At 36.7% G+C, this 71,623-nt stretch overlaps 5 protein-coding genes and 5 non-coding genes across 10 annotated transcripts; 5 read left to right on the top strand and 5 right to left on the bottom strand.

The window, feature by feature from the left end:
* Positions 1-19,950: 19,950 nt before the first annotated feature.
* Positions 19,951-22,141, top strand: LOC111884383 (uncharacterized). The gene is made up of 3 exons (XM_023880698.3): positions 19,951-20,612; positions 20,980-21,110; positions 21,212-22,141. The coding sequence occupies exons 1-3, from the start codon at positions 20,478-20,480 to the stop codon at positions 21,900-21,902; spliced, it is 957 nt and encodes a 318-aa protein (XP_023736466.1). The 5' UTR covers positions 19,951-20,477; the 3' UTR covers positions 21,903-22,141.
* A 415-nt stretch (positions 22,142-22,556) lies between these two features.
* Positions 22,557-22,629, bottom strand: TRNAA-AGC (transfer RNA alanine (anticodon AGC)). Its single transcript has one exon. It is a non-coding gene; the product is annotated as a tRNA-Ala (tRNA).
* A 77-nt stretch (positions 22,630-22,706) lies between these two features.
* On the bottom strand, positions 22,707-22,779 carry TRNAA-AGC (transfer RNA alanine (anticodon AGC)). The gene has a single exon. It is a non-coding gene; the product is annotated as a tRNA-Ala (tRNA).
* Positions 22,780-22,869: 90 nt separating this feature from the next.
* On the bottom strand, positions 22,870-22,942 carry TRNAA-AGC (transfer RNA alanine (anticodon AGC)). The gene has a single exon. It is a non-coding gene; the product is annotated as a tRNA-Ala (tRNA).
* Positions 22,943-23,017: 75 nt separating this feature from the next.
* TRNAA-AGC (transfer RNA alanine (anticodon AGC)) lies at positions 23,018-23,090 on the bottom strand. The gene has a single exon. It is a non-coding gene; the product is annotated as a tRNA-Ala (tRNA).
* A 90-nt stretch (positions 23,091-23,180) lies between these two features.
* On the bottom strand, positions 23,181-23,253 carry TRNAA-AGC (transfer RNA alanine (anticodon AGC)). Its single transcript has one exon. It is a non-coding gene; the product is annotated as a tRNA-Ala (tRNA).
* Positions 23,254-23,340: 87 nt separating this feature from the next.
* Positions 23,341-26,728, top strand: LOC111884369 (photosystem II stability/assembly factor HCF136, chloroplastic). The gene is made up of 9 exons (XM_023880677.3): positions 23,341-23,783; positions 24,347-24,582; positions 24,686-24,816; positions 24,925-25,057; positions 25,142-25,264; positions 25,443-25,517; positions 25,621-25,736; positions 25,847-25,920; positions 26,538-26,728. Exons 1-8 carry the CDS (start codon positions 23,417-23,419, stop codon positions 25,911-25,913), a joined length of 1,248 nt encoding a protein of 415 aa, XP_023736445.1. The 5' UTR covers positions 23,341-23,416; the 3' UTR covers positions 25,914-25,920; positions 26,538-26,728.
* Positions 26,729-46,281: 19,553 nt separating this feature from the next.
* Positions 46,282-48,972, top strand: LOC111884389 (3-oxoacyl-[acyl-carrier-protein] reductase 4). Its single transcript, XM_023880706.3, has 11 exons — positions 46,282-46,660; positions 47,124-47,266; positions 47,346-47,399; positions 47,526-47,606; positions 47,685-47,730; positions 47,809-47,903; positions 47,991-48,023; positions 48,150-48,284; positions 48,374-48,467; positions 48,555-48,637; positions 48,756-48,972. Exons 1-11 carry the CDS (start codon positions 46,483-46,485, stop codon positions 48,786-48,788), a joined length of 975 nt encoding a protein of 324 aa, XP_023736474.1. The 5' UTR covers positions 46,282-46,482; the 3' UTR covers positions 48,789-48,972.
* A 1,513-nt stretch (positions 48,973-50,485) lies between these two features.
* LOC111884467 (3-oxoacyl-[acyl-carrier-protein] reductase 4) lies at positions 50,486-52,879 on the top strand. The gene is made up of 10 exons (XM_023880792.3): positions 50,486-50,722; positions 51,205-51,419; positions 51,511-51,591; positions 51,679-51,724; positions 51,806-51,900; positions 51,986-52,018; positions 52,111-52,245; positions 52,318-52,411; positions 52,485-52,567; positions 52,665-52,879. Exons 1-10 carry the CDS (start codon positions 50,557-50,559, stop codon positions 52,695-52,697), a joined length of 981 nt encoding a protein of 326 aa, XP_023736560.1. The 5' UTR covers positions 50,486-50,556; the 3' UTR covers positions 52,698-52,879.
* A 2,401-nt stretch (positions 52,880-55,280) lies between these two features.
* On the top strand, positions 55,281-58,195 carry LOC111884413 (alpha-galactosidase 1). Its single transcript, XM_023880739.2, has 15 exons — positions 55,281-55,615; positions 55,716-55,774; positions 55,870-55,926; positions 56,051-56,085; positions 56,166-56,269; positions 56,355-56,430; positions 56,529-56,587; positions 56,685-56,750; positions 56,863-56,946; positions 57,039-57,103; positions 57,181-57,263; positions 57,367-57,457; positions 57,584-57,633; positions 57,748-57,888; positions 58,012-58,195. The coding sequence occupies exons 1-15, from the start codon at positions 55,422-55,424 to the stop codon at positions 58,102-58,104; spliced, it is 1,257 nt and encodes a 418-aa protein (XP_023736507.1). The 5' UTR covers positions 55,281-55,421; the 3' UTR covers positions 58,105-58,195.
* Positions 58,196-71,623: the final 13,428 nt, after the last annotated feature.

Raw genomic sequence — 71,623 nt, 5'->3', positions numbered from 1 at the left:
ACTAAAAGGTGTGCAAAAAGGTGCACAAATAGCACCTAACATGGGTCCACAGCTTTGCAGACTGGATCACACTTGGGCCCACAGTGTGAGTCTGGATTGCCTTGCGGGCCCATAAATCAAATCTGGATTGCCATCAAGCCCACAATACGAGTCTCCCTTAGCCCGTATCTAAAATGCTCCTGGGTTTGTTGGTTACCGCACGGAGCAGTATCAGCTCAACCTATCCCGCATAGCACATCAACAAATAACATAACCACTAAGCATGTAGATAATCACATAACAACACAGGTAGCCATACAGATCTACCTAACTGGCATAACCACTAACATGCAACACTACTCATACTCAACATTCTAACACTACTAGGATAACATATTCAGTGGGCCGGCCTTGGTGCCTTAGACCCCTTAGTATAGTGAGGATAACTCACCTCACAATTGTCGTCTGAAACTAGAAAGCTCAACTCTCGGATCACCACCACAAACTCTACCACCTATGTCTAACACATCACAAAGTTCATAAATTCCCAAGATACTCCCAGAAGTCCAATAGTCATCCCTCGGCCAAAGTCCAGGTCAACCTTCAAGGTCAACAGTCCATGTTGACCTCAACTCATCGAGTACCCTTAGCTACTCGTCGAGTTCCTAGAATGACTCGCCAACTCATCGATTCACTTGGGTAACTCGTCAAGTTCCAAGTGTCAACGGTCGTAACTCCTTGGCTAACTCGTCGAATTTTCCCTTTACAACTCATCGAGCTCAAACATGTCCGAATGTTGGGAAAACCCTAACCAACTCACCGAGTCATTCTACTTACTTGTCGTTTCTATGGCAATCTCCAAAGAACTCACCGAGTTGTTCATCCAACTCGTCGAGTACAGGACCATCTTCATGTGGCTCGCCGAGTTGACTATGCAACTCGCCGAGCCCCCTCTAGACCTTCAACCATTCATGTACTTTTTAAGCAATGCAACGACTCCATATTGCAGATCTAAGCTCCTAGGGCATGCTTATCACTTAAAGTTGCAAACTTTACGTGCATGCAAGGCCCTAGGGACTCTAAATGACCAATCCAAGCTTTCAATGGAGATCTACACCTTAGGAGAGTCTCATTCTTGCAAAAACTGGAAACTTTAAGGACTTAGAGAACCAAGAGAGTTCAGATCTGAAGTTACAACCTCAGATCTTAGCTCAAACACAATAAAGGCTTCCTATTAAGATAGGAAAGCCCTAAAATCCGCCCAACATAGATCTAGAAAGAAGAGGGGTTAGGATAACGGCTTAATACCTTCTAGGAAGGATGCCAATCGAAGTATATTTCTGGTTCCACACGTTCCTTGCCTTTAGCCACTTGATTTCCAAGCTTCTTCCCACCAAAAATCCTCTTCCCAAGCTTAAAAACACAAATGGGGGTATGCTCACACGAATTAGGGTTTGAGGGTGTCAAGTAACTGTAAGGGGAGGCTGAGGAAGGCCAATGATCCTTTAAATAGGTTGCAATACCCCGGGATTTAGGGTTTCATTTTCCAGCTCCTACTCATCGAGTCCCTTCTTGGACTCGACGAGTAGGCCACTAAAATATGTGGACCAACCCGCTGCTACTCAACGAGTACGGAAACCAACTCGTCGAGTAGGCCTTGAATCAAAGAAATTCTTTTACAAAACCGATACATGAGAATCGGGGCATTACAACAGAGATATGTAGTTCATAGTTTAAAGATCAATTATGCATTGGTTGACTCAAACACATATCTTAACTGGATGCTATAAAGGGTTATTCCATGTGTGATTTGATATGTGAATCTTATTACTATGTAGTTAAAGTAATTCGTTCCTTTTGCCCTAATTGGAAAAGCGATATCATTGGACCCCTCGATAATTTGATGTTGACTATATATAATGATGGGTCTAACCAGGACTAATTGACGTGTTCAATTTGAAGTCTAGTAAAGTTTTTACAAATTGGGAAATAGAGAAACATAATCTTGGACAATGAGATTGATTTTGATCCATGTATCGTGTCCATATGATATCTTGTAAAACGAAGGAGTAGTTGATCATTTATCTTAGGGCCAATAACTGATTTGAATGAAGGTTTGGCAGTGGATTTGGAAAGCACTCTTTACAGACTTATCCAAGTGGGATACTATTAGATTAAGGTGTCTAAGCCAATAACTAAATTGATATATTCTTGAATTAAGAGTAAAGTCCTTTTTGGGTTGCCCTAATAACTGGTAATTGAATAAAATGGCTTTTGGAGAGAGAAGCTGATTTATTCATTTATTATATGATTAATGAATTAATTATAAATCAAAATAAATGATTTATTAATATATATTATATGATTAATATATTAGTTAGAAATTATATTTATTAATTTAGAATTAATCGAAAATTAATTAGAATTAGTTTTGTGATTAATTAGATTAATTGAAAATACAGGGACTAAGGGTGACAATGTTCAAAAGTTGAGCATTGAAGAATTACAGAACCTTCCTATAGGGAGGATAGTTTTGGAGGATGCTTCTTAGAGTTTGTAGGAGCCTTAGGGAGCAAGACAAGGGATAAGGGTTATCCAAGGAAACCTGCCTTATCCAAGACTTCTTACTACCCTATATAAACCCCTTAAGGGTTAAGCATTTTTGTACACTCCAAATCCCTCACACGATCCGAATTTTTGAGCTCCCCTCGCCTCTCCTAAAAGGTCTTCTAGTTACTAGGTTTTGGGTACAAGCCATTAGAGGCATCCAAGCTTTTGGTGGTCGCTTTCCAAGGAAGAAAAAAGAGGTTTTACTTGATTAATTGCTACATTAACCAAAAGGTATGTAACATTAAACACTTTTGTGATTTTCGAAAATTACTAGGGGTTCCTATGGTTTCTTGATATTCATAGTTAGTTTCTATCAATAAAGAAAACATAGATCCTTTCTAGGTTGCATGTGCACTTAAGGGTTTAAGAGTTTTTCCTCCACATGAATTTTTGTTTATAACCTATAAAACCCATCACAAAACACTCATCTTCTTTATATTGAAAGTCGTTGTGTAGCACCTGGTTCTAGGTACGTAAAATCTATCTAAGTATTTTTCATTCTTAGCCTTGGACTCGACGAGTTGTAGGCCCGACTCACCGAGTAGAGACGAGTTTGGGGGCACGTTTAAGTTGGCGACTCGGCGAGTCCACATTCTGGACTCGGTGAGTCCCCGCTGTCTGATGAAACCCTAAATTTCAAGGGTTTGCACCCTATTTAAACCAACCTTATGCGCCCCAACCTCGCTGTAACGTCCGAAATTTCGAAACAATTAAAACTTTTCAAAAACCACTCATTTTAATAACGTTGTTACAAAAAGGTTTTCAATACATTATTTAACAAAGTATTTTCCCAGGTTCATATCATAAAACACCAACGCGAGGAATGGTACGATCACGCCTTTGCCTTGCCACAGACTCTTGAGAACCTGAAACATAAAACCACAACTGTAAGCCCGAAAGCTTAGTGAGATACCCCCAGAATACCAACCACATATACGCCTTTCCAGGCCCTGACCTTCCGGTCCATGTGTCTCAGGGGACTTCCGTCCCTGCTGGGTAAACCTTCCGGTCCTACCCACGCCAACCTTCCGGTCCATCACACAACATAATCGCCTTCCGGCCCATAACATATTGCCTTCCGGCCCATAACATATCGCCTTCCGGCCCATAAGCATAAAATGCATATATAAAATAACAAACAATCATATAGCAGTTCATAGACAACAATCGATCAACAGATCACATATCATAGCATTACTCTAACAAGATACCGGCCTAGCCGGTCACTATCATAACATTACTCTATGAATCAGTCAACATACTAAATGCATACATACGCCTTTCCAGGCCATGACCTTCCGGTCCACATAGTAAAGCCTTCCGGCCTGTAACATATAATGACAACTACCCGGATTTCCATCCGGTAAAAAGGGTCGGCCTTGGTGCCATAAACCCTAGCGATATAGTGAGGATAACTCACCTCAAAACTGCCGACTGAACAGATAGCTCAAGCTGCTCCGATCACTGATACGATCTCCTCTCTGGACAGTCACCAATGCACTGAACTCAAACAATAAACAACAATTACCAAAATACCCCTGGAACCACTGGTCAATCCTTGGTCAAAGACAAGGTCAAAGTCAACCCTGACTGACCCTACTCGCCGAGTCAACCCTATGACTCGCCGAGTCCCCATACTCAGAACTTCACTTAACCCGCGACCTAACTCGCCGAGTCACCCCAAGACTCGCCGAGTTCAACGACTCTAAGTCCACTCGCCCTTGACTCACCGATTCCTTAAGATTCCCATTCTACACGTCGAGTATCCCCTTTTTACTCGACGAGTTCCTCCTGGAAGAATCGCGGGGCCACCCCGACTCAACTCGCCGAGTCTGAAGAACAACTCGACGAGTCCCAGTAAATCTTTAAGCTACTCGCCGAGTCTGTTCATCGACTCGGCGAGTCCATGCCATGCAACCGCTCAACTGCATCCTGGGATAGTTATGGTTCCAAAATACACAAGCATGGGACCTTCTGGACTTCTAAACATCTTATTACTGGGGTATAAACGTCTGGGTAATAACATAATAACCCATCTAATCACTAAGTGGGTTTCATAAACCCTAGATTCGTATACACATCAAAATAACAGAAATGGTCCGAGTATTACCTGGAAACGCACTCTCTGTGTCCCCCAAACCTCAGGACTCGATCCTCTTTGATATTCCTTTGGCCAAATTCTTCTTCTTCTTGCCTAACAAGTTCCTCCAAGTTCCAATAGCTTTCTCTCCAGCTCTAGACGTCCACAACAATTAGGGTTCTTCTCAATCGACCAAAAGACGGACAATGACGGCCTAAGAGGCGTTATATACAATCCAAAACCGAACGGTTAGGGTTTCTGCTGAACAGCGTCGACTCGCCGAGTCCATATCTGGACTCGTCGAGTCCAGTCGCGAACCCGCGACCAAGTCTGCGATCCTACTCGGCGAGTCTAGGCTCCAACTCGCCGAGTCCCCTCTTAAAACACCTCAATATTTGGAATTCCGGGCTGTTACACTCACCCCCTTCACCCTCAGAGCTCCCAACATCGTTCAAACCCTTATTCCTTGTGAGATTGAAGTGCTTTGGTGAGTTTCTTGAAGATTTTGAGAAGAAGGAAGAGTAGATCAAGAAGAGAAGAAGGAGGCCATGCATCCTTGTGTTACCTCAATGATTTCCTTGAGGTATAACTCAGTTTCCCTATGTTTTCATGCTTATAGTCCCTTATAGCTCCATAAAAGTCCTTCTTGATCCTTTCCCCAAGCTCGATTGTGTATTAGGGTTTGTAATAAGTAGTTTAGCCTCTAGATCTAGGCATGATTGAGTTCCAGGAGCTTGGATCTATTGCCTTTATGGAGCCATATTGCATGAAAGCCCTATATCTACTCTTTTAGTGCATTTTGAGCCCTAAAACCTTCATTGGTGTTTATTTACACGTAAAGTTGGAAACTTTACGTGTTAATCAAGCCCTAGAAACCCAGATCTATGTATGGCATGAGCTGGATTCAAGCAAAATCGGGTTTATAATATTTGCATGTGGCAGACTCGGCGACTCGAGTCGCGAGTCCCCGAGTTTTCCCCCTTTTCGTGTTGCGGGTTGGAGTAGTGAGTCGTGGGGTGTGACTCAGTGGGTCGGAAGCCAGACTCACTCATGAAGTAACTCGGCGAGTCAATGCCATGACTCGGCGAGTTCAAGGCAATCTTCTTGCCTCAAGAACAGACTCGGCGAGTTGTTCATACAGCTCGGCGAGTCTCAGCATAGAGTGTTCTTCGGATGAAGATGAACTCGACGAGTTGTTCATACAACTCGACGAGTAAGATGAAGGACTATTGGCCTTTGGTTTACAAGGAAAACTCGTCGAGTCAATGCTTAACTCGACGAGTAGACACGGGTTTATGGTCAGAAAAAGGGATAGGGACTCAGCGAGTCGGGTCAACTGATAGTTGACTTTGACTTTGACTCTTGGTTTGGTTAGGGGTAAATGGTCATTTTACCCTGAGGTCGGTTAGCAGTATTTGACTAAGGGTTTTGTAGGAATTATAGTCGGAGGATTTCCGGAGCAGCAGCAGCAGAAGACATTCAGATCCCACACCGATCAGCAGCTACTTTGAGGTGAGTTACCTTCCAATAGCGGTGGGTCTACGGCCACAATGTCGGCCCACCAGTAGGATTGTATGATAGATGTTTTTCTCTGTGATATTTATCTAGGGTTGCTACTACCTGTGATATGTTGTTATGCTAGTATGATATTATGCTATGTGCTAGTGACAGTAGGGGGTGATAGTCCCCCAGAATACCGATCGATAGGGCCGAAGGGGCGGTCATGCCCAGTCATGCTAGATAGATTATGAGATATATGTGCTATGTGGTAGTAGTAGGGGGTGAAATGGTCCCCAGTGTCCGGTTGAGAGGATCGAAGGGGAGACCAACACCCAGATATGTTAGTCAGTATCCGGTCGAGAGGACCGAAGGGGAGGCAAGCTCCCAAATATACTGGTCAGTATCCGGTCGAGAGGACCAAAGGGGAGGCCAGCTCCCAGATATACTAGACAGTATCCGGTCGAGAGGACCGAAGGGGTAGGTCGGGCGCCCAAATATGCCTGACAATAATTATATGTTATGTGATTGTATGGTATGTGGTATGTTGGGGGAACTCACTAAGCTTCGTGCTTATAGTTTTCAGTTTTGGTTTCGGGTACCTCTTCTTCGAAGGGGAAAAAGCTGGAGCGGTAGCGGCCCATCACACACAGGCCTCGTATTCCGCACTATGAGATCTTCCTGGGGATTTGTACTCTGACATTATTATGTTTTATGAAAATGTTTTCCAGACATGCAATATCTTTATGAAATGTTATGATCAGTGAACGTTTTATTTCGAATGTTTTGCTAAATACATGTTTTAAAAATGAAATTTTTGGCTCGTATTTTGGGATGTTACAAGTTGGTATCAGAGCCCTGGTTTGAGGGATTCAGACACACCTTCGGGGGTGTTTGAACTCAAATCGAGGGATTAACAGATTTTGAAAAAGAAAATGTTTTCTAAAAGGCTAAGTAAAGGGTTTTAAGAAAGAACAAAGTGTTTGATGTGTGCGACCGGCCAAGCTCAAGTAAGTATTCCCCAAAGTACCCATACAAGCTTATGTTATGTTTATCAGTTTCAGTACAACAGCATGCTAGAATAAGACTAAGGATCTAGGAGTGATGCCTTATGTGCTTGCTTTATGTGCTTCAGTGTATGAAAAGCTGCATGCTAGAATTGAGTAGACAGCAGTAGGATAGCCTGTTTAGGTTATGCCTGATAGTACGAGTTTGGCATTGTATGCTAGTTCAGTTTCTCTCTACGAGGATAGAGTTGCTTGAGATTGTTTCCTTTTGTCCAAATGTTGTTTGCTATGTGCTATGTGGGCTTTGAGTGATGGGAGTTAGCTGTTAGGTGAATACGTTAAAGTCACATGTGATCAGGGTTGAATAATCTCATAGTGTTGGATTTGACCCTATTGCGTAGCTCTTTTTTGAGTCCTAACCGTTGTAGGGATGAATCCCTTACTCGAAGGATTATCCGAGCCTCGTCGCATGTGATTGTATTCAGGTAATAGCTAATTGGCATCACAAAGAGACCTTCAGCAGCTGAGGACTGGGTTGGGTGGAGTCAGAGGTTTCCTAGGGTCACCCTAGGATAAGAGTAGCAGAGATCAGCGGTAGAGAAAGGGATCTGGTGGAGTCAAGGCAGTCCTTGGAGAAGGTACGGATAGATGTGGAAGGTAGTATGGGGCCGTACTACTGAACGCAGAGGATCCGTACTCGAACCGAGGAAGGCCAAGATAAGACTAGGGAACTTGTAGTAGGTGTGATCCCTCCAAAGGTATCAGTATCACTAACGGTTATTATTTATGTATTTCAGAATGGTGGTACTACGCTCGAGGCCAGTAGTTGGCAGTACAAGAGAGGGATCGGGTTCGGGATTAGTTTTCGAGCCAGTATATGAGGGGCTGCGCGAGTTCATCGCGTCAGAGATCACCAGAGGCATCCTTGAGTTGACCCCCATTATCTTCGGGTCGATCAAGGAAGGGATATTGGAGATGATGGAGGATCGCCTCAGAGCATTCAGGAGCGACATGGCATCTGGCCAGTCGGGATCTCGCACACTGTACTTCAAGGACTTCCGGGGCAGTGGTGCGCCGGATTTTCATGGGGCGAAGGACCCCATAGCTACCAGACGATGGATTGCAGACATTGAGTCTGCACAGTTGACTAGCTTCTGCCCTGAGGGGTCGAAGGTGAGATATGCAGCAAGATGTTTGAGATATCGAGCTAGGGATTGGTGGGAGTCCGTTGGTGACTCGTTGGGAGCCTCGGCTGTCGAGGCTATGACCTGGTCGGACTTCATGACTAGGTTCAGGGCAGAGTTTGCACCGGCGGTCGAGCTTCAGCAGCTGGCCAGGGAGTTCCTAGATATGAGACAGAAGACGGAGACTGTGGCAGAGATCACCGCCAAGTTCCGGGAGAGGGCGTTGTTGGTGCCCCAATACGCGGGTGACGAGGATATGAGGAGGACCCGCTATCATGACATGCTACGAGCTGATATTTGGGAGCATGTCAACTTTTCAGCTTGCCCTACCCTGGACTCTATGATTGCCAGGGCAAGGGAGAGGGAGATAGACCTGGAGCATATCCAGAAGAGGAAGGCGGAGGAGGGGCATGTTATGGGGGCTTCGGGGAAGAAGCCCAAGGGACCAGATGCTGGGCCAAAAGGCCAACAGGGGCGGGGTCGCTGCAGGAAATGCGGCAAGACGCACGAGGGAGCGTGCAAGTTGGGATCGTTAGACTGCTACAAGTGCGACAAGTTAGGGCACTTTAGTAGGGATTGTACCACCCCTGCACCTGTGATTCAGACATCGAAGTTGCTGTGTTTCCACTGCAACCAGAGGGGCCACAAAGAAGGCCAATTGCCCCCAGTTGACAGCATCAGCGCCGGTTAAGGTGCCAGCTCTAGCTACCCTGCGGATTACAGATGGCCGGCAGGGCAAGGCAGAGGCTCCAGTGGTGAGGAGCCGGGCGTTTCAGCTGACTACAGAGGAGGATCGCGCCGCACCCGATGTGGTGACGGGTATGATTCTTTCCCTCTACTTTATTTTTATGATGTTATGATACTGATATGTGCTCTGTGTATATGCATTAGGATCGTTCCATGTGAACGGTAGTCCTATCCAGGTGTTGTTTGACTTGGGTGCCACCCGATAATTTGTTTCCCTTGCGCTTAGCAAGAGGTTTACTGAGTCTTCGGGCATGTTGGATTTCCCTTTAGAGGTAGAGATTGCCGATGATCCATCGGTGCGAGCGTCAACAGTATTCAGGGATTGTGTCCTAAGGTTATTTGAGGAGCGCTATTTGGTGGATTTGGTTCCCATCCCTTTGCAGGGGAACATGGTGATTATAGGCATGGATTGGTTGAGCCCTAATAGGGCGGTGATAGATTGCACACAATAGTTAGTGCGGATCAGGACCCCAAGCGGGGGAGAGTTGGTGATCCACGGCGAGAGGCCACAGCGTGGACCTGCAGTATGTTCAGCAGCGAGAGCTAGGCGCTACCTTCAGCAGGGTTGCGCGGGATATGTCGCGTATGTTATGGATACCTGGGAGACGGGTAAGGCGACGGTGAGCGAGGTTCCAGTGGTGCGAGACTACACAAATGTGTTTCCGGAGGAGCTTTCTGGAATACCTCCGGAGCGTCAGGTAGAGTTCAGGATCGACTTAGTTCCTGGTGCGGCTCTGATAGCCAAGGCACCGTATCGGTTGGCTCCTCCCGAGATGCAGGAGTTGTCTACGCAGCTGCAGGATCTTCTAGATAAGGGATTTATTCGACCGAGAAGTTCACCCTGGGGAGCCCCTATCCTGTTTATGAAGAAGAAGGACGAGTCGCATCGGATGTGTATAGATTACCAGGAGCTGAATAAGGTGACGGTGAAGAACCGTTACCCACTCCCGAGGATTGATGACCTCTTTGATCAGTTGCAGGGAGCATCTTGGTTCTCCAAGATCGATTTGCATTCAATTTATCATCAGATGAGGGTTAGAGAGGAGGATGTACAAAAGACCGTGTTTTGGATGTGTTATGGCCATTATGAGTTCGTGGTGATGCCGTTTGGGCTCACCAGTTCTCCTACTGCGTTCATGGACCTCATGAACTGCGTGTGTAGACCGATGTTGGATCGGTCTGTGATAGTTTTCATTGATGACATATTGGTTTATTCCAAGACGCAGGAGGAGCATGAGGAGCATATGAGAGAGGTTTTTGAGAACTTGAGGAGGGAGAGCTTGTACGCCAAGTTCTCCAAATGTGAGTTTTAGTTGCGCGAGGTGCAGTTTCTTAGGCACCTCGTCAACCAGAACGGGATTTCAGTAGACCCGGCTAAGGTGGAGGCCGTGATGAGGTGGGAGGTTCCGAAGTCTCCATCCGAGATTCGGAGTTTCCTAGGATTAGCAGGCTACTATCAGAGATTCATTCAGGATTTCTCCAAGATAGTCGTACCCCTGACATGGTTGACTAGGAAAGCCGTGGTCTTTTGATGGGGGCCTGAGTAGCAGGCAGCGTTTGAGATTCTGAGGCAGAGATTGTGCGAGGCACCAATCTTAGCCCTGTCGGAGAGTGTAGAGGATTTCGTGGTATACTGTGACGCGTCTATCTCGGGCTTAGGCGCAGTATTGATGCATATGGGACATGTCATTGCTTATGCCTCGAGGCAGCTGAAGCCTCACGAGGCGAACTACCCGACGCATGATTTAGAGTTGGGGGTGGTGGTTTTCGTCCTCAAGATTTGGCGGCATTACCTCTACGGGGTTCAATGTACCATTTACACGGACCACAAGAGTTTGAGGTACCTCATGGATCAGCCGAATCTGGACATGAGGCAGCGTCGGTGGTTGGAAATGGTGAAGGATTATGATTGCGAGATCGTTTACCACCCGGGGAAGGCCAATGTAGTGGCCGATGCGCTTAGCCGTAAGGCGACACCAATCAGGGATGTGTGTATGAGGATGACGGTGGTGACTCCACTGTTAGAGCAGATTCGGGAAGCTCAGCAGGAGGCTATGAAGGAGGAACATCGGAAGAGCGAGCGAATAGTGGGTCAAGTCACCTCCTTTGATTATGATAACTGATGATTATTGACACTACACCGTAGGGTGTGGGTGCCGTATCACGGAGGTGTGCGCCAGATCTTGATGGAGGAGGCGCACAATTCTCGATTCTCTATTCATCCAGGGGCGACGAAGATGTATAGGGATCTTCATCTAGACTATTGGTGGCCCTGCATGAAGCGGGATGTGGCGTGGTACGTCGAGCGGTGCTTGACCTGCAGGAAGGTCAAGGCCGAGCATCAGAGACCGCACGGCAAGATGTAGTCGTTGGACATCCTGTTGTGGAAATGGGAAGATATTACGATGGATTTTATCACGAAGCTTCCCAGGACTGCACGAGGGGTAGATTCGATTTGGGTCATCGTGGATCGATTGACCAAGAGCGCCCATTTTATTCCGATCCAGGAGAATATCTCGGCCGAAAAGTTGGCCGATATCTATATCAGGGAGATAGTGGCGCGACACGGGGTGCCAGTGTCAGTGATATCAGACCGAGATGTGCGGTTCACTTCCAGGTTTTGGAAGAAGTTTCATGATGAGTTGGGCACTCGTCTGCATTTTAGCACTGCCTTTCACCCGCAGATGGATGGTCAGAGCGAGCGGACCATCCAGACCTTGGAGGATATGTTGCGGGCATGCGTGCTAGATTTTGGTGGTAGTTGGGATACCTATCTTCCCTTGGCTGAGTTCTCGTACAACAATAGCTACCACGCGAGTATTGACCGTCCCTCATTCGAGATGTTGTACGGACGGAGGTGCAGGACCCCGACATGTTGGGGCGAAGTTGGCCAGAGGGTCACGGGGAGCACCGAGGTGGTGCTCAAGACGACCGAGAGGATCCAACAGGTTCGAAGCAGGCTTCAGACTGCGCAGAGTCGGCAGAAAAGTTACGCCGACAAGCGTCGTTCAGACCTGGAGTTCCAGGTCGGGGATATGGTTCTCCTGAAAGTGTCGCCTTGGAAAAGCGTCATTCGATTTAGGAAGCGGGGCAAGCTGGGCCCGTGATACATTGGTCCATTCAGGGTTGTAGCCCAGGTAGGCAAGGTGGCATATAGGCTAGATCTGCCAGCCGAGCTTAGTCAGATCCACAACACTTTCCATGTCTCCCAGCTACGGAAGTGCCTAATGGATGATTCAGCGGTGGTGCCGCTAAAGGATATACAGGTTGATGATAGCTTGAATTACATTGAGCGCCCATTTGCAATCCTTGACCGGAAGTCGAAGGATCTGAGGAACAAGAGGGTGGAATTAGTAAAGGTGCAATGGCAGCACCAAAAGGGTTCGGAATGGACTTGGGAGCCGGTGGAAGAAATGATGGAGCATTACCCCGAGCTGTTTCAGGATCGAGCAGCAGACTTTGAGGACGAAGTCTAAAATAAGTGGGGGAGATTTGTAGCACCTGGTTCCTGGTACGTAAAATCTATCTAAGTATTTTTCATTCTTAGCCTTGGACTCGCCGAGTTGTAGGCCCGAATCGCCGAGTAGAGACGGGTTTGGGGGCACGTTTAAGTTGGCGACTCGGCGAGTCCACATTCTGGACTCGACGAGTCCCCGCTGTCTGATGAAACCCTAAATTTCAAGGGTTTGCACCCTATTTAAACCAACCTTATGCGCCCCGACCTCGCCCCCTTCACCCTCAGAGCTCCCAACATCGTTCAAACCCTTATTCCTTGTGAGATTGAAGTGCTTTGCTGTGTTTCTTGAAGATTTTGAGAAGAAGGAAGAGTAGATCAAGAAGAGAAGAAGGAGGCCAGGCATCCTTGTGTTACCTCAATGATTTCCTTGAGGTATAACTCAGTTTCCCTTTGTTTTCATGCTTATAGTCCCTTATAGCTCCATGAAAGTCCTTCTTGAGCCTTTCCCCGAGCTTGATTGTGTATTAGGGTTTGTAATAAGTTGTTTAGCCTCTAGATCTAGGCATGATTGAGCTCCAGGAGCTTGGATCTACTGCCTTTATGGAGCCATATTGCATGACAGCCCTAGATCTACTCTTTTAGTGCATTTTGAGCCCTAAAACCCTCATTGGTGTTTATTTACACATAAAGTTGTGTAACATCCGGAATTTCAGGTATTATATTTATTCGTTGAATTTCAACTTTTAGAGACGCGAATCATTATCCGGGTGGATGGCTGGACTCGGCGAGTCGCCCCAAGGACTCGGCGAGTCCACGCTATTTAATGAAACCCTAATTCCTCGGGTTTGGGGCCTATTTAAGGGGCCTTATGGTCGTCATTTGCGGCTACCAGACCCCAGAGAGAAACCCTAAGTGAGCTAGAGCGTTTGTGAGAGGAAAGGAGTCATTTCTTGATCATTGTTAGTGGTTTTGCAAATAGAAGAGGACCAACACAAGAGGAGGCTGAAGAGGGTGCTAATCCAGTGATTCCAGGGATCAAAGACTTCATTTTGAGGTATTCATTCGACCCTTCTTCAGTTTATGGTGTAATTCTTATAGTTAGGGCTTTTTAGCCCCTTTAGAGGATGGTTATATCGAGTAATTGGTCCCCTCTCGTGTTGGTGATGTAGATCTGGACCCAAAGAGGTCCAGAGACCCTTTTCCCTTGAGCTTTATGAGTGTTAATGGGGGTTATGAGCTTTGGATGTCATTTTAGAGGTCATATCTTCAAATAAGGCCTTTGAGCCTTTGCATGAGCACCAAGATGTTAGCTTTACGTGATTATAATGCTTTGGGAAGCTGGATCTACGGTTTAGAGGAACAAATCTGACCTCAGGAGGTCAGTTCAACTTGAGCATGGCATGAACTCGCCGAGTCCAATAGCCGACTCGGCGAGTAGGACGAGGGTTTTCCCGATAATCACACAGTTGGTGACTCACTGAGTTGGGGAAGTGACTCGGTGAGTCAGAGGGAATCTAGAGGACATAGTGCACGATGGTACTCGCCGAGTCAGGAGCCGGACTCGGCGAGTTGGGTCGGGACATTTCACAGATTGTGATCTGTGATGATTTGCAGAGTTGAGGATTGACTCAGTAAGTCAAAGGAGGACTAAGAGAGTGAAGAAAACGTGTGGACTCGCGAGTCACAGTTGTGCACTCGGCGAGTTTGGTCAAGGTTGACCGTTGACTTCTTTGACTTTTAGGGTTAGTCAATGTTTGGACCTTAGAGTCATCGGAACGGTAGGATAGTCTTTTACCCTTCCTAGAGGATGTATATATAGAGAGAGAAAGATTAGCCTAGCCCTGATGGTTGTATTAATTAGAGTATTTATTTCATGTGATTAGGCAGGGGCTAGACTAGAGTTTACCGAGTCAGAGATTTACTGAGATATCCGAGGTGAGTCTTCTCACTATACTTTACCTTGAGCAGGTAATCAGAGTTATGTGATAAATTGTTTGTATGCTATATATGTGTTATGTGTTGCACTGCATTATTCTATGTGATTTATGCTGTGCATGTTTACAGAGTTAGAACCTGAAGGTTCACAGAGATAGAACCTGAGGGTTCACAAAGTTGGGGTGCATGGACCCATAGAGTTATAGCCTCGAGTGGATAATATGTGTTATATATGGTATTTTGGGGAACTCACTAAGCTTGTGCTTATAGTGTTTCGTGTTATGTGTTTCAGGTACTAGTGAGGATCGCGGAAAGGCGCCGACTTGATCAGTACACACACGGGATTTTTATGTTATGAGATCTTGGGATTGATATATGTTATGAATTGAGTTTTAAACAATGATGTTTTTATAAATAATGAATGAATTATTGTAACACCGTAAATTTTCAAAATAATTTTTCGTTTCAAAATCACATAATGTATCACATCACAATTTCAAATCCATAATCAATATTGTTTTCAAAACAAATCCCAAGATCTCTACACAAAATAAATTCCATCGGTGAGGGTGTACGTGTCAAGCCGTCGCCTTCCCACGGTCCTCGCTGGTACCTGAGACATCAAACACAACAACTGTAAGCATAATTGCTTAGTGAGTTCCCAAAATACCACATACCACAAATACGCCACTCAAGGCTAAAACCGACCCTCTGGTCTAGATGTCTCGGCGGGACCCTCCAATCCCGCAGCTCGTCGGACCCTCCGGTCCAGTCACAGCTCATTGGGCCTTCTGGCCCAGTCAGAATCGTTGGGCCCTCCGGCCCGGTCTATTTAACCATACAACATACAAATAACACATAGCACGAAATCTCTAAGACAACACATAATCTCATACATAACACATAAGACCCTCTGGTCAACTCGAAATACCACTCAAGGTAATGTATAGTGAGAAGACTCACCTCGCGTGTCTCGGTAACTCATAAATCTCGTAATCACTAGTGCTCGATCTCCCGAGCTATCGTCCTCCTACAACACAAGCGTATTTCTACTTAATACTACTCGACTCTGGCTGACTAATACCACGAAGTCAAACCAGTCAACGGTCAACGGTCAACCCGACTCGCCGAGTCTGGCGTGGACTCGCCGAGTTCCTACGGGAACCCGATCCCTCTGAATCTCTTCCGACTCACCGAGTCACTCACCCGAATCGGTTACTCAACCCCTGGTTCATAATCGTTGAACAACCCGCACCAACTCGCCGAGTCTGGGGAATGGACTCGGCGAGTGCATTCCATGCACAACCCCAAACGACCTTCTGAGGTCAGATCCGCTTCACTAACTCATAGATCCATACTCCTTAAGCTTATTGACCACGTAAAGTCCAAGTCTTGATGCTCATCAAGCATTGAATAGCTCATGAATGGTGTTTTAGCCTCAAATACATTGATCCCAAGCCAAAAACTCCATGGATGCATATAAAGCTTTGGTAAAGAGGTGCTCTGGACCTGTATGGGTCCAGATCCAGGACCTTAACTCGCTAAGGGACCATGAGGACACTAGATCTAGACACAAATGGGTTCAAAAGCCCTAAATCTACATGAACATCACAATAACAGAGAATGATTCGAGATTGTACTTCAGTTGTGATGTTCTGGACCTCAAATCTTCAAGAATCCACCCCTCTCTTGCTTCCTCTTGGCTAGATCTCCTCTTTCCTTGCTAGACAACAACTCCAAGATCAATAATGGCTCCTTCCCTCACTTGAATCACTCAATCGCTCTAGGGTTTCACTCTGGGGACTGATGAGTGCGAATGACGGCCATAAGGCCCTTTAAATATGCCTCAAACCCAAGACATTAGGGTTTCATTAAATAGCATGGACTCGCCGAGTTTGGACGCGAACCCGCCTCTAAATCCGTGATCATACTTGGCGAGTCTAGGCTCCAACTCGCCGAGTCTCCTCACAAACCACCAAAATAAATAAATGAATAATACTTGGGAATCCGGACTGTTACAATTCTCCCCCACTAGAACTAGACTTCGCCCTCGAAGTCTCGCTCTGCAAATAACTCCGGATGCTGCTCACGCATCTCACGCTCCGGCTCCCAAGTCATCTCGGACCCCGAGTTTTCCCCCTTTTCGTGTTGCGGGTTGGAGTAGTGAGTCATGGGGTGTGACTCAGTGGGTCGGAAGCCAGACTCACTCATGAAGTAACTCGGCGAGTCAATGCCATGACTCGGCGAGTTCAAGGCAATCTTCTTGCCTCAAGAACAGACTCGGCGAGTTGTTCATACAGCTCGGCGAGTCTCAGCATAGAGTGTTCTTCGGATGAAGATGAACTCGACGAGTTGTTCATACAACTCGGCGAGTAGGATGAAGGACTATTGGCCTTTGGTTTAGAAGGAAAACTCGTCGAGTCAATGCTTAACTCGACGAGTAGAGACGAGTTTATGGTCAGACAAAGGGATAGGGACTCGGCGAGTTGGCAAGCCAACTCGGCGAGTCGGGTCAACTGGCAGTTGACTTTGACTTTGACTCTTGGTTTCGTTAGGGGTAAATGGTCATTTTACCCTGAGGTCGGTTAACAGTATTTGACTAAGGGTTTTGTAGGAATTATAGCCGGAGGATTTCCGGAGCAGCAGCAGCAGAAGACAGTCAGTTCCCACACCGATCAACAACTACTTTGAGGTGAGTTACCTTCCAGTAGCGGTGGGTCTACGGCCACAATGCCGACCCACCAGTAGGATTATATGATAGATGTTTGTCTCTATGATATTCATCTAGGGTTGCTACTACCTGTGATATGTTATTGTGCTAGTATGATATTATGCTATGTGCTAGTGACAGTAGGGGGAGATAGTCCCCCAGAATACCGGTCAATAGGGCCGAAGGGGCGGTCATGCCCAACCATGCTAGATAGATTATGAGATATATGTGTTATGTGGTAGTAGTAGGGGGTGAAATAGTCCCCAATGTCCGGTCGAGAGGACCGAAGGGGAGACCAGCACCCAGATATGCTAGTCAGTATCCGGTCGAGAGGACCGAAGGGGAGGCAAGCTCCCAGATATACTGGTCAGTATCCGGTCGAGAGGACCAAAGGGGAGGCCAGCTCCCAGATATACTAGACCGTATCTGGTCGAGAGGACCGAAGGGGTAGGTCGGGCACCCAGATATGCCTGACAATAATTGTATGTTATGTGATTGTATGGTATGTGGTATGTTGGGGGAACTCACTAAGCTTCGTGCTTACAATTTTCAGTTTTGGTTTCAGGTACCTCTTCTTCGAAGGGGAAAGAGCTGGCGCGGTAGCGGCCCATCACACACATGCCTCATATTCCGTACTATGAGATCTTCCTGGGGATTTGTACTCTGACATTATTATGTTTTATGAAAATGTTTTTCCAGACATGTGATATCTTTATGAAATGTTATGATCGGTGAACGTTTTATTTCGAATTTTTGCTAAATATATGTTTTAAAAATGAAATTTTTGGCTCGTATTTTGGGATGTTACACGTTGATCACAATATGAAATGTCATGTATGCCTTTTTAACCAAAAAGGTTTTTGGTTTTTAAACATTTGTATATAACATGTATAAAAAATGGAGGAATGCAAAACACTCTTTTTCTTTATATTGAAAGGCATTGATCACAAAAGGGGCAATAAAATGTCTTTCTTGCTTATTTTATTAAGAAGTCCATGTTTTAGAAGCATGTCATCTTGTAATCATTAAGCATGAGTCTTAAAATTTTAAGACACAAAGGTTAATAACTAGTTATAAAGATACTTAAAGGCTTTAATGCATAACTCTTGTAACTTGTTGGTAGATACCTATAGAAGAACTCTTGTTTGTGTCTTGCCATCTCCATGAACTTCCAACCTCCCAAGAAGAATCAAAGTCTACAAATGTTGTTATTTCTTTAACTTCATATGGTTGTGATTTAATCTTTCATGTTCATGCAAAATGATCCTTGATAGGTATAAAATAGTTTTACGTTAATCAAGTTTAAAATGCTTCCGTTGTTATATTTATTGTTTTTTAAACTGAAATTTGAATATATTCTAATATATCTAACATTAGTGCGACACGGTCCCTAATGTCTTTATATATGTTGGATTCTCTCATCTCTCCATAATGACTCTTTTGAAAAGTTAATATGAGGTTCCAATATGTCTCACACATGGATTGAAGGTTTTCATCATTAAACAACAAACTAGATGTAAGTGATGAATGCTGGTTAGATGATTGACGAAAGTCGACACTCGATACCATAACAGGGCGACACTAACATGATGACAATGGGCGTACGATGGATGTCGATAACTCATTGATGAGTGAGGCCTCATGCTCTTTTTTTTTCTTTCGTTTTTAGTTTTGATTGTTTCCTTTACATGGTTGAGAGCATTTACTTTTGTTTAATAAGATACTACTATGTGCCCATATCTATGCACTCCCCTGAAATACACGTCTCTAATGACAAAATACATGCCTATGTTATACATGCAAGTTCATGTAAAAGGCCCTTATTATGAAATACACAAAATATTTCTCACTTGAAGATGAAAGGAATGACAAACACCATATTTCCATTTTATGTTTAAACTTTACAAAGTCCACTTTCGTTGTACTTATATATGAGTTACTTGTAAAACAAGGAATGAGCTATAAGAAGAGATGGTTTGAATGATTTTTGTATTAAACAAGAGAAATCATATATCATTTTATTTTTTCATATTATTTTCCTACACACTTAAAATTATGATACTTGTCATATTTAAAATTAATAAATTTTTATTATATTTTGTCATTATCTAAAAATGATAGGACGATGACAAAAAAAAAAGGATATTTAATATCTCATTAAACAAATGTACATGAACCCTATTTAATACTTATATTATAATTGGTACTATAATCAAGATTAGGATCAAAGTAATTGATACACAACACACCTAATCAAAGAGATAAATTCTTAATATAGACTAATGTTAATGGACTTTGTGAGATGGAATAGATTTATTCTTTAACATTAACAACCATTGCAATGAATATAACAATCAAAGTCAACGTGTGTTTTCTTATCTGTATTATAACTTAAAATTCCCAATTAACCGTTGACTAGGTATAAAACCATTATATGGATATCGAGATTAGCTGATTTTGCTCTCTCTCATTGTGCAATTTTAAGCAAATGCAACATTATAAGGTATAAACTAATACACTTGAATCACTTTCCGCGATTATTATACGACTAAATTACCTATTATTTAGTACAAAGATTGAATGTTAAAAAGTTAAAACTCTAGATTCTTACTTTTACGTTTTACCTTTCATGGACTTGTTAAAGTTTTTTTCTTTTCTCGTTCTCGCCGGGCACTGATATCGTATCGTATCTTATCGTCGACGTCGGCTCCGTAATAAATGGGCATCAATTCATTCAAGATTTACTATTCACAGATCCAAACTGGTAACGTTTTATCGGAGATTGTATATTCTGCTTTTCCTCAAGTACCTTTCGCTTCCTTTTACACCATCTATCTCCATATAATTTCCCTTCTTCAAACCCAAAGCAGCTACATACACTATCATCGTCATCATTCACAACCCCTTATTCCTTATTCTCCTCTCTTTCTCTTTTTTGCTGGCATTTTGCTATCAGCAAACCCGGGGATCGACGATTGATCAATCAGATCGAGTATAGATTCTGATTCTTTTTGCTCTGTGATTGACCAGTTCATCAATCGTTTCGAGTTTGTTTTTGATTCATCACGATTGGTTAATAGTTGTGATTGATCAAATAATGTGGGGGGGTTTCTGATTTAGGGTTTTGGTAGAGTTTTTCGCGGTGTTGATTGGGGGATGTGCAGATTAAGAGGCGAAAAATGGTGATTGTTGTGATAATTGTTAAGTAGATCGGGGTTTAGTAGTGGAATCGACGCCACATTCGTCATCCGATACTTCCCCTCTCTTAAAAATGCAACATTCTTCATCTGGTGGCGATGACGGTAACGGTGGGTCGGGTGTCGGTAACGGCGCTTTTGGTTGTATTCAACACACTGTCTCTAAATACGATACACTTGCTGGCGTCGCAATCAAATATGGCGTTGAGGTAGTTTCTTAATTCATTGTAGGAATTGCAGAAAGTAATGTCTTCCATTTCCATTTCGTTTTACTGCTTCATTCTTGTTTGATTGTTTGTTCAATGAATTTGTATAACTTGATGATTTTGATAAGAATATGATTCCCCCACATTCATACTACCCCCTCATGTCTGAAAATAGCCGCATTTTGTTTCTGTTTTTGATGTCAAACTTGTAATACGAAGATTCATATGCTTGTTATCATCAAAAGTTGTTATATTGTCTTCTTTAGTTGTATCTTTATGTTAATTGTTGCATTCAGATCTCCATCACAACTTTCATTGGTTTTATATGTAATGTAGTATTGTAAATTTGTAATGCCACTTTCTTTCTTAGGTGGCTGACATCAAGAAGATGAATGGCCTAACAACCGATTTACAAATGTTTTCCCGCAAGTCGCTTAAGATACCGTTACCAGGGAGGCATCCACCATCTCCCATAATCTCAAACGGACACGACACTCAAGGGTATATTTGTACTTTCACTTCCTATCGAATATTTATGAAGAACCATAAATGTGTTGTATAGAGAATTAAAGATTGCTTATTTTGGTGAGATATTCTTGCAGACAAAGTAGCTCAGAGATGACGCCACCCAATCGTAGATATTCCGATTCAATTAATTCACTCAAATCACTCAAATTATCATCTTCATCTTCACCCCCGCGAAATATGTCATCATCCATCGATTCTTTACGTGACTATTACAGACTTACACCAAACAATCACAACAGCGTGAAAGAAGGTTTTGAAATGACTCAAACGCCCCTTGGTCTTCACAGAAAGTCAAAAAGCGAAAATAACGGGTTTTCCAAGATATCTAAAACGGATGTGAAAGAAGCTGGTTCTGATAAAAGCATTGAGAAGTTGGTGAGAAGAAGAAAGTCAGAGGTTGACCTTAACAACCACACCCCGGACATGATGATGACATCATCAGCAGCCTATGTGAAAGGGTTGGGACTGCGGCCAAAAATATCAGAAGGTGCTTCTGATGTAAACATGGTGCCTGTGGTTCAGGCGTTTAGTGGGGTGAGGAAGTCTTCAAGTGCACCAACTTTTCAACTTTCAGAAGCTGCTAATAACAGCAACAGTATCAGTAACAGTAATAGTAATAGTAACAGTAGCCCATCTTCATCGTCTTTTTGGCCAATGTCTATGTTGAACTTCACGATGGATCTTCAAGCAGCCATAACAAGTCCGCTGTTTGATGGATTGCCAAAGCCTACCAGTGGTCGGAAGAAGAAGCCGGCTCGTGATTAGTATTTTTGGATCTATTTAAATGAAATCCGATCGAATCTTCCATTATGAGAAAATAGGAAGAATCGGTGATAGGGAAATAAGAGGATTTATATTTTATATACCATGATTGTAATTTTTGGGCAGGGATAATATACACATTTAGATAGCACAAGTAGGAAAGGAGGCAAATGAGCATCAGGGGCTTTCTATATTGTATATTTGAATTTGAGGTTTAGAAGCAAGAAATTGTTTGATATGTCTGTTTTGACCCAATATATTTATGTATTTTTTTTTCATGGTAAAATCATGTTGAGTTGTTGACATGGGATTTATTTTTGTTTATTTAATCAAACATGTATGATATTAGACTATTAGTACGTATATGTATCATATATATTCGAAAAAGAATCATCGAAACGATCTCATTTTGGCTAAAAAAATGTCTTGCCTGTTTATGAATACGCAACACTTACTTATCATAGCTTGAGAAACCAAGTACAAAAAACACTTTGTTCTATGTTTGTCACATCTAAACTTTTCTTTTATTTATAAAAAAGCCAAAATATTTATTGCATTGATGATGATATAAGTTACAAAAAAAATGTTCAGGTTGGATTTAAACGAAAAGTAACAGATCAAATTTGGCATCTAAAAAGTAAGTTTGAAAATAATATATGGAGATGCGGGGTATCGATCCCCGTACCTCTCGCATGCTAAGCGAGCGCTCTACCATCTGAGCTACATCCCCATTTTGAGTGTTCCGTCCTGACTATTTTTAAAACAACAATTGGATCAAATAGGTAACCATTTAATAATATATAAAAATGGAGATGCGGGGTATCGATCCCCGTACCTCTCGCATGCTAAGCGAGCGCTCTACCATCTGAGCTACATCCCCATTTGCACTGATTTCCTGTGGATGTCTAACTAGATATGTAAACAGTTGATAATACATGTACGAAAAAGATATATTTTTGTATGCTTCTTATGGAGATGCGGGGTATCGATCCCCGTACCTCTCGCATGCTAAGCGAGCGCTCTACCATCTGAGCTACATCCCCATTTTGAGTGTTCCGTCCTGACTATTTTTAAAACAACAATTGGATCAAATAGGTAACCATTTAATAATATTATAATGGAGATGCGGGGTATCGATCCCCGTACCTCTCGCATGCTAAGCGAGCGCTCTACCATCTGAGCTACATCCCCATTTGCACTGATTTCCTGTGGATGTCTAACTAGATATGTAAACAGTTGATAATACATGTACGAAAAAGATATATTTTTGTATGCTTCTTATGGAGATGCGGGGTATCGATCCCCGTACCTCTCGCATGCTAAGCGAGCGCTCTACCATCTGAGCTACATCCCCGTTGTTGGTACTGTTCTTCAGAAGAATTTCTAAACAATAGATTAGGTATTAAGTAATTCTATCCACTAATAAACGCTCCCGCGAAGGTGGTTTTCAGATTTTGGATAAGAGGCCGGGGAGCGAGAGGAAGAGAGAGGGAGTGAAAAGTTGAAGCCGGACAAAAATGGTGGCTGCGAAGCTGGTACCTGATTGTTCAAATGCAATTACAGCGATAAAGCCTTCGTCTCTACTCAATTCTTTGTTCAATCATCGCCATCCTACTCCTATTGGTGCCTTTTGCCATTCTCGAAACTTTCAACAACCTCCTCGGAGTTTAACTACCATCAGAGCTTCTGCGCTGAACCGTCGGGACTTCATTGCCGACACTGCCACTGCCGCTGCTGCGCTTTCGCTTGCGCCATTGATTGGGCTGGATACCACCTCCGTTGCCAAAGCTGATGACCTTTCTGAATGGGAGAGAGTTTACCTTCCGATTGATCCTGGCGTTGTCCTTCTGGACATCGCTTTTGTCCCTGAAGACCCTTCTCATGGTCTCCTCCCTCCCCTCTCTCTCTCTCTCTCTCTCTCTCTCTCTCTCACGCACACACACACACACATACTTTTAGCTAGTTTCCATCTTCACAGTTCACATTGTGATTTAATGTCGAATTTTATGGTAATTGAGTTCATAATATCAATTGCTAGATGGAGAAATGGAGAAGACGAATGGGGCTCTAGTTGCTTAAGCATTGTTCAATGATATCTTAATTCAAATTTATTAGACGTGGCAGACATTTAGTCATTCCAAACTGATAACATAAGAGATTTCACAAAAGAAAAATGTATATGTTTGGATTTTCATATTCATAATTTGATATTTCTTGGAGGAAGATGAATAGTAATAGTATTTCATTCTTCCTTTAAGTTCGAATCTTACCACATGTTTGGTCACTTCTGTAATTATACAAACAGTTCAACTTAGATGAAATCACCGAACATAGATCATCAGCAGTTTGCTCTATCAAATTATTCTTCCCTAGTCGCTCTTGTCCCTTGTGTGAATTTTTTGACATAATTTTGATGATCATTTGATTTGAATGGTGTTTTTTGGTAGGTTTTCTGTTGGGGACAAGACAAACTCTTTTAGAGACTAAAGATGGTGGAAGCACATGGGTGTCTCGCTCAATATCTTCAGCAGAAGATGAAGATTTTAATTACAGGTTTAATTCCATAAGTTTCAAGGGAAAAGAAGGGTGGATTGTTGGAAAGCCTGCAATTCTTTTACATACATCAGACTCTGGAGATAGTTGGGAACGCATACCATTAAGTGCTGAACTCCCAGGGGACATAGTAATCCCTAAACCTAATCCACTTTATAATCATATCCTTAATACTTTTTTCATGATACTCGGTTAAAAAGAAGCTAAAACTCTACATTTTTATAAAATTGCAGGTATATATAAAGGCAACTGAAGAAAACAGTGCAGAAATGGTAACCGATGAAGGTGCAATATATGTTACATCAAACAGAGGTTACAACTGGAAAGCAGCAGTGCAAGAAACTGTTTCGGCTACTCTTAACAGGTGATCTATTCAATATCCCTTTTCTATTAACATGATTATCATGTTGATTTAACCATGATTTGTAACTTTATGCAAACTAACAGTTAAAATGGTGTAATTCAATTGCAGAACAGTTTCTAGTGGTATTAGTGGGGCTAGTTACTATACAGGCACCTTCAACACAGTGAATCGTTCCCCTGAAGGAAACTATGTTGCTGTTTCTAGTCGTGGTAACTTTTACCTCACTTGGGAACCAGGACAGGTTAAACTCTTTTTTGATGATATATTTTTAGTAACTATTTAGCTTTTTGACGATAATAACCTTGGAGAATTGTAAAAATTGTAGCCATACTGGCAACCCCATAATAGGGCAGTTGCAAGAAGAATTCAAAACATGGGTTGGAGAGCAGATGGTGGTCTTTGGCTTCTTGTACGTGGTGGTGGTCTTTATCTCAGCAAAGGCACAGGGGTAAGAAAAGCTTTTTCTTCATTCCATTGACATTTAGCTTGGTGCTAAATGCAAGAAATATAATGTTGTATTAAGAAGAAATGAAAGTATGATGCAAATGAATGAAATCACATTGCTATTTCTTTCATTTAACCATTTTGGTCTAACGACCTGAAGTTTTATACTGTTATCCCCCCAGATAACAGAAGAGTTTGAAGAAATTCCTGTACAGAGTCGTGGATTTGGTATTCTTGATGTTGGTTACAAATCAAAGGTAAATATTATTAACCTTGTTGCTTGATTTGGTATCATTCGATTTTATTTAAGTAAGTCATAATTGTATCAAATATTTCTGAAAGCCGGATGATAATGTACAGGAAGAAGCTTGGGCTGCTGGAGGAAGTGGAGTTCTTTTGAAAACCACCAACAGTGGAAAGTCATGGAGTCGTGATAAAGCAGCTGATAATATTGCTGCTAATCTTTACTCAGTAAAGTGAGTTTTTTTCTATAATATAACACCCTTCACATGACCATTCTTGATGTTTTTTAAAATATACATTTTGTTATGCCTTAACATCCTCTTCTCTTGTGTATCTGGTGTAGGTTTATCAATGATAGACAAGGATTCGTGCTAGGAAATGATGGAGTCTTGCTAAAGTATCTTGGTTGAATTCATGGTATGTAATTTGTTTGGTTGTTACATCTTGGGAAACATACACATACACATACACATACACAAATACACTTCACTTTCTTCATATAATCGATTTAGCCACTTTACTATATTTTATAGTGTTTAAACCATTATACTTCGTTTTATTGTTTAAAAAAACCATTTTTCCTGGTTTTGATATGTGGCCCAATTTGGCAGTGGTCCATTGGGAAATTGGGTGGTTATTTTGTAGAAAATGGAAATATTTTGGTTATTTTGTGAAAAGCCTTATATAAATATGGCTATATTGGTCTGATTCTCTAATATAAATCCTAAAGAGGTTATCTAGTTAGAAGATGATTTCTGAAAAAGATTAAACTTTAAAATAAAACTCTGAAAATAATATAGCCCTAATTACTTAAAAAGGAAGTAGCTTGAGTTAAACTCCAAAATTGGTCTTAGCATTTGAACCCCTTGGATATTGTTGTTTTCCCTTGTCTTTAAGTTGTTCCACTTTGCATTATTTAATATAATAACAAGTCTGTAAAATATAGTTAAGCAGCTAAATCGATAAAATGATGAAAGTACACTGTTAGCAGAGAATCTGACTTTGTGCATGAAAACTTTGTGAACTTGATGCAGGTTTTGACAAAACTTGTAATTTTGTAATGCGAAAAAAGTACCATATACATAATCGGGATAGCACGGATAAAATAAATTCTTTTATATTGAATTTATGATGTATTTACTGAGCCACCCGACTTTGTTGCAATTGTTTGTAAATGAATTCAACAATGACACAACAATTTAAATATTCTTTTATGGTGTCTTAATTCTTCTTTTGGTGTTGTTGGATCAAAAGCGATTTACCTTTGGGTTTTCATATACTTTTTGGAAACCTTGTCTTGTGGTTTTCATCTTAATGAGAGTTCACCTAACTACTGGCAAATTTGTGTTGGCTTTAAAAAATATAGTTTTTGTTTCGATGTTTAGTTCAATAATTGTTTTTACTAATAGTTAAATACTTGTAATAATCTCTAGCAAGATAAAATGATAAATTTGATGTAAGTTAGAGATGACAGTCAGTTTTTTGTTAGGGCGTGTTTCGTAGGATGAAATGGAATCATAACATAATTGTATCATATATGTAATGTCATGGATCAATTATATTCATTTGACACGGTTAGTTGGTTCGAAAGAACGGAATTAAACATGTATGTTGGTATGTATAAATAGTAAACTGAATATATGTAAATTGATTAATAAACAAAAAATATATATATTATTTTATATACCAAACTTTAAATAAAAAGGTATATGGTTAAACAAATTAAATATAAACACATTTCATTTCATTTAAAATATATGTTCAATTTATTTTAAGTAGTTAAAAAAGAATTATATAAACCATTAAAAAATTAATTATCATGAAACCTAAAATGGAAAGTATTTTATAATTGTAATGTATCATTCCGTAAGGAATGAAAAAAAACACTCCATCATATATAATGTAAATTAGTCCCGAAGAAAAATCACATTGCATAAGGAACATTTCATTCCATTTTTTATGGCAAACAAACAAGAATTTTACCTTACACGGTAAGGTTTCATTCCATTATTTTTCGATTACAACATACCAAACACTACCTTATGTTTTTATATGATTATTAACGAACAAATGTATGAGTTTTGATTGATATATATCCCATAAGAAATATTCGACTTTTAAAGGTTATACCTTTATTTAGCTTCTAAGCATCGTAGATGTTCGAATTTGGTCATTATATATATATATATATATATATATATATATATATATATATATATATATATATATATATATATATATATATATATATATATATATATATATATCTTTACTATCTTATAAAACACATCTTATTATTTCTAAAAATAAATTGAATAACATAATAATATTTTTTAAGACGTCCAAATCATTAAGTTAATTGTACAACTAATCACTAATAAAATAATATTAAAATTTCAACAAACTCCTATAAATCTTCTCTTCCAAGGTTTTGACCAGATCTTTTTTCATTCAAATAAATACTCAACACCCTATAATTTGGTCATTTCATGAATTTTCTTTATTTTTAATATGACATGTTTCCTAAAACCAACTAATGATTGAATTGAAAATAATCATTCTCCATCGAAAAGAAATTAATTGTCGAAACAAACTATTTGTCGCCCGCCGCTTTGTGCGGGTAAATGGCTAGCATATATATATATATATATATATATATATATATATATATATATATATATATATATATATATATATATATGGAGAGAGAGAGAGAGAGAGAGTTAGATGTGGATTAATATCTATTGTGCGGACGTGTGGACAGTCCTATTCTGTGAGAATGACAAAGAAAATATGTTGTTTGGTAATATGAATACGTTCAATCTTACATAACTATTGTCATTGTCACGCATTCTCACTAATTAAATCATCTATAAGGTTATTATAGAATTTTTTTTTTTATTATTCTCATTTTGTTAAAATGTTTATTGAGTCGTATTCTGTAAGAATGAAAATGAGTAAAAAACGATGTGTGAGAACAAAAAAGAATAAGAATTAATGAGAATGCATGAAAATGATGATAATTGTATAAGGTTGAACGTATTCACATTAGCAAACAACCTATTCTCGTAGGAATTCTAATAAAATAGTATTATCCACACGTCCGTACAAGAGTTGTCCATCCACATTATAACCTAGCCATATATATATATATATATATATATATATATATATATATATATATATATATATATATATATATATATATATATATATATATATATATATATATATATATATATATATATATATATATATATATATATATATATATGAATTCATTTTGCGCTTCAAAATTATGAAAATATTAGCTAGATTGGTTATGATGGCGAATGTGTATTAACTAGTGGGGATTCATTCGTGTGTCGTTACGGTTTATTAATCCAATATATGCAAGTTTACTATTCAATAGAGATTATTTTTGTCATATTTATTTACTTTGAGGACCATCCTGCCTAATTGAAATTCTCTTACATCAGTATTATTATTGTTCTCTTACGTAGGAACCGTTACTGTAACTATGTCTTATATATAGACCTTGCATTGGTACTATTATTGTAACTTTCTCTTAAGTAGGGATCGTTACTGTAACTATGTCTTATATATAGACCTTTTTTGGAAAATAAATGGGTTACTATTAAATATCAATTTAGTGTAGAGATCATTTTGTCTACCTGGAAATTAAAAGGACCAAGAGTGTAACTAATTCATTTCCAAAAGGAAAGCATTAGATTTAACATTAAGTATACTAGCCTAAAACCGTAAAATGTTGTATAGAATGTTTGACATAGACATTATTGTATACACATTCACAAACATTCTAATTGCTTCAATTAACATGTAATATGTTTTATTTATTATTATTATCACCAAGTTGTAAGAATGTGTAAATATGGATACAAAGATATTGATTTTACAAATAGGTTTTTAAAAGTCGTGTTTCGAAAATTGTTGAAACAAACAATATGAATTTTACCTCAACAACCTTAGATAAATTCAAGCACAATAGTTGTTATATAATGCATAACATTTTGTAGCTCCACATAGATATGCTTGTAGCACCAATTGTATTATGTGCATTGGGCACCACATATCTTGGATGCAGATGGTGTAGCATATGTTCGGTGAACAACATATATAGTATGTTCAATGTACATGTAAATTTATAACAACCGATGATTTAATCAAATGAGAGAGTAAATGATATCAATATTGGTCTATAATAAGAAAAATAGCATGTTGAGTAGGATTTTTTGAACATAAATACATATATGATCTAATACCATTTGTTTTGACAAAAAATGAATTAAACTTTGCTCTAATACAATCAAACAATTTAAAAAACATCGTCTAAAAATAGAAACACAAGTTTTGTGTAGTATATTTCTTAAACTAAACTTAGAAATTATAATGGTGAAATTATCTCATAAAAATTGAAGAACACATTTCATGTTCCTAAGATAATGATCTAAACAACGATAAAAAAAATTTCCATAAGAAAATTGTTCATAAATTTAGTATAGTGTGTGAGTGTATCAAGGTTCGTTAAACATCCATTAATGATGATGTTATTTATAGGGATCGAAGATTGTGCACTCATAAAGGAATCTTTTTTGTTACACATTTTGTCGTAACCATATATTGTATGATACAATTGATGACATGTTATCCACGATCTAAATAACAATTAACAAGGATGCATCATGTCATAATCATATTTAGTCATACCGGACATTACAAACAACTTTTTATAAACATCTAATAATAGAACAACTACTTTGATCATATAAAGTCACTTTGACCATACAAGTTTCAAACGATAAATATCGACATCTTAAGAAGAGATTGAATCACCATGAAAGAGCTGATCAAATTTGATCATATAACATCAAATTTGATCAAGATATTCATCCAGACAGAATGCCATAGATAACCTATAAAATGGTTGTGCATGCTTTTCCTTTGAGCCATACAAGAGGTTTGACCATTTGTGAGTTAGGTTTGAGTTTTGAAGAAATTGGATATGATAATGGATAAAGTTGGATATTTTATCCATTAAGACCCTTAGAAGAATCATATAGTCCCGCCTTCGTAATCCGATAAGTACCTGAAAAATATTTAATAAACAACTGTAAACACAAAGCTTAGTGATTTCCCCAAAATATCACATACACCACAACATAATAATCAAATATGGGTTATCAGCAACCCTGTGACTATCAGCAGTCCTGAATATCACACATATCACAATAATATAAACAACTATGGGTTATCAGCAACATTGAGACTCTCAACAGTCCTGAATATCATACACAACAGAACAATATAAACAAATATGGGTTATCAGCAACCTAGGGACTATCAACAATTCCAGTAGGCTAACAACACACATTGTGGATTAACAACACACCTCACGAGTTATCGACAACCTTGGGGGCTATCACCAGCCCCATGAACTCACAACAGTCCAGGAGTTATCAACAACTCAGTTCACATATAACAACAATCAACAAATAAGACCCAGTTGGTCAGCATGTATACACTACCACACATGTAAACATAGTGAGAAGACTCACCTGGACGAAGATTTGAAATCCATTACATAAAGTCCCACAAAATCAACTACACGAACCTCCTAAACCAATCAAAAGCTAAATGATAATGTCATATTGATACATACTTTTGGGCAATATTCTAATACATTTTGATCAATATTTTGGTATTTGCAAAAATATATGGTACTTATAAGATTGAATTACATTTTGCAGCCAAAAGGAACAATCTTGAAGATAAAAAGCAATTGGAACTTTGGAGGGTTGGAGCTTAAAAGGAGAAAAATCTAGCTGAAAAGTCAATCTTACGACGTGAGGAATCACTTCTCACAACGTGAGCCTCGAGATTCTAGAAGATTGACATTCGGAGGTCAGAGTCCGTGTTCGAAACAGATAACAACCAAGCTCACGATGTGAGATGCCTTATCTCACGATGTGAGAGGTGTAATTACCAAAACTATATATAATCTTTGACACTTATGAATGGAGGAGTTTTGGGGAGAGACTTGGAAGGTTGAGAAAGAGATTTCTAGATGAAATTTAATCAGAGAAACCAAGTCTAAGTATTTTGTAACACCAAAAATTTCAAAACAATTTTTCATTTAAAAATAATCGTTTAATTCTTAAAAACACTTTGCTTAAAATCTCATTCATAATCGAATTACAAAACATAATTCCATTTTCACTTGCATAATAAACCAGGATCCTCAAAACATGACTCTTTCTCTGGTGTGTACAATCGAGCCGGTGCCGTCCCGTGATCCTAAGAGAAAGCTGAAACACATAACACAAAACACTGTAAGCACGAAGCTTAGTGAGTTCCCCAAAATACCACACATAACATATATTAGCCACTCGAGGCTATAACTCTGTGGGTCCGTGGACCCTACTCTATGAACCCTCTGGTTCTAACTCTGTGAACCTTCCGGTTCTAACTCTGTAAACATGCACAACATAAATCACATAGAAATAATGCAGTACAACATATAGCATACAAATACTTTGTCACATAACTCTGGTTACCTACTCAAGGTAAAGTATAGTGAGAAGACTCACCTCGCGTATCTCGATAACTCGCAAATCCCGAAAATCACTCGCGCTCGATCCTCTGAGCTATAATCCTCCTATAACATAATATATCTCTAATTAACACTTTCACAACTAAGGTTGACTACCCCTATCAAGTCAACACTGGTCAACTCTGGTCAACGGTCAACGGTCAATTTTGACCGGACTCGGAGAGTGCACTAGAGCGACTCGACGAGTCTATACGTGTTCAATGACTCCTTAGGATCCTTTCTTGACACGTCGAGTACTTCCCTGACTCGACGAGTTCCACCTGGCATGAATCGCAGGGCCACCACGACTCAACTCGCCGAGTCTCAAGAACAACTCGACGAGTTCCAGCTTGACTCAGTCCACGTGTCAACCCTCTCTGACTCTCCCCAAATCACCGAGTCAACCCTCAACTCGGTAAGACCACTCACTGAGTGGTTATGGACAATCTTCATGCTACTCACCGAGTCTGTTCTTCGGACTCGGCGAGTTTAAGCCATGCATGAACTCAAACTCACTCCTGAGGTCAGATCCGTTCCAGTAACTCATAGATCCAGTCCTTCCAAGCACATTTATCACGTAAAGTTACAATCTTGGTGCTCATGCAATGGTCCAAAGGCATTATTTGATGATATGGTCTCTAGAATGCTATTCTAGGCTCATGGCCTCCATTAACACTCATAAAGCTTGAGGGAAAAGAGTCTGTGGACCTCTTTGGGTCTAGATCTAAAGCATCAACACAAAAAGAGGCCAATTACTCCATGAATCATTCCACAAAGAAACCCTAACTCTAAGATTTACACCAAGGGCTGAGAAAGGAACGAATGGTTACCTCAAATGAAGTCTCTGGACTCAGGAATCACTAGATTAGCACCTTCTTTGGTCTCCTCTTGCCTTGATCCTCTTCTATATGCAAAATCACCCACAAATAATCAAGGATCTTCCTCTTTTCTCTCACAAAACGCTCAAGGACTCTTTTAGGGTTCTCTCTGGGGTTGGTGGCGGCAAATGACGACCATAAGCCCCTTTAAATAGGTCTCATACTGATGTGTGTAATTTCAACTAGTTTTATCCCTACTTTTTATTAGTAATTTGAGCACACAAAGGCAGTGAACCTGTCTTTAAGTGGTATAGATTGATAAGTAAGGTATCGAACTCAGGGAACGGACAATTAAACTAATAGCTAATTTTAACTAAAACAAATAATAAAAGTAAAGGGTTTTTCTCTAGTTTTGCAAGACTAGAAACTTAAACAAACTAAATTAACTAATTAACTAAAGCAACAACTATTCACCAAATTTGATAAAGATGTTTCTATTTAGGTTCAACCAATTCACTCCTATGGTTATTTAAGTTAAGGTGGATTAATTGCTATTGGTTACCAATGATAATAGTTAGGTTCATATTCATTACTCCTAACCCTTAGACAATTAACTAATTTAAGCATTGATCAAGTGTTTAAACTAATTAATTCCCTAGATTAATTATTTGGATTAAATAAGATTTGTAATGGTCAATTAAGTTATTAATTCAATTAACCTCTTGTTGATGGTTTCTCAAACAAGCTCACACATTAATCTTCCTATTTTCTTATTAATCTTAGTTTCATACTCATTACTTCCAAGCATACGTTTTAGCATTCACATAGACATATGAGGTTAACAATTAAGTGATGTTCATGCAACCTAATTTCCTTCCAATTAACAGAAAATAGTAGTGATTAATATATAAGGTTCTTTAACAAACTTAATTTAATAAATCACCAATAGACAATTAAACAAGAATCAATAATTAAACCATAGGAGTTCTTTAGTATTCCCCAAACAGAAACAAAAACGAGTTTAGCTCATAGTTGCAGTAGAAACAAGCCTAAAAACAAAGTTTATGAAAGCAAACATGTTTAATTCCTAAGTCTAAGTGGTAGAATTAACCTAATTGCTTGAATTTTTCCAACTCTTGAAGCTTAGGGTTCCTTAGCGCCTTCTGAACCTTTTAGTCGCAGCTGATCCTTCAAAAATCGCCAGGAATGCCTCCTCCTGGAATAAGGATTCGTCTTTTATAGATATCCCAAAACAGGGGATACTCGGCGAGTAACAGAATCAACTCGCCGAGTAGGTCAATACTTATCCGTCTTGAATTAGCAGTCGTATTTATCTTCTGGCATATCGTCATGTACTCGCCGAGTAGGGTCGATCTACTCGCCGAGTAGGAATCCTTCTTTCACTCTTTTATCTTCACTTGCTTTCCTTTTCTCCTTTTTGCCTCCAAACATATCTTTTGGACTGAAAACACAATTCACAACATTTTAAGTACCTTTTGTCCACATTATTCTCATAATTAATCAAAAATAACTAAGAATATACGTTAAATAATTAACTAATTATGCACATATCACATACCTTGAAATTTAGGGTTTCATTAAACAGCGTGGACTCGCCGAGTCCGGACGCAAACCCTTTCCCAAACCGCGATCATACTCGACGAGTTTGAGCTCCAACTCGCCGAGTCTCTTCACAAAACACCAAAATTAAGAAGAATAAATAATACTTGGGAATCCGGGCTGTTACAATTCTCCCCCACTAGAACTAGACTTCGCCCTCGAAGTCTCGCTCTGCAAATAACTCCGGATGCTGCTCACGCATCTCAAGCTCCGGCTCCCAAGTCATCTCGGACCCCTTACAATGCCGCTACTGAACCAAAACCAAGGGTATCTCCTTGTTCCTCAGAACCTTGATTTTCTGATCTCTGATTGCCACTGGTCTCTCAGCATAATTCAGGCTCGCATCCACCTGAATATCCTCTAATGGAACCACTGCCGACTCATCGGCTAAACATTTCCTCAGTTGCGACACTTGAAAAGTGTCGTGAATCTGCCCCAACTCTGCTGACAAATCCAAACGATAGGCTACCCAGCCTACCCTCGCGATCACTCGGAATAGACCAATATATCGGGGCCCCAACTTGCCCCTCTTCCTGAATCGAATCACTCCTTTCCAAGGAGAGACTTTCAGGAGTACAAAGTCACCGAACAAAAATTCGAGCTCGGACCGGCGCCTGTCCGCATAACTCTTCTGGCGACTCTGAGTGGTCAACAACCTCTGCCTAACTTGTTGTATCTGCTCTGACGTTTGAAGCACGATCTCTGTACTTCCCATCACACGTTGCTCTACCTCTCCTCCACAAATAGGGTCCGATACCCCCTTCCCTACAACAACTCAAAGGGTGGCATACTGATGCACTAATGATGGCTGTTGTTGTAGGAAAACTCTGCCAAGGGCGAATACGGGCCACAATTTCCCCCCAAAATCTAATACACATGCCCGAAATATATCCTCGAGCATCCAAATTGTTCGCTCGCTCTGAAGTGTCCGCAGACATCACCATGGTAAACTCTAGCTCATTTCTCGTATTCATCTTCGATACCGAGCACCAGGTCAGCTTTTGGCCCCACAGCTGAACCCCCAAAGGTCACACATAACATGATCCAAAACATCTCACTAACTTCCTCCCCGTGACCACTATCACTGCCCAATGACACGCAAGACACGAAATTCCCTTTTCCTCATAAAAAAATACAATCCAATCGAAGATCAACTCAGTTCTAACCTCTGGCGTCTGCTGCGCATATTTTCCCGCGCGCCTTGCTGACCCTCCCGACAGAGACGGAGACCCCAGTCTCGCCCCAGTTTAACCACTAGGCTCCAAAAACTCAACACTAGGGCTACTCAAGCCTAAAACTCTTCTGCATCATGCACTTATCGGAGAACACTCCATCATCACACTCTCTTGCCGTCTAGTGGGTACTATGGCTTCCCGCAACATTACGACAGCCTCTGACTAGTGAGTACTACGGCTCCCCGTAGTATCACAACGCCAACTAACTAGTGAGTACTACGGCTCCCCGTAGTACCACGACTCCCTCCCTCTGACTTGTGAGTACTACGGCTCCCCGTAGCATCACAACACCCTCTGACTGGCAAATACTACGGCTCCCCGTAGCATCACGACTCTCTCTCTCTCTGACTTGTGAGTAATACGGCTCCCCGTAGCATCACAACACCCTATGACTGGCAAATACTACGGCTCCCCGTAGCATCACAATACCCTCTGACTGGTGAATACTACGACTCCCCGTAGCTTCACCCTATACTCTCATTCTTATTACAACGCCACACTATGTTCACTAACTCATGCACCGAAGACTATCATAGATAGTTACACACACACTTGCCCCGATATGCATTACAAACTCTGGCGACAACCGCCATAACACATAACCTACCTCTGCGGAGATCCACTTCCTTAAATAATCCCTCTTGATGACATTACACGAAGGGCTCCCACTGGAACCGCGGATACATGATACATCACTAGTCATCTTAAACCCAAGACTCTAAATAACTCTGAAATCGGGACGCTATACGCGGAAACCACAGAACACCCTAACAGAGCATCACAATGTCCTGCCTCTACCACTGATTCCCTTACTCCCAGCACCATACACATACAACAATACATTTCCTCTGAATCCCATAATAATTTCTTATATCACTCGATGCGCAACTTCTGTGCATCCAAACACTCAATTGGAATACAAGGAAGGCGCTAACCCTTCAGAACACATTGATGATCTTCCGAAACCCTTTCCACTACTGCTCAAAATCCAAGCGAGAATACACATCCCAGCCCGGGAGTTGGCTACTCGACAATCTTCTACCCATATTTCAACCCAGAAGTTCTCAACTGCCCATACCATCATTACGAGTCTTCTACTTGAGACGACTCTGACCACCACCAGATTCCTGACCATTGACCACCTGCCGTGGAGACACCCATCCTTCTTTCAGACATATACCACATGCATTATCTCGCCCTACACCTTTCCTTGATCACCAATGACCCTGATCTCATGAATTCAAGCCGCAGGTTTCTGCATCCAACCCCTAACCGCTCTTGCACAAATCTCCGGTTCTCTCAATAAACCACCCGGTTCTCCCCCACTTAGGGTTCGAACCATCACTATCTGACACATCAACAACCTCACGAACTATTTTCACCAGCAATAACGCACCTGCCCCTAGAAAGTGCTACGCAACGCCCGATAATCCCCTTTAAGGAAATCAATCGATCTCATAACTCTGAACCTCAGATGGAATCCTCAAGAACTTCTCGTCACGACTGCCTCTAGTCGTTCCAAGTCTCATACCAATCCAATACCAAACAACTCAACTATCCAATAACATCACTGACTCATAAACTGGACCACGAAATCATCATATTCCCCCACCTCGACTCATCAGCCGACATTCCAACACATGGATCATCCCAAGAACAGGGACCCACTCCCATATTCAATACCCAAAATAAATAGAAAAACCACTGCACTGATTAACTCGACTGGACTCCCCACTAATACCTCTACAATATGCCCTACTATACTCAAATAGGTGTAACGTGGTCCTCGACTATCTCAGTCCCATCTGACTATCTGCTTATGGTAAATCACTGTCTCGCAGCACACATGCTACCTGATACTCTGATGGAAAATCATCATCAATGACAACCTGCAGGGTTTTACCCCTAAACCCGAAACTTAAACATCAGGCCTCTCATGTTCCGCACACAAACATAAATAGCACCACTCAGGTCATAGAAGGTGACATCTCCTCTACCGACTGATTGCTCAACTCAGACCTAAATTCTCCCCTCCCTCTAACTTCTTACCAAAAATACTCTGATAGGCTCTCGACCTCCCTCTCAAGGGACGCCTCTTCGAACTCAATCATGGCCCACAGGCCTAAAACCCATAGTGTCCAATCTCTACCTCATCAATCGTGATCGGATAACCGGAGAACCACAAGCATCATTCACTACGAACCATGGTACTCATCCCATGACATCTCTTCTCAATATGCTCCGGTGTATGGTACTCGAACCATAACATCACTCCTCAATCTGTTCTGATGTATGGTACTCGAACCATAACATCATTCCTTCATCCGCTCCGATTTATGGTACTCGAACCATAACTTCACTCCTCAATCCGCTCCGATGTATGGTACTCGAACCATAACATCACTTCTCAATCCGCTCCGATGTATGGTACTCGAACCATAACATCACTCCTCAATCCGCTCCGATGTATGGTACTCGAACCATAACATCACTCCTCAACCTGCTCCGATGTATGGTACTCGAACCATAACATCATTCCTTCATCCGCTTCGATGTATGGTACTCGAACCATAACATCACTTCTCAATCCGCTCCGATGTATGGTACTCGAACCATAACATCACTCCTCAATCTGCTTCGATGTATGGTACTCGAACCATAACATCACTCCTCAATACGCTCCGATGTATGGTACTCGAACCATAACATCATTCCTCAATACGCTCCTTAGAACCTTCAGAATACTCCCTGTATCAAGTATGGGTCCTCTGCTTTCAGTAGTACGGGCCCATACTACCTGCCACATCTACCCATACTTTCCACACGGACTATCCCGGGGCTCCTAAGTAGCTGCTCGACCTTCTCGTTCACCAATTCCGTCATGCGCTCGCTCCCCAGCAAAATTCTCTACTCTGCCAGCACACTCATCTGGCTAAGGTTACTCCCTAGGCTCTCCTTAGATTCCCACACTTCTCTATCATAAGCTGCTGAAGAGCTCCTAATGATGTCAGCCATTTACCTCCTAAATATCGTCATATTCGCTTGGTAGCTGACTCCCATCATCGAGAGTTCCACAAAGCACGAAGCAGGCAGCATTCAAGCATCGAAGAATATATATGAATCACTCTGGGTGATAACTCCGCTTGCTCTGCTCATCCTCGAAAGTACCACCGAACTCTACAACTCTTCCCCTTGCGGGTTCTAACTATTCTTTCTCTAAGTACCACGGTACTTATCTAGGTATCTCCCCTAGATTACTCCTCTACTCAAATCCCCTAAGGATTCCAACTAAATATTCTCACTCATCACATACTCAAAAGCACATCGCATATAACAACAATTCCTAGGCTAAGGCATCACAAATCAGGCCACTCTAGTCCTAAGATATGGAATACCTAGCCTGTCTCTAGCATGCAATAATATCTCATAAAGTGCATCATAAATATCTCATAACACAAAAATAAGGGTATTTTGGGAAATCACCGTTCGGGCTCTGGCTGATTGTACACACTGCTCTTTCTCGCTTTCTCTTTGAACTCTTATTCGCTTTAGAAAATTATTTCTTTGAAAACCTTTCTTACTTCCTCAGTTTGAGTCTAGATTTACCCGAAGGCGCATCCGAATCCCTCAAACCAAGGCTTTGATACCAACTTGTAACACCGAAAATTTCAAAACAAATTTTCATTTAAAAATAATCGTTTAATTCTTAAAAACACTTTGCTTAAAATCTCATTCATAATCGAATTACAAAACATAATTCCATTTTCACTTGCATAATAAACCAGTATCCTCAAAACATGACTCATTCTCTGGTGTGTACAATCGAGTCGGTGCCGTCCCGTGATCCTGAGAGAAAGCTGAAACACATAACACAAAACACTGTAAGCACGAAGCTTAGTGAGTTCCCCAAAATACCACACATAACACATATTAGCCACTCGAGGCTATAACTCTGTGGGTCCGTGGACCCTACTCTATGAACCCTCTGGTTCTAACTCTGTGAACCTTCCGGTTCTAACTCTGTAAACATGCACAACATAAATCACATAGAAATAATGCAGTACAACACATAGCATACAAATACTCTGTCACATAACTCTGGTTACCTACTCAAGGTAAAGTATAGTGAGAAGACTTACCTCACGTATCTCGATAACTCGCAAATCCCGGAAATCACTCGCGCTCGATCCTCCGAGCTATAATCCTCCTATAACATAATATATCTCTAATTAACACTTTCACAACTAAGGTTGACTACCCCTATCAAGTCAACACTGGTCAACTCTGGTCAACGGTCAACGGTCAACTTTGACCGGACTCGACGAGTGCACTAGAGCGACTCGGCGAGTCTATACGTGTTCAATGACTCCCTAGGATCCTTTCTTGACACGTCGAGTACTTCCCTGACTCGACGAGTTCCACCTGGCATGAATCGCGGGGCCACCACGACTCAACTCGCCGAGTCTCAAGAACAACTCGGTGAGTTCCAGCTTGACTCAGTCCACCTGTCAACCCTCTCTGACTCTCCCTGAATCACCGAGTCAACCCTCAACTCGGTAAGACCACTCGCTGAGTGGTTATGGACAATCTTCATGCTACTCGCCGAGTCTGTTCTTCGGACTCGGCGAGTCTAAGCCATGCATGAACTCAAACTCACTCCTGAGGTCAGATCCGTTCCAGTAACTCATAGATCCAGTCCTTCCAAGCACATTTATCACGTAAAGTTACAATCTTGGTGCTCATGCAATGGTCCAAAGGCCTTATTCGATGATATGGTCTCTAGAATGCTATTCTAGGATCATGGCCTCCATTAACACTCATAAAGCTTGAGGGAAAAGAGTCTGTGGACCTATTTGGGTCCAGATCTAAAGCATCAACACAAAAAGAGGCCAATTACTCCATGAATCATTCCACAAAGAAGCCCTAACTCTAAGATTTACACCAAGGGTTGAGAAAGGAACGAATGGTTACCTCAAATGAAGTCTCTGGACTCAGGAATCACTGGATTAGCACCTTCTTTGGTCTCCTCTTGCCTTGATCCTCTTCTATATGCAAAATCACCCACAAATAATCAAGGATCTTCCTCTTTTCTCTCACAAAACGCTCAAGGACTCTTTTAGGGTTCTCTCTGGGGTTGGTGGCCGCAAATGACGGCCATAAGCCCCTTTAAATAGGTCTCATACCCTGAAATTTAGGGTTTCATTAAACAGCGTGGACTCGCCGAGTCCGGACGCGAACCCTTTCCCAAACCGCGATCATACTCGATGAGTTTGAGCTCCAACTCGCCGAGTCTCTTCACAAAACACCAAAATTAAGAAGAATAAATAATACCTGTGAATCCGGGCTGTTACACATTCAAGGAAGGAGAATTGATTGAAGATCTAGAGATTGAAGATTATAGTCATCACTTTAGTTTGGTGCATTTAATCATGTCTTTCATAATTGAATTTGAGTGTGTTTGCAGCCATGAGTAGTTGAATCTAGTTGCTTCTGTTTAGCTAGATAAAGCTTTAACTCTATGTATTGGTTAAATTTATTATGGATTTAAAAGTTTGTTATGTGCTTGTGTTTGATTATTACCACCTAGCATGTTAATATTTGATACTTTAATTGCTTGAATTCATGTTCTATGTAGCTTAGTGACCATTAAATTACATGAACTTAACACCTAGTGATTTAGTGACCATTGAATTGCTAGAGCTAGGATCGACCTGATCTTAGATAATTAATTGAAGTAATTAAATTTAGCTATGCTGGAGAACATAAATTATGACCATAATTGTGTTTGTTAAATAAATCTTACATAGCCCCATTCATAATCCAGTACTGATTTTGTGTTTGATTGTGTGTAACCATACATAGTTTCACATGAATTAGTGAAACGTTAGTAAATTTGGACTTAAATTACTAATAATATAAAATTTGGTAACCAACTTTAATAATCCATAATTAGTAGCTAACCATAAAAGAAGAAGTGAATTCAAAGTTTCGAATTAAATGGAAGTGTTTTTAGTAATTGATTGAATTTGATAGTTAAGTGATTAAGCTTGTCTGAAATTGCAAAATCATATAAAAACCCCAATTAACTTTTGCTTATTTTAGGTTACTTTTTAGTAGTTAAATTAGTTAATTAAATCCGTTCCATGTGTTCGATACCCGACTGTTAGTGCTACATTATTTGCAAAAAGGTACACTGCCTAAAAGCGTAATAGTTATTTAAATAGTTGGTAAAACTCACAAGTAGGTATAATAATTACGTATCACTAAACCTCAGACTATAGCTCAACATCTCTCCAAGTTTGACCTCCACGTCGTGGTCACCCATAGGCCACGTCTTGGCAGCTACACAACAAAACAATCGTGGTGACACCAGTCTCCACGTCGTGGCATCTAGACCCACATGTTGTGGTAACTGGGCTCTCTCAACTTAACGGATTAAGCTCTTAGCCCTTAACCCCATGAACCCTAAATCTTAGATCTGAATCTTCTCATGGTCAAGATGGATAAAGTTTCCAAATTTAGACATCCCAATAAGCCAAGATCTCAAATCTTAAGTTGTTAATGCTTGCACTAAAAGCATGGACACCCAACTAAGTCATAAAAACCCTCTTTCTAACCACCATTATGGTCTAGAAACCAAATAATGCACCCAAAGGTATTGGAGTTCACTCAAACTCCAAGAACAAGAAGATATTGACCAAAAGGCTCATAAAATGACCTAGAACTAGATCTAGAGATCTAATGAGCAAGATGAAAACTTTATACCTCCAAAAGACCAAGAATGTGATGAAGATGCAAGATCTAAGCTAGAACCAAGCACATAAGCACCAAAATGGACTCATTCTTCTTTCATCCTTCACAAAACAAACATATGGAGGCTAGGGTTTGGAAGGGATTTGATCTCAGAGGGTGGAGGCTGCCAAATAAGGCAAACCTAGGAGTTAGTGCCTTTAAATAGGACACCAATCCCAAAAAACAGGTTTTTGGCCCAAACTTGTTGCCACGCCGTGACAACATACTGCCACGTCGTGGCATCGCACAGATGCACGTTCCTCAATAGTGAATGCCACACCGTGGCCTAGACTAAGACTTAATAAAAAATGGTTAAATTTGAAAATGAATGCATGAAAAGAGGATGTTACACCACGTATGTTCGGTGCACATGGCGTAGCACGTTTCCGGTGTGCAACGCGTAATATATGTCCCAAAATTTTGAGAACCTGCCAAGAAGATACCAAAAAACAATAACACATGAACTCACTAGTTCTCTCTTTGTCAATTTACAATGGTTTATCATTAGTAACATAAACATAAATATGAATATTTTATATATTAAAGAAAAATTGAAAATTTTAAGACGCTAAACCTTAAATATTAAAAAAAAAAAACATATTTAACCAAAAAAAGAAACAAAGTAAGAAAGCATTCAAGAAAACAAGCCAAAAAACTCTAAACGAACCGTTTATTCTCTCATCAACTCAGCAAGGAAAGCCATATTTGTGTTAATTATGTATTCCAAAAAATATTTCAAATAAAATAAGATCATTATCAATCGTTATTAACTTGACAAGGAAAATTTTTGCAGTCAAAGTGATTGGAGAGTCTAGGCAAAGCATTAACATCTCTCAATAAATGCACCTTCAAGTTAAAGTCGTCCAAGGTTTTGTAGATATAAGATGACATGCCATCGATTTGATTTTGATAATGTTTATTATCTTTACAAATGGACTTTATAAGTTTATGGTTTGTCAAGATCGTAGGCATGTCCATGCTTAAATACAACATTGTGTGTAAAAAAGTGTGTAAGATGATAATTTTCTAAAGAAAATGTTTATCAAATATTTAATTAATATTTTTTATCAATGAAAAAAAGACGACATATTATATAGAAGAAAATCGAGAGAACATATTTCTTCCAATAAATTCGAAAGAAGAAATTAAACAAATTCACTAGAGGATAAAATGGAAACAAGACTAAATTCATATTTTTGAGAGGGAGAGAGAAGAGAGACATATGTGAGAACGTTACCTGAGGAGGAGGAGGTGACGATGGATGTAACATCTCAAAAATTCAGATAAAATTCTCATTTTTAAATTCATTCCAACCATACGATAATCACATCAAAGAGTCGAAAGTATATCCTAGTAAAATATTATCAGAGTACAAATCCTAAAATCACGTGGTGCGGAAAAAACATAGGCGGATGCAGTGCGATCAGGCCGAGCCCTTCCTTTTCGAGTTGGAAGTACTTGAAACGTAAACTGAAAACCGTAAATACAAAGCTTAGTGAGTTCTCCTAAAATACCCCATATATATATATATATATATATATATATATATATATATATATATATATATATATATATATATATATATATATATATATAACAGTCAAACATACTGGGTCTATTTGACCCCCTTCGGTATCTTTCAACCGGTACTAGGTCCATTTTACCCCTTTCGGTATCTTTCAACCGGTACTTGGTCTATTCCACCCCTTTCGGTATCTTTCAATCAGTACTGGGTCTATTTCACTCCCATTCAATATCTTTCAACCAATATCGGGTCTATTTCACCCCTACCACTACACATATAATCATAACAATAAGAGTTACAAAGACATCAAGCAGATACATGCACAACATGTAATTGTCGAAGACAATCATCATACTACAAACATAATCTAGTGAGCCGACATTGGTGTCTTCGACTCACGACTACAGTGAAGGAAACTCACCTCAAACTGAAAATATCAAATCACACTTGAGCTGCCGACTTGTGAAATCCTCTCACTCTAAATCACAAGTAATAAAACCCTAATTAGAAATTAGGTCAATAACCCATCCCGAGAGTCCACACCCTAAATCTTGGCTTTAAGGGAAAAGGCTACTTAATCCTTGCCTTATTTAGCCTAACCCACGAAGGCCCAAATACACTTAGTCCTAAAGCCCAAAAGATATACCATGTCCAAAATGGGCCTAAGTCCAAAGACCCATCACAGAAAAGCTCACGGACCAACAAGAGCCCAAAGTACCAAAGCCCCTAAAAATGGACTGAAGTAAAGCCTAAGTCCTTTCTAATGCGTACACTAAGCGTACCATCAGTACACTCGACGTACTCGGAAGCTTTGCATCGTCAGGACTCCAAGCGCGTACGCTCAACGTACATATGTGTACGCCCCGCGTACGCTCCAAATGGCCAAATTCCCTTTTTGAAGTCTTAATCAGTTATGGCCTAACGTCTAACTTCAGATCTAGGCTCCTTAAAATCTATTAACCCATAAAGTTGCAAACTTTATGCTTTTGCATGTCTTAAAAAGGTCAAATCTTGGACTTTATTACACTAACTTCATGAAACCACCTTCAACCCTTGCATGGTTGAACTTAACCCATCAAGACTCTATTTTTATGCTCAAGGGACATTAGAAACCCTAGGATCTATCATTATAACCTTCTGGAGTAGCTCATATTCTCAAGAAACACCTTAAGGACCATTTTATGAAGAAATAAACCCTAAACTAGAACTAACACATTGAGTCATCAAGGTAGAAACTTTTTACCTCTAACAAGATTGAAATGGTGAATAACTTCTGGATCTACAAGCTTCCTCTTGCCCAATGTTTCTCCACTAGTCTTCTTCTTCTTCACTAAGCACCATACACCCAAAACACACATACAAGCTCAATCTCTTTGGAAAATGGATTAGGGTTTTGAGGTTAGCTCAAAAGGGCAATAGAGGTTGAGTAGGTAAAGGACTTGAAGGGCTTAATGAGCTTAAATATGGTGCAAACCCTAAAAATTAGGGTTTACCACTAGCTTATGTATGCATGGGTACGTCCATCATACGTAGGGGACACACTGCTTCATGCATGCATAGGAGTACGTCGTGCGTACCTTATATACGCCCAACATACTTACGTATGGTCCATTAAAATAATCGAACAATTAGCAAAAGTTTTTACTTGGCAATTCGGACGCTACAATGGAGGTTCGGGGATTGATGGAGGCAGTGACATAAATGATGGCCGGTGAAGTGATGACCGTCGAGAACAGATGTGTGTCATGAATGAGCACTCGAGAAAAGTGTTTGTCGCCTATGAAGCAACAAGAAGAAGGAAAGACGATGGAAGGAATATGAGCGTAATTTTTGTTTTTTGAGGCCTAGAAATCAAACACGTTTTTATTTTGATTTGAATAATTCTGGAGACTTAAGAAGAGTCTTATCCATGACTTTTAGGATAAGAAGACATAAAACGTTTGCGGTCTTCTAAAAAACAAATACTCTCCAAACAATTCATCATTCCACCTCAGACAAAAGAGACAAACAAACAAACAAAAAAGACCCAAATAACCAAATAAAAATTAAAAAAAAAAAAAAAAAGTTTAATAATTAATTTCAACCTTGAACCCAAATATGAACTCGTTAGACCCGAACCCAACCCACCAACATGGTTCGTTAACTCAAGACTCGAGAAAGGGGGGTTTAAGAGAGAAACTGTGGTCACACTGATTGACACTCCAACGTTTTCCAACTTCGACCATATCGCCATCGTCGGAGCTTCCAAGACGAAAACCCTCTATCACCAACATCTTATAAAGCGACGCCAACCTTCTTCCTTCAATTTCATTTGTGGCGACCCCTACAATAGCTTCGCTTCGATATTCTCTCTCTTCACTTTCCGTATTCCCATCACTCATGGCTGCTTCTGCTTCTTTCGCCGGATCGGCTGTCGCCGCTTTCAAATCCACCGGAATCTCAGACAAGTCTGGCCATGGGAGAGTTTCTCTTTTCCTCAAGAATGCTTCGTCAGTTCAGCTCCAGCGGGGCTTCAACTATTCGCATTGCCGATCTAAGATGTCGTTCGCTTCATCCGGTATGCCGTTCTTCTCATTTTCATTTGAATATCACACTTTTGTACTGGAGAATCTGGAATATGGGACGTGTGGCTTCGGGGGATAATGATTCCTATATATATTTTAGCTTTTAACTAGATTCGACGCTTATGTTATATAATTCCACATATTTCTCACTTTCAGTACTCCTCTTTGCGTAAAATTATTGTTCCTTTTAGGATTTAGTTAAAATTGTGTATGGAGTTCTTTGTTCATGTGAGCTGTTTAGGTTTTTTCAAATAAGAAATCCTTTAAATTAAATTAGTTTAAATCAGGGCTTTACAAAAACTGCTGATGAAAATCCTTCTATAAACCTTGGTAGATGTTTGAATGGCTAAATCATAAAAGGCCTTCAGTTTGGCATAAAAGGAGATCTTTATATGATATGATCTAAACAGCTTGTACAATATAAAGCTGAATTCTTGATTGTAATGAGACTTGCAGGTGTAAAGGCTCAGGTGGCTACCATTGAACAAGCAAGTGTTGACGCAACACCAAAGGTGGAAGCTCCTGTTGTTATTGTGACTGGAGCCTCTAGAGGTATTGGCAAGGCAGTTGCACTGGCTTTAGGCAAAGCTGGTTGTAAGGTCAGATAAATTTGTTAAACTGTGAATATCAAATACCATAAACCTCAATTCTCATGGCACATATGGCTTAATCTTGCAGGTTTTGGTTAATTATGCAAGGTCTTCTAAGGAGGCAGAAGAAGTTTGTAAGGAGGTATATTCTCAACATATCCCTAATATTTCTTGATATGATGCTCATGTTCTGGTTTTTCAAATGATTCTTGTAACTGGTGTACAAAGAGTTTGATTGCATATAATGAAAGTGACTATTTCCTCTCAGATTGAGTCGGTGGGTGGTGAAGCACTTACATTTGGGGGAGATGTCTCAAAAGAAGCAGATGTAGCATCCATGATCAAAACTGTGAGCAAAACTTCTGTCATATCTTTATTCTTTATTTATTTATTAGTTGGAAGTTTTTTGACTTTACAATCATTACAGGCAGTTGATGCATGGGGGACTGTGGATGTATTGGTCAACAATGCAGGTTACCTAATTCTACCCTTTTTTTCTCTTTTCTGTATGACATATTTGGTTTTTAATGCAATCTCAACCTAATATACAGGAATCACAAGAGATGGTTTGTTGATGAGGATGAAGACATCTCAATGGCAGGAAGTTATTGATTTGAATCTCACTGGTGTATTCCTATGTACACAGGTAGGTATATATGATTCTTGAAAAATCTCAAATATTTGTTTGACATATTTGGGTATAGTTTTTTACTTAATCTTTATCTGTTTTCAGGCAGCTGCCAAAATTATGATGAAGAAGAAAAAGGTACTTTTAGTATCTTGTCTCTTGCTCTTTTTGAGGAACTTGCATGTTTCTGTTAAATATAAACGGAGAAACTGTATAAATTTGTTTGTTTTTGGCTTTTATTTTTTTATTGTGTATTATTCTCAGGGAAGAATAATCAATATAGCATCTGTTGTTGGTTTGGTTGGCAATGTTGGACAAGCCAACTACAGTGCTGCAAAAGCTGGAGTAATTGGTTTTACTAAAACTGTGGCAAAGGAATACTCAAGCAGAAACATAAATGTGAGTTTTTTTTTTTTTTTGGTAGTTGTTATTACTCAAACTGTCTGGGGGTATAATTGTAAATAAATAGGTTTCTTTGTGAGTTACAGGTGAATGCTATTGCTCCTGGATTTATTGCATCAGATATGACTGCTAAGCTTGGGGAAGACATTGAGAAAAAGATCTTGGAGACGATCCCCTTGGGTGAGTTTTTTCTTTCTAGCCTTGTCCTTAAAGCAGTAACTTGTATTTATTTATTTTTTATTTTTTTATTAACAATTTGATTTACAGGAAGGTATGGGAAACCCGAAGAAGTTGCTGGGCTTGTAGAATTTTTGGCTCTTAATCCTGCAGCTGCTTACATGACTGGACAGGTAACCCACCTCTTCTTACACAACTTAATTGTAGCATTAATTAATTAATATTTCCTTTTCTTTTATTTGAGCGAGAAAATATTGAATATAATAGTGATTGATTGTATGTTGGCTGCAGGTGCTTACCATTGATGGAGGAATGGTGATGTGAGAGCTGCACCAAAAGCTTATGGAGGCATATATATTTTGCCTTGACTTGAGATAGCTACAAAATAATTAGTTGCCCAACCCCAAGATAATAGTATTTGTAGAGTTGTCAAAAAATTTCAATTAAACAAAAACACACAAGAGGTTTGTATTTTTCTAATTGTATTCGAGGTGATGCATTTTGAGTCTGTGTGCCATGTTATGTTCCTTGACATTGTGGGTTTAAAGTTTTAAATCAAATCAACCAGGGAAAATACAAACATTGAAGAGTTTTACATAACAGTTTTGTTAAATAAATGACAAACTAATCATCATATCCCTTATTTTCAAAAATGGATGCGAATTAGAGAATAACCTCCTAATCATTTAAAATTGAATCATTATGATTTTGCCAAACAGCACCTAACTCTTTCTTTCTCTCAAATCTCTCTTAAAAAATCAACAAGAGAACTTAAATGACATATGGACTATGTATATTATTTTTTGGCGTCTATCTTTTAACTTATATTATTGATGCACACAAATGTTTGCTGTTATAAGTGTAAATATTAGGCAAATTCATTACATTTATATGTATAGATACATGTTCCAAGTGCATCCATGTATGTATAGGAGACGGAAAGCACATACTCATTAATGAGATTGAGCACATTACAAATATTAGCAATGTTTTTACTGTTATCATTATTGATAATTACGCTTTACCTATAGTAGCAACATATTTATATTTTGTTAGTCACGAGGTTGTGTTTTTGAATTTCGTTACCAATATGGAAACTATATACGTTTTTTTATATTATTGATAAATAATCTATTATAAGTAACTAACTTAAATATATTGCTATTGAGTATTAAAAGTATAAACATATCGCTATCACGATTACAAATTGATATTACTGTAAATAATGTAAATATGTTTTTATTATAAGTAATAAAAAAATCAAGTATATTATTATTTTGAATGAAAAATCTACCCTAATAAATAAAAATGTTATTACCACTTGTCATTCTCTTATTTATTTGGCCACGTGTCATTTTGTCATAATTTTGAAATATATTTATTTTCCACTTGTCAATTATTTCATTATTCATTTCCACTATATCATTAATTTAGTTTCCATAAATTAAACATACTATAATAATTATTAATTTCAAATTTCAAATTTGAAATTTCAATTTCAAATAAATTTACACTTTAAACATTTGTATTTAACATTTTATAATAATAAATCGTTTAGTACACGGGTCTAACAATTAAACACATAATTTTAATAAATTTATTTTTTGCATGTTTTTTTTTTTTTCATAATTTTCACTTATTTCATATTTCAAATTCAAATAAACTTTTCATTTAATTGCTCTTGTTTAACATTATGTTTTAATTAACCCGTATAATATACGGGTTTCAACACTAGTAAGATACAATACAATCAAATGAATCAATATGTTTGATGATAAAAATGTGTTGCTAATTCTTATCATTTGCATTCAATGTTTCTAAATAATACAATTGTAAAAAAGCAAACTATTTCTTTAAGACAATTTAAGAGAAGCACCTCAAAGAAGAAAATAGAAGAAATTGAAGGGGGAGAATTTAAGAGAAAAAAGGAAAAAAAACGAAGTCATACTCACCACTCACTACAACACCAAAAACCCCTCATATATAACCAGAGAGGCAGAGCTTTTATTTATTCAACTTCATCCATCCCTCTCTCTCTCTCTCTCTCTCTCTCTCTCTCTCTCTCTCTCTCTCTCTCAGTTTCTGTATTTCCATGGCTGCATCTGCTTCTTTCAAATTCAGTGGAATGTCAGACATGTCTGGAACCACAAGCCGTGATCACAGAGTTTCTTTTCCCGCCAACAATGTATTTTCAGTTCAGTTCCAGCGTAGCTTCAATTACTTGAAATGCGTATCTAGATCGTCATTTGTTTCATCTGGTATGACTTTCTTCTAATTTTCATTTGATTATCAATCACCCCCTTGCGAATGTAAAATCTGAAATTCGGGACAGGAACAGGATACATTATTACTGATTTGAGGTTTTAACGGATTTTGACAAATTATTGTTATTCTGTAATCTGTATGACGAGATGGATGAAATCAATATTGTTTTTCAGTCCAGTCTTTTTGATGGCCTGTTTTTGTTACACCTCCGTGTTAGCTAAGTTAGTTACATTTTGTGTTTCTTGTTAGAGAGTAGTATGTTAGTTGGCATGTATATATATGTTTGTTATTCTCCTGTATCGTATAGTTTTTTCAATCGGTGAAATGAGAATCCTCTCTTTCAAATTTCAATATTTCTTCATTCAATTCATATCATCATAACAGGGTAAGTTAGACGACTGTTTTGCCCATCTTTTATACGATATGAATATGATTTGATATCTTAACTTGCACAATTCATACATATATATAATAGTTATTGGAGTTGCATGTGTAAAATCAAAATCTGAGGTGGTGACTATCAAAGAAGAAGCAAAAGACATTATAGAAGCTGAAGCTCCTGTTGTTATTGTCACCGGAGCGTCTAGAGGTATCGGGAAAGCGGTTGCCCTAGCTTTAGGCAAAGCTGGTTGTAAGGTTTTGGTTAATTATGCAAGATCGTCTAACGAAGCAGAACAAGTTTGTAAACAGGTGAATCGATAGCTTAATTTCTCTTCTAATAAATTGTAAATTGTGAACGCAATCGCATATAATGGAAGTGACTATTTCCTTTCTGATCCAGATCGAGGAAGCAGGTGGTCAGGCACTTACATTTAAAGGAGATGTTTCAAAAGAATCAGATGTTGCATCTATGATCAAAACCGTGACCCATAATTCATTCTTCACCACTTAATTCATTCTCTGTCTAGAAAAAAGATTTAGAATTTTCTTGACATTATAATTATTACAGGCAGTTGATGCGTGGGGGACTGTTGATGTATTGGTCAACAATGCAGGTTACAAAATTCTATCTCCAATCTCTCCCTAAACCCTAAACCCTTTTAGTTCAATCTCAATCAGTGCAATGATACATACAGGGATTATAAAGGATGGTTTGTTGATGAGGATGAAGACATCTCAATGGCAGGAAGTTATTGATTTGAATCTCACTGGTGTATTCCTATGTACACAGGTAGGTATATATGATTCTTGATTAATGATTATTCTCAAATATTAATATTTTTTTACTAATTAAATCTTTATATATTTGATTTCAGGCTGCTGCCAAGATTATGATGAAAAAGAAAAAGGTAGTCCCACTCCCATGTAGATCTAGTGTATTCAGTATTTTATTTGTATGTATGTATATGTATGTATGTATGTTAAAATTATTTGAATTCAGGGAAGAATAATCAATATAACATCTGTTGTTGGTCTGAGTGGCAATGTTGGGCAAGCCAACTACAGTGCTGCAAAAGCTGGAGTAATCGGGTTTACCAAAACTGTGGCAAAGGAATACTCCAACAGGGGCATAAATGTCAGTTTCTAATCTGGATCTTTTTACCACTCAAATCTCAAATCAATTTCTTATTTATAGTAAATATTACAGGTGAATGCTGTTGCCCCTGGATTTATTTCAACGGATATAATTGCTAATCTTGGGGAAGACATCAAGAAAAAGCTGTTGGAGACAATCCCCATGGGTGAGAGTGAGATTTTCTATTTCTTGCCTTTTTCTTTTTCTTTGTTTTTTTTAATAATTTGATATACATGCAGGAAGGTATGGGCAACCTGAAGAAGTTGCTGGGCTTGTAGAATTTTTGGCTCTTAATCCAGCAGCTGCTTACATGACTGGACAGGTACCCCACTCTTCTTACAAAACCTAACTAGATTAAGTAGGTTCCCATGCCCCTGAAACCTCAAAGTAAACATAGAATTATGAATTATGTTTTGCAGGTGATTACCATTGATGGAGGAATGGTGATGTAAGAGCATTCGGAAAACCAATCATATGTTTGAACTGAAGAAAGAAAAATTCAATCATGTTTATGTTTAATTTAAAAATGTCATTTCATGTGTTCATGCTGTGTTGAAAGCAAGATTTCCTATCCTAAAATAAATGACCCTTTAACCATTTTTAATGCTAAGAAAATGTGGTGATTGTGTTGTTTTGCTTTATATAATTATAGATACGGGTATTTAAAACCGGATAGCAAAATTTTCGTATACGGATTCGGATATCCGAAATTCAACTCTTATATTTGTTTATTTTATAAAAATTCTGATCAGCCACATATACTCTCATCTTACATAAGGGCATCAATAATATATCGAACTTCATAGACTTCAACAAATTGTCATATCATTATTTTATATTCCATACAATTCTATCAATTTTTTTTCTATTTCATAGAGTTTAATAGATAGTCAAAACTTTGTTGAGTTCAATCGAACATATTTAAATATTTATTTAAGAGTTAAAAATGTTTCATTTTTCCTATTAAAGGGTTCAAATGTTCAGTGGCTATTAAACTCTAAATCCATTAAACGTCAAGATGACATTTTATTCATTCACCTCATTCAACTCTCTCATTAAGTTATTCATTGTAGATGCGATAAAAAGGTATCCAACTCATAACACCATTTTTTACATAACATTGGTAAAATTGTTGTAAAAATTTAGCACAAACACTAAATCATCTATAACCCATTAATACAAATTCTAACACTAAAAAGAATATCTTAGATATGTTCTTTTTTTTTTCCTTTTTCTTTTTTAATTTTTATATATTTTAAAAAACTAATTGTTATATTTACTAGTATTTTACAAACTTGACTTGTATCTTTTTATTACAAGGACTTAATGAATTATATTATTAAACAATTTTAACCAAAATAACATATTCTTGTATAATTAAATAACATGTTCTTGTATAATTAAATACCATGTTATTAAAACAACAATTTTAATTAATGAAACAAAATTACATTTAACACACATGTAATTAAAATTATATATCTCTTTCAAAAAAAAAAAGTTAAATATTATACATGCATTTTGAAAATATAACATATATAGTAAAAAAATTACATATTTATACGGTTGAATGATTTTGCTATGGACGATCAATTAAATCATTTTTAGACTAAAATGAAGTTATTTATCTTTAGTATGTTTATACTGAACAAGATGTTAAAATCAAATATCATCATTCATTGATGTTTAACTTCAATTGGATAATATTTTTATGATTTTGAAGGAGTTGAATTTGTTGTACCAAATTATTATATTAGTAGTATTATAATATAAAAGATTGAGATATAAAACTATTTTTAGAAAAAGAGCTATCTATATTGTCTTCAAATGACAAACAAATGCATTTTATTATATCAAAGAGTAATGAATAATTATTTTTATGATTTCCACCTGAAATAGGTTCAACATTTCAGCCTTCATTTTTTGTTTTGGCCCACCTTTTAAATTTTGTTATGAATTTGATCCAAATTTTAAACTTTATTACATATATTTTTTTTCAGCCAACTCTTTTTACTTTTCTTCAAGCTTTAAAAAAACTATTGTATAAATTTTCTACAACTTTTAAACACTTTTCTACAACCTCTTTTTATAAATATCATCTTTTAATAAAAACAAAGTATATGCTGAGGCCTGTCTTTCAACAAATTTATAACTATTATTTTCAAGGTGTAAGATATATGTAGTCTTATATTAACTCTTTAAAAGAATTCTTATTGAGAGAATGAAGACTTCAACATATATAGACATTTATTTGATCATGTGGCATCGATATGAGATGCACTAACATAATTTTTGTAAATTTTATTTTATTTTTTTTCAAAAGTTGATTCCTTTTATTATGGTGCTTAATTTTGAGAAAAAAAAAACGTAATAAGATATACAAAAGAGTAAATTACTGAAATCGTCCCTGTGGTTTGGTCAAAATTGCACGTTTGGTCCCTAACTTTTTTTTTGCACTCAGATCGTCCCTGTGGTTTGCTTTTGTTGCGTTTTTCGTCCCTATGGTTTGGTAAAAGTTGCATGTTTGGTCCCTAACTTTATGTATGTAAGGGACGAAAAACGCAACAAAATCAAACCACAGGGACGATCCGAGTGTAAAAAAAAAAGTTAGGGATCAAACGTGCAATTTTGACCAAACCATAGGGATGATTTCAGTAATTTACTCTATACAAAACGAAAGCATTTATAAAGGTATCTAAATAAATATATATTCTAGAAAAAACATAAAAGAAATGTTGTCGATGAGCATGGACAAATTCTGATAACTCTAAAACCAAATTTAAATACTTAAAAATGTTGATAGATATCAAGTTGGAAGTAAAATATTATTGGATAAAGGTTGGATCGAGTTGGTTAAAGTTAAAGGCGTGACTGGAAGGGTGTATGAGCGTTTGACGGTTTGAAAAGAAAATATGTTACTTTTATACGTACGTAAATCTAGAATTAATTCACGTGTTTCTACTTTCTAGACTGGTCCTTGCTGCATCATGCCATTGGTCATTTCTTTGTGGCAGTCCTTATCGCTATTTTGGATTACACTATAAGAATAAGAATAAGATTTCTCTCTCTCTCTCCCTCTCCCTCGCCCTCTCCCTCTCTACTTAATTTGTACGTACGTAGCAGCCGTGTAGCTAGTGTGGTGATTGAGATTCTGAGAACACATAGGATCGATACCAATGACCATGGTGGGAGGAGGAAACAGAAGAACAGTTCTGATTCTATCATCGGCATTACTGTTGATGCTGATACTACTAGTGGAGGCGTCTGCCGGAGAAGGACAAGGACAAGGGCGCATTTACAAGAATATTTCTCCGGAGGCGGAGAGACGTAATCTTCTTGCCAATGGCCTTGCAGATACTCCACCCATGGGGTTCGTCTTATCTCCATCTTCTTAATTCATATATAGCTAGCCGTTAATCTAATCAGATCTAACTAAATACTACTTCATGTATTTGATTTAATTTGTTCAGGTGGAATAGTTGGAATCACTTCGGCTGCAACATCAGTGAATCCATGATTAGAGAAACCGGTGCGCCCGCCTTGCTAATTTGGCATATAATTACAAAACAGATCATTCCAAATGTATTTTTTCTTTTAACCATTAACTAATTTGTTCTACTACAGCTGATGCTATTGTTTCTACTGGTCTCGCGAAACTTGGATACACCTATGTAAATATAGGTACGTATATATATGTGACTACATTACTATTCAGTATTCACCATTACAGATCCTTGCTTAATTTACTCCTGTTTTAGAAATGCGCAACTAACAAACCTGAAAATTCAATTCTTCATCACTGTAGATGATTGCTGGGCTGAATATACTCGTGATCAACAGGTTTGCACAGTGTTTCTGATTTTTGAACGAGTTTTGATCTAAAAGGTATGAAATCTAAACGTACATGTAATCAATTTTAGGGTAACTTTGTGGCTAGGAAATCAACGTTCCCATCTGGCATCAAAGCCCTTGCAGACTATGTCCATAACAAAGGTCTTAAGCTTGGTATATATAGCGATTCAGGGTAAGATGATCAAACTATATATGATTTCTTTACAAGCTTCTTCTTAATTAAGCAACATATACCATAATCGCTTTTTTTTTTCCAGTTCCATGACTTGTAGCAAGACCATGCCTGGTTCACTTGGTTATGAGGAACAGGATGCCAAAATGTTCGCTTCTTGGGTATGATTGCAAATGGTTTCTTATATAACCTTCCTTTTGTATATGAGAATTTGAGTTGTTGAAGTATGACAATTTATTATATATGCCTTGTTTTGTAGGGTATCGATTACTTGAAGTATGATAACTGTAACAATGAAGGGATAAAGCCAACTATTAGGTTAATACCCCCCATGAATTTAATTAGTACACAAACATTGTTTTCTAGCTTTATGTTTTGGTAATAACATGATCATATTCTTTCTTAATAAATGCAGATACCCGATAATGACTAGAGCTCTCATGAATGCGGGCCGTCCTATCTTCTTCTCACTATGTGAATGGTGACTTAATTTGTTTTTTTTTTCAACCAGTTACACTCAATATTACTTTCTATATATAATATATGAAATCAAATTGTCAGTCTAAATTCCTTCAATTTCAATTGGTACGTAGGGGAGATATGCATCCTGCTTTGTGGGGTTCTAAGATAGGAAATAGTTGGAGAACCACTAATGACATTACGGATACTTGGCTTAGGTAATTCTAGTATATATATGTCATCACATTTATGTTTAATCACAACTTGTTTTATTTCAGTTAAGTTAATTGTTGTTTGAAATTGTATACAGCATGATGTATATAGCAGATATGAATGAGTACTATGCAGATTATGCAAGACCTGGTGGCTGGAATGGTATGTTTTTATTCTTTTGTTAATTTATTTTAGTAATTTGTTTTGACATAAAAAGATTCATACTTTTGGAGTCACAGATCCAGACATGCTTGAAGTTGGAAATGGAGGGATGACAAAAGACGAATACATTGTCCATTTTAGCATATGGGCCATCTCCAAAGTACGTTGCCATTTTGACCAATCTTGTTAATGTTTAAAAAAAATAAAAGGATACATTGATTGTCCATTTGGAAAATTTAAGGCCCCGAATCATTGCATTGCAGGCTCCCCTTCTTATTGGTTGTGATGTTAGAAATGTGACAAAAGAAACCCTTGATATCTTAGGAAACATGGAGGTCATTGGTGTCAACCAAGGTAACTAAATTTGACTTTTAAAGGTCAAACTTATCACAACTTGAAAATCCAACCATTAAGTTATTAGAGATTTAAACGTCAAACTAAAAATGTTGAAATGCTTATTATAATTATCTCCACATACAGATAGACTTGGTGTTCAGGCCAAAAAGGTGAGAATGGAAGGTGATCTTGAGGTACTTACTTTACTGAACTGAATCCATCTTTTAATTAATAGTTTAAATTAACCATGTGCTCGTTTTTATGCACCAAGATCTTGAGATTTTTGTGCCATTTTAATTAATTCGCAGGTGTGGGCGGGACCCCTTTCCAAATACAGAGTGGTGGTGCTGATGGTGAACCGTGGTCCAGCAACCTCTCTGATGACAGCCCATTGGGATGATATAGGACTCCCTCCAAACACCACCGTCATTGCAAGAGATCTTTGGCTTGTAAATCTCAGATCACTTTTCTACTGTTACTGATATTGATAATGTTTTGCTATAATTTATCATATTGGTACTGTTTATTTCGTTTGACTTATGCTTTTTTTTAAACTGGTTTTCCAAATGCAGCACAAGGCATTGAGGCAAACACCTGTGGGGAACCTGAGCGTTACTGTAGCTTCTCATGCTTGCAAGATGTTCATTTTGAAACCGGTATCTTGACAACTTCAAATTATACACTTTCTTGTGTATCACAATTGAGTTACAACTTATAACTTATATAATATTATGGGAATGTACTCTACGTTTTCTATTTTCTCTGTTTTGAATTTGTTAGAAATTTGGGTATAGAAAGGCTTAGAAATTCTGAGAATCGTGATTATCACTTTCAAATCGAAGTATTTGTGTGGTACTCCCAAATCCTCAATTGGATAAGACTCAGAGAGACAATAACAGAGAGTGTTTGATGATATTTGGGTATGTACCAGAAATCCTAGCCAGGGGCTCTGCCCCTTGGACCCCGCTCCCAGGGGCGTTGCCCCCAGACCCCGTTCGTTTAGGGGCTTCGCCCCTAAATGACAGTGTATTTTGAAACTTGATCAAACTTAAACAAGTATGTACTCTACACATTCCTTACTTGTTTAATATTTATCAAGATCACTTTTGGTCATCAAAGTAATCTCATTACACTTAAATAACATTGATGATAACAAATCACTAACAAAATTAACCCAATTTGTGATAGCGATTTTGTACGGTGATAATAATATGTAAAGAAGGCTGATTCGAATTAAGTAATTGGAATATCATTGGTATGGATCGTTATATATATTCTTATACAAACATAAACTATATCATCTTTGTCAAAATTTAATCAAATTACCTAATATAATTATTAATGATTATATCTTTAGAACAATTTGTATTATGGACTTTAAGTTGTTTTTCCACTTATTGTATTGTCTAAAAGTATTCTTTTTATCATAGTTAACTAGGTGTAAGACTCATGTATTACATGAGTTATTTAAAAAAATTAAATATAAAAGTCTAAATATTTAAGAACTTTGGGTTTATAAGAAAATAAAAAAAATAATAAATTATTAAAATTGTTTTTTTATCTTTTAAATTTAAATAAATAAACAAAATAAACTAATGAACTTTAATTTGGAAATTTTAAAATAAGAATGTAAGTCATTAATGAAATTGATATTCATTTATTACCACATTTATTGTAATTATTACATTAAAGTATTATATGGAATTTATTAAAATAGAAAAACCTATAAAATGACATGTGGAAAAGAAATTAATTCAAAATAACCACAAAATGACATTTGGCAAATTGAATAACAGTGTGACATGTGGCAAAAAAAACCTTCATTTATTAGAATAGATTTAATTCAAATGGGGCGAAATGATATCATTATATACTTATAAAGCTAGCATTTTTTTCTTTCACCACATTCATTTGAAACTCCCATTCATTTTTTTCTTTCACCACATTCATTTGAAACTCCCATGACTTATCAATTTCTTTCTAATAATGATTACAAGTTGGTTAATAAGGCTAAATATATATAAAACCTAAAGTATAATCATATATAAACTAAATTTCAATATTAAAAGAATATATATTTTCTTTTACTTATAAATTTATGTTTTTAACTTTTAAAATATTATACTTAATTTATTAAGTCTAATATGTTGTTATATGTAAACCATTATCATTTTAAAGCTACAACTTTTGAACAATTTATATAAAATACTTAAATTGTTAATTTAAATATAACTTTACAGGATCAACTTAAATATAAATTTTAGTTCAACTTAACAACCTAAAAAATATTTAAAAGTGATAAATTGTAGTGTCTTTCTAATAATGATTATAAGTTGGTTAATAAGGTTAAATAAATATCAAACCTAAAGTGTAATTATAAATAAACTAAATTTCAATATTAAAATAATATTTTTACTTCTACCTATAAAGTTATGTCTTTAACTTTTAACATATTATACTTAATTTATTAGATTTAATATGTTGTTGTATGTAAACCATTATTAATTTAAAACTACAACTTTTGAACAGTTTGGACAAAATACTTAAATTGTTAATTTAAATATAACATTACAATGTCAACTTCAATATAAATTTCAGTTCCACTTAAAAAACCCAAAGAATATTTTGTGAATTGATAAAAATGATAAATTGTAGTGCTAAATGCAAAAACTAAATTGTAATATCAATTTAAATAAAGGGATAATGACTTGAAAGGGTAACGAACTTTCGACTTTTGTCACATTTAGTTACTAAACTTTTTTTCGTTATCTATTTGCCATTGAACTATTGAAACTGTTCATATTTTACCCTTATGACCGGCTGTTACCGGTCATAAGGGTAAAATGTGAACAGTTTCAATAGTTTAGTGGCAAATAGATAACGAAAAAAAGTTTAGTGACTAAATTTGAACAAAATCGAAAGTTCGTTTCCCTCTAAAAAGTTCAATGACTAAATTTGAACAAACTTCTATTGTATTATGTTTTAGCAAATTATTTATTTTTGTTTAATTGTAGCAACATTTGTTGATGAAGAAATCTATGAAATAAAAGAACAAAATGTAACATCCGGATTTCCAGGTATCATAATTTAAGTATTTTTCTTTTGATTTAAGAAGAGAGACTCGACGAGTTGACGCCTCAACTCGTCGAGTAAGGTCGCGACTGATGACTCGGATTAATGAATGGACTCGACGAGTCGGTGAGGCGACTCGACGAGTCCGCGCTGTTGGCAGAAACCCTAAATCTTTGGGCCCGAGCCATATTTAAAGGCACTTATGGCCTTCAATTGCGACTACCTTTCCCATAAGTGAGAACCCTAGCGAGCTTGAGTGTGTAGAGTGAGAGGAAGACCTATCTTGAGCTTTTTGGTGTGATAGATCTGGACCCTTCTAGGTCCAGAGAGTCGAGAATATGAAGCTTTAGTAGAGTAAACCTTGGGGTTCGAAGTTAAGAAGCATTTATGGGATTTTTATGGTATATATAGTTATTTTCATCTTACACGTAGATATGAAGTATTTTATATAAATTACGTGTTATGTGTGCATATTATTTGAATACTTATTGTGTATGCTGGATGAACGATTTTATACATGTTTTAAAAGATTTAAATGATATATTTATTTTATATCTACAAATATGTTGCGGATGAAACATGGGTAGATGAAATAGTTGGTGTGTGATGAAATAAAATGATGAGAGATAGGTGATGATAAAAAGGTAATGATAATTAGGTAAATAGATGATGATGAATATGTGATGTAGGATGAAAGGAGATACCATAACCTTAACCGGCAATGTGGCGATGTAGTCATCCACCAGAGTATAGATGGCGATCACAGACTATTCTAGACAACCCAGTGGAAACATCAGCAGGCCCATAACCTGTAGGTGATGAATTACGAGTTCACGCGATGTTGTAACTACGTATTCATGCGATGATACTCTAACCCCTTACTATGAATTACGAGTTCAGACGATGTTGTAACTACATATTCATGGGATGTCACAAATTCTGCATGCCAAACCAATGGTCATAATTCACATCAGTGAGAATAGTTCATTTTTTTGTAAAACCAAAATCAGATTAGAAATTTTGATTTTTTATTTTGGAAAATGTCAAACCATTGGTTTTTTATTTCGGTTTTGGTTTTTTGTGTTTTTTTTAAATATATTTTCAGGGTTTTGTTTTTTTTTTTTTTATTTCATAGATTTCTTCATCAACAAATGTTGCTACAATTTAACAAAAATAAATAATTTGCTAAAACGTAATACAAGAGAAAGTTTGTTCACATTTAGTCATTGAACTTTTTAGAGGAGAACGAACTTTCAATTTTGTTCATATTTAGTCACTAAACTTTTTTTCTTTATGTATTTGTCATTGAACTATTGAAACTGTTCACATTTTACCCTTATGACCGGCAACAGCCGGTCATAAGGGTAAAATGTGAACAGTTTCAATAGTTCAATGGCAAATAGATAACGAAAAAAAGTTTAGTGACTAAATGTGACAAAAGTCGAAAGTTCGTTACCCTTTCAAGTCATTATCCCTTAAATAAAATATTTCCTAAATATATTTTTATAATCGTTAAAAGTTTTCAAATAATTAGCTTAAAATAACTTACAATAACAATAGTTAAAAATAACTCTATATAAATGATTATATTGTTACCTTTAAAATCAAAAAAATTTGTTTGATGTTTTAAATAATTACAAAGATAGAAATTAAAACGTTAAGCAAATAAATTTTAAAAAATTAATTAATAATAACTACAACTATAAATAACATTAAACTATATATTATATTTTATTTTATTCATGAGTAACCTGCAGGTAGATGTCAATCAAAAGATTGAGATTATGCAGTTTTAATAGATGTATATATTATCATATAATTCAAAATAGAGTAAATTACATGAATGGTCCCTATTGTTTAGATTAATTTGCGTGTTTGGTCCCTGACTTATTTTTTTAACTCGGAAAGTCCCTACTATTTGTTTTTGTTACGCACTTGGTCCATGTCTTACCTAAAAAGACTATTTTTTTCCTTGATTTTCTAATTTATTCAAATAAACACACCCCCAAACCCACCCATTCACCTTACCTTACCTACCCCACAAATTTTTCCTGTTTAAATAATAGTTTTTTTTTTTGGTAAGACAGAGACCAAACGTGTAACAAAAACAAACAGTAGGTGCAAAGCGCATAACAAAAAAATATAGTAGGGACCTTACGAGTTAAAAAAAATAAGTTAGAGACCAAGCGCAAATCACCCCAAACCATAGGGACCATTCGTGTAACTTACTCTTCAAAATAATCAATATATTATATCTCCTTATATACGAATTATTATATCAAATTTAACAATAACATCATTTTTATATTTAAAAAAAACATGTAAAGATTTCAGTTATATAGATACTTCTGCGCAACGCGTGGGCATTCGCCTAGTAAGTAATATGATTATGAGAATAGCAAGTGATTTTGATAATTAATAGGTTTCGTAAAGTATACAACTAAATAAGGGAAAATCCCGGCAAATGGCTCTCACTACAAATATTGCCAATGTACTTTTTATTTGTAATAGCAATATACTTGTATTTTTATTACCTATAAAAACAAAATATTTTCAATTTTATTATAAATAACAAAAAAAAAATTGTTACCTGAAAACTAGTAAATGATTACAAATGTTAATTAAGAGCATCAATTGATGAGTCCTAATAGTTTTTCTACCGATTAGAAATTGACAATTACACGTAATAAGGGTCCTACGAATAAGATAATTGAAAAAGTTTTTCTATTGCAAAGACAAATTAACTTTTTCATCTAATTTATTTTTTTATGAAAAAAACTCTAACAAAAACATCTAGTATTAATTCAAGGTTCTAAAATGTTTGTTATTACGTTTCGTGGTTTTAAGGTTTGTACTCGATGTCACGTTTTAACCAAATGTCGTCTTAGGTGTGTATATATATATATATATATATATATATATATATATATATATATATATATATATATATAAGTTTAGATTATTTTCTTAGGTGTGTGTGTGTGTGTATATATATATATATATATATATATATATATATATATATATATACAAATCTGGACCACTAGATGGAATAAAATCAAAGATCATGATCTGAGAGTCTATGATATCATAATAGGGTAACATGTACCACATAATCACACAAATTCCAGCATAAGGGCATTTTAGTCCATTAACCTATAATAAAAAAGAAAATTTTCGGATTTTTAGGGATAATTAATTCATTTATTTTTAAAAATCTGAATATTTTAAAACTTAAATTAATTCAAATTTAAAAATCCGATTTTATTCTGTCAAAATGTCAAACATTAATTAGTAAAGATATTTTCTTTTTTATTCTTACGGAATATATTTGCAATGCATATGTTTTTTATAATTAACCTGGTTTAAGAATTCAACATATATTCTTTATATACATCCGAACCTTAATACAAAATCATACATATTCTTACAAACTAAAAGTCTTAAACAATTTAATATAGTTATACATATTCTAACAGAATATCATCAACAATGAATAAAAATATTAAGAAATAACATTCTTAAATATACAATTATTCAGCAAATACACTTGATCTTCATCAATGGTCCAAATAATCCACTTGATTCAAACTATGACGAAAATGTGATGTATTATTGTAAGAATGTAATTCTTCGCAAAATATACTTGTTGTTAAAATCGATTCCAAATCTTTCTCTTGTATGATCAAATATTGAATTCCTTCTTCAAGCCATTCTGAAAGAATAACATGCATTACCCGTTAGTATTACCAGTGAAGCTAATGTACTTGTTGTTAACAAACATTCTCAAAAACATTCTAACATGATGCATTTATATAAATAAATTCTGACAGAATACAAGCATTACTTATTTAATAGAAACTCTATAATAGAGAATGATAGCATATTCTAACAGAATGTATTTCATTTTTCCTATCTTGCAATGTTTTTTACTTTTCCTATTTTGACAAATAAGGAGATTGAAATCGAATTCTGTCAGAATAATACACATTCTAAGAGTTTTGACAGAATACATACCACATAAATAGATTCTCTTTTAGGCATCTCCACAAACACCTTTCGTGCAACATATATAGGTAATAGAGAATCAAAGCGCAAAGTATAAAAAACAAACATCCAACAAGTGATCCACGTCTTTTCATCATGATATTCTTTCACCTTACAGTAGATAAAATATGAACGATTCAGTTCATCTTATGCAATGTCATAATAAACTGAAACTGAAGACTGTTACCAAAAGCTTCTTAGCATAAATTAAAACATACATATTGCAACAAAGCACATTTATGATCTTTTATAGATCATCAGTTCGAAAAGCTAAAACAACAAATACAAAGTATACATGATGAAACCTAGGAGAGGATTTGTGTTGTGACAATAACCTGGGTAAAAAGCATTTGAAAGGTGAAAAAGAAAAGATACTCACTTGTGCATTAGATTATAGCCAATCTTTCGTCCCCAAGCTTTCTTGGGCTTTGAAGAAAGGTGAAAACTTCAACACATCTTGATTATGTGCTTGTTCTTGGTCGTATTGATTAATTGGTTACAATAAACCCAGATCATTTTCTCAAAATCATCATATAAACAACAACCAAAAGTCAAAAAAGTAATGAAATCACCATGTTTTTAAGACTTTCTTCAAGCTATTTTTCACCGGTGGATAAGAGGACGGCGATTGAAGGTCCATCCGATGAAACCCAATTCGTCAATCTACCAGTGAAATATTCAATCATTGGAGACCAACAGATCGAAATCGAAAGATGGAAACAAATTAGGGGTTTTTTGGTTCTAGGGTTTAAAGAGATTAAGTGGTGTCGTTAATGGTGGGTATTAAAATCAACGAGTTTTCTTGGTGAAGATTGCTCTGACGATGGTGATGGTGTCGATGGCAGCAAGTGGTTCAAGCGGCCTCTTTGGTCGATGGAAGTGCTTGCAGACGTTTGATGAAGGTATATTTTAATAGGGTAGATAAAAAACTTATTCCTAAAATAAAGGGATATTAATAATTACTAAAATTAAATATGGTAAGTATTACTATTAATAATTTAATAATTATTTAATATTTGCTAATTTTTGGTTGGAACATTGAGGAACACAATATTTGCTAGAAATATTTGAACCTAGCTCTATCCCTCTCTCTCTCTCTCTCTCTCTCTCTATATATATATATATATATATATATATATATATATATATATATATATATATATATATAAAATAGAGAACCATTATTAATCAACGAACAAAAAAACCAATCTAAATGTCGGAATTTAAAATGATAAACATAAAAAGGAAGTGTTGTAGACTTTTACAATGGACATGCATGTACCGGTTTATAACAAAACTCACTTCTTTTTTCGTTTAATTTTTTTAGGCCATTTGTTTATCGGAAAAAAAAAATCTGAATATACAATTGTTCATGATTTTTCGCTCTTTTTCCATAGACATCTATATTGATATCCAAAAAATGATTTTTTTTTAAATCCACTTCATTTCTTTGTTTTTTGAAAACTTAAGGCCTATTTTTTATCGAAAAAATTTAATAAATATATCAAAATTCATAATTTTTCGGTACTCTACTCTTTAAACATCAATTCAAATTGATGTAAAAAAAAATGAAATTTCAATATAGATTCACATTGTGAATCTGAGCAGATGCACAATGTGATTAATAGTAAGTCAAATTCACATTGTAAATGTTAAAATTGAAATATTTACACTGTGAATCTGAATTGATTGAGGTTTTGTTAATCGATGTTAATGTTAGTTAATGGATGACAAAAATTGAAATTTTTGGTATAATTAGCTTTTCTTGAATAAAAATAAACGTAAATATTGAAAAAAAAAACAACAATAAAACGAAGTGTGTTTTTTCGACAAAAAAGGTTTATTTTTTAAATATCAAAATGGATCTCTACGGAAAAATGACGAAAAGTCGTGAACAATGGCATATTCGGTTTTTTTCCGATAAAAGACGTGACTTAAAAAAAATTAAACGAAAAAAAAAGAGGTAGGTTTTTTGGTAAAAGATGGGTTACAAGTGTACACTCATATCCTTGGCCGTTGATCGCTTTAAATTTCGACGTTCACGATTGGTTCATTGGTTTCTTTGTTAATAATGGTTCTCTATTGAACCTCACTTTATATATATATATATATATATATATATATATATATATATATATATATATATATATATATGGGAATTAAAAACCATCGTTTTTGATAATTTTTATATAATTTTTTAAAATATATACGATTAAATAATAAATTAAAAGAAGAAAAAAAAGAGGAGAAAATGTGTTAGAAGGGTTTCTTCTGTGGGGTGAACACAGCACCATCGGTCATGTGGTGTTCGCTACATTACCACACTACCATTTCACCAAACTGTATAGTTTAAAGCAAGAATTCATTGTTTTCAAATTTCACACTATTTCCTTAAGGAAGATATTATCATCATGAGGTAAGGTTACATAAAGTGTAATATATATATATATATATATATATATATATATATATATATATATATATATATATATATATATATATATATATATATATATATATATATATATATATATAGGTAAAGGTTCAAATGAGAACCAAAAAAAGTTAAGAACCGTAAGAACCTCTAATTTTAGATGTTTATAAAGGGTTTAGGGTTTAGGGTGTTTATAAAGGGTTAGGGGTTAGGGTTTAGGGTTTAGGGTTTAGGGTTACCTTAAACCTTTTATAAACATCTAAAGTTAGAGGTTCTTACGGTTTATTAATCTTTTTTGGTTCTCATTTGAACCACTCCCTATATATATATATATATATATATATATATATATATATATATATATATATATATATATATATATATATATATATATATATATATATATATATACTTTATTTGAATAATAATAACATTTTTATGACATGACTCTTAGTCCCAATTTTTGAATTTGCATCATTCACAAACAAAAAGTACAAAGTTTTACTTTAGCATAACCTCTATGTCTTATGTTTGTGGTTAGAAAAAACTAGTATTAAAAGTATTTTTAGTGGTTAATTTATGTTATGATTTAAAAATTATCAATTTATCTTTGCATTAACTTTAAGCTCAAACTAAATAACTTCTTCAATAGTTAACTTATTCCAATTTTTTTTAATTAACTTTAAGCTCAAACTAAAATTTATATTTCATAAATGAATTGTCATTACATATATAATAGAATGAATTAAATAGTAAAAAAACAACATATTTAAAACTAAAAAATATTTAAGGGTAAAATGAAATATGATTAATGGATGAGGGGTTAGATTTATTAAGTGAAAGTATATTGAATATTAAATAAACATTAAATAAAATAAAAAACCAAATAAGTTATATCGTCCAATAACATTGCTCACTCAATAATAATAATAATAATAATAATAATAATAATAATAATAACTCTCATTAAATGTTTTAACGCATAATTAAGAAATGTCAAAAACAAAGAATTTACCTTTTGGCAAAATGAAACAAACTTTGTATAAAAATGAAGAAGGGACAAAAGCTTAAACCTACTTTATTGATGAACTCGTATTTAATTGCATAAAAAATAAATATTATTCTATCTTTTATTTATATTTATCTTCATATTCATATAAATAATGACATATGAAATCTTTTAATTTTTTTTAATTTTTTTTCTTTGTTTTGACATTTATCTTGATCTAATAAGTAAAAAAATAGATAAAAAATATGAAAGAGTTTTCTTTATTCCATACATCATATCAAGAATGCATTGGCTATTTATATTTCATAATAGGTTATTCACATGGTCATTTTGAATTTGAATTGACATGGGCATACTTAGATTTAGATTTTTCTTTCTTTTATTATCCTTTTGTTTATTATTTTTGTTAGATATTGTCTTATATGTGTTTAAATGTCTTATGATGGAAGTCTAATAGTTGAGGAATAAAATCTCGAGTCTCTGGTTCAAATTAATTCACACCCAAAAATATTATTAGTGTTCTGTGATTGACCTTTCACGTGGACCTTAGGATAGATTGACGTGAGTCACTCAGATAATACGGTTTACCATTTTTTTTTCTATGTGTTTAACCTAAATATCAAACCAACTAAATTGCTACGTGTATGTTTGCTCTACCGATAAAAAGACACGTGTTAGTAAATAAAATCTCATATTCTATGATTTGCTATAACTGTTATAAAGAATGATGAATTTAGAAAATGATGTTTTTTTCACATGTGCAGTGCACTTGTAGCATTCCCCGTTATAATTTGTTCGTCATTGACATTTATGCATCGATGAATCCTTTTCAGTGTGTTGTGTCGCTGAATACCATGCGATTCCATAAATTGATGTGAATGAGTTATTTCTCACATGGTGTAAAAGTAGAATACTACGTATAAAATTGCCAAATTACCATTGGAGATCGGTGTTAAAAAATAAATAAATAAATAAATAACATTGGAGATTGGTGGATCGTGGATGTGCGTTTATTTTAATTTTGAAACTTAGTTTTACATGTGGTGGTTGATGTATTCTCGTGTTTGGAGAGTGGTGTTTCGTTTCACTTGTTTTTTTCCATTAAACTAATATATTTTTTTTCCATTTTATCTATTTGATTTATATAAATAAATGACACCTGCACCCTTTCCAAATGCTTGATGATGAGTTGGAATGTCTAGAATCAATGGGTTTTGCATCATACTTTTCATGCATCATCACCTACCTATCAATAATCAATAACTTTTTGTCCGTATTTTCCTTCTAAAATAATATAACCTTTTCACATTCAAAATCATTTATATTTGACTTTTTATGGAATTACATGAAATGAAATAAGTGTATGAAAGGGTGTAAGGTGCTCTTTGTTTTTCTATAAAAACTTCTTCAAACCACTTATTGTTGCGCTGCGCAGCACACGCGTAACATTTTCCCTCTCGCAACAGTTTGTTTTTTGGAAGACTTCAGACTACAAAACATCTGCACGTGTGCTGTGTGGCGCAGCACTTGACTTGTCTCTTCTAACCTCTTCAGCTTTCATTTTTTCTAAGTGTTTTTTTAAGAATTTTTGTATAACTTTTTTTTTTAATTTTTTTTTTTAACTTTGATTTTCTTAAATTTTTATTTACGGATGTGACACAATTTATTTTTATAATTTCCACGATTTTTTTAAACATGATTTTTTTAATATTTTTTACCGTTTTATTAATAATATTTTCAATTTCATTTGCATCTTTTTTAACGTGTGTAATTTTTTATGAACTTTGTAGACAATGTTTGCAATACTTTCTTAATTTTTTTATTATATTCTTTTTTAATGTTTTTTAAAATTAGTTTTTTTTCTAGAATAAAACTATTAGCTTCTTTTACATTTTTTTTTTTAAAAAAATTTATATTTTTGTTTTTTTACATGTTCTTTTTATTATTATTTTAATGTTTTAAAACTAGAATTATTAAATTTCGATGTTGAAAACTATTTTCAGTTTATAAAATTAGTTTATTTAAATTTCAGTTTACTGCAGCAGTCTGCAGATGTTAAAAAACAAACATGCTTCTTATTATAGGTTGCAGCCATTTGTTCCGCCTCTTCTGCTACAGAGGATTGCAGAGGTGGTCCACAGACTTCATGAATTTTCGCTTCGAAAAAACAAACAGCACCTAAATCTCCTAATCAACCATGCCTACAAAAATAACCAACCATATGAAAATTAATAATTTGTTATTACAATTAAATATTAATATTGATATATTTCAAAATAAAAGAAATACTAATTTCAACATGTTAACCAACCATATGAAAATTAATAATTTGTTATTACAATTAAATATTAATATTGATATATTTCAAAATAAAAGAAATAATAATTACAACATGTTAGGATCGTTGTTTGCACCCCAACAATTGTTCATCAGATCCAATCCTTTTCCATATCGCGGATACTCTCGGGACACGCACACCTAAGTTGGGCCATTAGGAAGACTTTCGATACACGGCTTTACCAGGGACTGTGCCACCTACGCTGACCACATCTTCCGGGCTACGACCGTAGCTTTGATACCACTTGTTAGGATCGCTACTAGCTCAATCATGTTCAACATAGAAGAACAATGAGGTTCCATTTTCTAAAACCAATTAGTGATAGAAAAGATTAATCATTGCCTTATATGTTAGCATCAAGTTTCTTATTTTACCGGTGTGGGATTGAGTTTGCACCTCAACACAACATTCACAGTTTAAGATCATAATTTCTCATTTGACTATATATGTTGTAATATAATTTGTTTTTGTCTAATTATAAATTGTTATTAAGTTTAATGTGTTTTAAGATAACAACCAAGCATTGAAAATAAAGAAAAAAACATAAAAACATCCAACTGTCAATTATCAGTCCTCGTCAATTATCAGTCCTCACTGCTCATAATAATAATTTTTGTGGTTCTTATTTGAATTTAGTTTGTGCTTTTATGAGATCTATTCTGCCAAACTATTTTTTATAACTCAAACCATGATTTATTATATCGTTGACTGACTAGAAAAATGACAAATAAATGGAGATGTGTCAAAAAACAACACTTTCAAGATTAATTATGTTCCATGGTGATCTTAAATCTCTACCATTGGCTTGACCTAAGGTATCAAGGATTCACCGCAACTTTATGGTTTTTGTATTGCATCCATTGTCCATCGGCATGGATATCATTAAAAATGAGATTTTTTACCCATATTATATATATTTCCATTAGCTTCGTAGGGTTTTTCCATATATCAAGTAAATTTGGCCCACTCAAACATAATTGGAAGTTGGAAATGATTCAATATAAACCAAGATCTCAACAAAACATGTGGCTTTACAAAACAATTGAGATGGAAATGGTTAGGTTTGATGGTCTACGAGGTTTCCCCGGAGTTTGGGTTCAAATGGACAAAAGGGTTGGGATGAGGTGTTTTCTAATGGTGAGGTAGGTAGGATCATCATTGTTAGAAATAGGAGGGAGATCTGGATACTAACTTGGAACGTGTGAAAACTTTCTGAACTGATATTTTTACACTATGTCTAGGTTACAAGAAATTCAACTTAGGATAATCCAAGAGGACACTTAC

The sequence above is a fragment of the Lactuca sativa genome, chromosome 3 (genome assembly GCF_002870075.4).
Source record: "Lactuca sativa cultivar Salinas chromosome 3, Lsat_Salinas_v11, whole genome shotgun sequence".
NCBI classification, from domain to species: Eukaryota; Viridiplantae; Streptophyta; class Magnoliopsida; order Asterales; family Asteraceae; genus Lactuca; species Lactuca sativa.
The sequence above is the reverse complement of the archived record's forward strand: the minus strand, read 5'-3'. Positions and strand labels throughout refer to the sequence as shown.

What these genes read in the sequence shown, in the direction of transcription:
- LOC111884383 (XM_023880698.3), top strand. Translation starts at nt 20,478, where the DNA reads ATGCAACATTCTTCATCTGGTGGCGATGACGGTAACGGTGGGTCGGGT. An exon ending in CAATCAAATATGGCGTTGAG is followed by an intron (nt 20,613 to 20,979) that starts GTAGTTTCTTAA and finishes TTTCTTTCTTAG; the next exon opens with GTGGCTGACATCAAGAAGAT. An exon ending in AACGGACACGACACTCAAGG is followed by an intron (nt 21,111 to 21,211) that starts GTATATTTGTAC and finishes ATATTCTTGCAG; the next exon opens with ACAAAGTAGCTCAGAGATGA.
- LOC111884369 (XM_023880677.3), top strand. Translation starts at nt 23,417, where the DNA reads ATGGTGGCTGCGAAGCTGGTACCTGATTGTTCAAATGCAATTACAGCG. An exon ending in TCACTTGGGAACCAGGACAG is followed by an intron (nt 25,058 to 25,141) that starts GTTAAACTCTTT and finishes TAAAAATTGTAG; the next exon opens with CCATACTGGCAACCCCATAA. An exon ending in ATGTTGGTTACAAATCAAAG is followed by an intron (nt 25,518 to 25,620) that starts GTAAATATTATT and finishes GATAATGTACAG; the next exon opens with GAAGAAGCTTGGGCTGCTGG.
- LOC111884389 (XM_023880706.3), top strand. Translation starts at nt 46,483, where the DNA reads ATGGCTGCTTCTGCTTCTTTCGCCGGATCGGCTGTCGCCGCTTTCAAA. An exon ending in TAGCATCCATGATCAAAACT is followed by an intron (nt 47,607 to 47,684) that starts GTGAGCAAAACT and finishes CAATCATTACAG; the next exon opens with GCAGTTGATGCATGGGGGAC. An exon ending in GTGTATTCCTATGTACACAG is followed by an intron (nt 47,904 to 47,990) that starts GTAGGTATATAT and finishes ATCTGTTTTCAG; the next exon opens with GCAGCTGCCAAAATTATGAT.
- LOC111884467 (XM_023880792.3), top strand. Translation starts at nt 50,557, where the DNA reads ATGGCTGCATCTGCTTCTTTCAAATTCAGTGGAATGTCAGACATGTCT. An exon ending in ATCGTCATTTGTTTCATCTG is followed by an intron (nt 50,723 to 51,204) that starts GTATGACTTTCT and finishes TATATATAATAG; the next exon opens with TTATTGGAGTTGCATGTGTA. An exon ending in GTGTATTCCTATGTACACAG is followed by an intron (nt 51,901 to 51,985) that starts GTAGGTATATAT and finishes ATTTGATTTCAG; the next exon opens with GCTGCTGCCAAGATTATGAT.
- LOC111884413 (XM_023880739.2), top strand. Translation starts at nt 55,422, where the DNA reads ATGACCATGGTGGGAGGAGGAAACAGAAGAACAGTTCTGATTCTATCA. An exon ending in GGTATATATAGCGATTCAGG is followed by an intron (nt 56,270 to 56,354) that starts GTAAGATGATCA and finishes TTTTTTTTCCAG; the next exon opens with TTCCATGACTTGTAGCAAGA. An exon ending in TTCTTCTCACTATGTGAATG is followed by an intron (nt 56,751 to 56,862) that starts GTGACTTAATTT and finishes ATTGGTACGTAG; the next exon opens with GGGAGATATGCATCCTGCTT.